Below are 60,948 nucleotides of genomic sequence, written 5' to 3' on the forward strand. Positions count from 1 at the left end.
CCTGTTTAAATGCAGTGGCTGCTGGCTTGGGGAATTATGTCCACAGAGGTACAGTATAGAAAAGTAGTTCCATGAGTTCTCATAGTTACTGCCACTTATCCTTTACCAGAGGCAGGCAATTCAATACTGCTAAGCTTATTATGTCCTTGACAGGCAAAAAAAAAAAAAAAAAAAAAAAAAGAGCAAGATATGAAATAAGATAGTAAAGCTGAGGTAATGGCTAATAGGAAGCGCTGTTGGTAAGCTAGGTGAAACTGGAAATGGGTTGTTGACAGCAGAGGGAGCAGCTCAAATGTTCTGGGGTGATAGGATAAGTGGGGAGATTAAACAGGAGCCAGCCCTTGGAAACATTTGGCCCTGATATGGCCTGGCTTGCTGCAGGTATGGCCATGTGTCGCATAGGCTGCTTCTTCCTGGGGTTAAACTCTTAAAACTCCATACTTCTAGTTTCTGTTTGCTGCGCAGACAATTCAGCGATGCAGATATTTCTGCCGACTCTGAATCCATGTAACTTACCCTGCAAAGCTTTGAAAGAGCCTATGGTTTCTTTTGCTGACAGAATTGCACTGCCTGAAAATTGTGCATTTGCAATTAGCAGCAATAAACTCATAAAGACACACTGTGCAAAACCACCCTAGTCAATCTGCAGACAGGTCTGCATTTGAGGCAAATTCTTCTTGCGAGTAATAAACCCAACAAGGCACTCAGTTTTAAGGATTTTTTGGCACCTAAAGTGATAGGTGAACACTATTTATTTCAGGAGCATGGGGAATAGCCAGGTGAGTCTACACAATGAAGCGGCTGCAGTCTGCAGGAGCAGCCTTTTAGGTGTCAGTCAGAACAAGGCAAGTGGAAGGTTCACCATTTCATCCAGATCCAGCAGAGACTTAAAAACATCACTGATGAGACCAAGCCGGCAAGAATAGACATGTAAATGATAACCAGAGAACAGTAAGCCACCAATGGTGTTCCTTATAATAACAGTCTATGGAGAATTATAGTAACACAAACATACATCCATAAGCTCTGTGAATTACCGTCTAGCAAGAGAGATGCAATCTTTATGCACATACAATGCAAATGATCTGGCCGTTCCAGCTGTTTCCAGCTTAGAGCAAATCACTACAGAAGAACTGCGCATTTGGTTAAATTTGGGCATAGCTCTCTGCCTACATAAGAGGCATCACAAATTATTGTGCCAAGGGGAAGTAGTCTGAGGAGCAGGGAAGCAGTCCCAAACCTCTCATGTGCTGTGCATGTTTCTTTTACATCAACAGAAGAGAATTACAGAGGAGAAGCTGGACACTTGTTCTTCAATGTCTGTTCTACCCCAATGATTTTACTTGCAATGTCTAATGAGTTGCTTGCTGAACTAAATTCCAGAGCTTGGCTACTTGCATATATATTTTTAATTTCTTAGCTGACAAAGCTTATACTCTACGTAGTGATACTCCACCCTACACAGACACCAGTTTAAAAAACCAACACATGCAAGTAATTAACCAACACTACCTCAGTGCTGTCAAAGGAGGTTGACCTGATGGAACAGCTCTGCAGAGAGGGATTTTGGAGTCCTAGTTGACGACAAGTTAACCATGAGGCAGTAATGTGCCCTCATGGCCAAGAAGGCCCATGGGATCCTGGCCTGCAAGAGGAGAAACATTCCCAGCAGGTCGAGGGAGGGGATCCTGCCCCTCTGCTCAGCTCTGGTGAGGCCACACCTGGAGTATTGGGTGCAGTTCTGGGCTCCCCAGGACAAGAGGGATGTGGAGCTTCTAGAGAGGGTCCAGTGTAGAGTGACAAAGATGATTAAGGGACTGGAGCATCTATCTTATGGGGAAAGACTAAGCGAGCTGGGCCTGTCTAGCCTGCAGAAGACTGAGAGGGGATCTGATCAATATGTACAAGCACCTGAGGGGAGAATGTAAAGAAGATGGGGCCAAACTCTTCTCGGTGGTGACCAGTGGCAGGATAAGGGGTAATGGGTAGAAGTTGAAACACAGGCAGTTCCACCTCCATGTAAGGAAGAACTTCTTTCCTGTGACGGTGACAGAGCCCTGGAACAGGCTGCCCAGAGAGGTTGTGGAGTCTCCTTCTCTGGAGACCTTCAAACTCCACCCGGATGCCACCCTGTGCCACGTGCTCTGGGTGTCCCTGCTGGAGCAGGGGGGTTGGACTAGATGATCTCTAGAGGTCCCTTCCAACCTCAACCAGTCTGTGGTTCTGTGAAAAGGCTATTACAAGACTGTTACAAGAAGCTATGCCAGTAAAACTGTGCAAAAGATCTTGTGCAGAGTATAACTATTTGACCTAGTATGACACAAAGACAGCAGAAATATATTGTCTGCCACTGAGAAACACTGTAGCACAAGAGCTTAAGAAAATGAACCTAGAACAATTGTACTGAAGTAACTGGATCCAATCTTGAAATAGGTTTCACCAGTAATCTTAAAAAAAAGTCTGAAAATAGTTATCTCTGTATGACTTTAAGGAGGCCAGATGAAGCCATGATGATGGACAGATACCCAGTAGTTATGGCAATACTGAACGTTTGAGCAACTCTGATGAACAAAGATGTTTTCTGCTTTTGCTGCACAGTTTGTCTCAACAAGGACTGCTGCTGGCAGCCAGCAGAGACCTCACAGCATGTATTTAGAAGTCCACATAATGGACTTTTCCTATAAAAAATGTTTACCCCATAGCACTCATAGCAGCAGCCAGGTGCTTTTTCAAAAAACGATGTCCATGACTCTCAATAACCAGTATGATCTGGATGGTGTCACTAACAGACTCCTGCAGTACAAGAAGGAAAAACTTCTGCAATGCATCAACACAACAGTACTGAAACTGAACTTTGACAAGTAACCACTATATACAGAATTGGCTTTTATTTGGCAAGTACCTCCTCCCTTTGGAATGAAATCTGACCCTGTCTATACAAAACCCACATCACCAACAAAATTGAAAATGTTAATTCTTTAATTCTTAATGATGGTATGCAAAGTTTACCACTATCTCTGCTTCAGCTATAGAATGATTAAGAATATTACTTTGAGGAACCTCCAAGCTACACTAGGTGGATGCTGTAAAAAATTTGAAATGATAAAAACCCTGATCATGCATAGCCTAAGACTTACACTGTTTGATCCTAGATTATCACAAAACATAACTATTGATGTCTTAGATGACAAACCACAACCATATGTGCTCAACTACATCAGGACAACATGGAGTAAGGCACTATATTTGCTCAAGAATTTTCAGAGGGGTAGGAGTGAACAGTCTTTTGCAGAAAAAGAAGCAGTGACTTAGTTTGGCCTCAGAAAGCAAGGGAGCGTATCTGCTGCGCAGAGCTCACAGCCCTTTGACCATGCTGTGAACAACGAAAGGTTCTCTAGGTGTAATTCTGAACTGTCCACTGGTCATCAAGACTATCTACACGTATGCATGAGGCAAACCCAGAACAGAAAATGCAAAAGCTGGCTGCTTGTCTCACCTTCTCGTGTTGTTTGCCACCCGCTCTGAAGGATGAGAATGCTCATATTGCACAAGTACAATGACTGCAGCTGCAGGAAAGGAATACAAAGAGCCTTGCTTAGCATGTCTGATTCAATAAAAACTATGTGGTTTCCTGACACCAGCATGGCCTAACAGTTCCAAGCCCTGAGCCAGCTCTGCTGTCACACTTCAGTAGATTGCAAGGTAAGTCAGTCCTACAGGACAAATGTGAGATAAAAACTATCAACTTTTCTTCTTCAGGGTCTATCTGAAAGTGTGCCCACCTGGTTCATGGTGATGGCAAGAGATTATTGTTATAAGAAAAGTGTATATAGTGACAATCTATGATGATGACCAGTATTTGACAAGCAATTGGAAGCTGCTTGGAAAGCTGGTGTGACTTGCCAGTTCCCTGACAAACCAGTAGTTAGTTGTTCGTGTATCTTTTCAGCCTCATCATTTGCAAAACTATTATTAAAAAATACATGCAAACTCTGTAGTGAACAAGCATTGCATACTTCTCATTTTGTACCTTGCTAGAGACAACATCAGAAGGTTTTGGTCTTCCTTCCTTTTGTAGTTGCAATCTTATTTAACATCAGGCTCCCCAGCAGTAAATGCACACAGGAATCTGAGTCACTTCAGCATTCAATCAGGTTCTCAAAATCACTTCCGTGGAACTAAAATCTGGAAGGAGACTAGGTTTCAGGCATAATTATTATTTCCTAAATCACAGTTTGTCTTTTCATTCCAAGGTAATTGGCAGCCTCGTAAGTGATGAGCCACTCACTGATTATCACAATAACAGAAAGTTGTTGAAGTAAGAACTGTGTTCTCATCCAAGAGAAGGGTTGAGCAATATTGTCTTACTGGTGCTAAACAGGAGTGTAATACTAGTAATTAGTAAAAATCATAATTTCAGAAACTTGAGTTTGAAAAGGTTGATTCCCAGAACTGCTCTGGTCGCCTTTTCACTTTTTCTGTATGTGCAGAGAAAGTATCTTTCAGTCCTGGCAATTTTACATTTGTGGTGGTTGGTAGGAGACAAATTTGTGTGTAAAGAATATTTTTTTTCATGTAACTCTCTTTTTCAAACGAGTGAAGTTAAAAGACTCTAAAAATCATTCATGTTTTTTAAAAAAAAGAAAGAAATTATTTACCAGGATATGAAAAACTGCCTTTTTAGACATGCTGGTTGACATCCAAGCTGCTTCTGACAGCTAGAGAAGTGCAGTCCATCATGGCTTTTTCCACTTCCAGTCCTTTCCCTGAAGTCCTTCTTTCCGTAAAACATTCTCTCGCTGTCCCCCACACCTCATCCCGCTCATGAAAAGAAAGAGCTGAGCTGTGTTAACATGGCTTTGCGCAACTCCGATGTCATTTTTTTCTGCAGTGTTCAGTCCCTGAGTCCTCTTGGTCCACGTTTTTCTGGTATTTCCCCCTTCACCCACATCCCTTAACTGGAAAAACAGTGGCATTCACATTTTTTTTGACATTCTTTTTGCACACTACACTGATAATGTGATAATTTGGGAAGCTCATAGATGCTGTCACACCAGATCCATTAGTCTCTTCAAAAAGTACCAAGGATGCCTGTGTGCACACACATTCACAAAGAAATGTGCACATGAGAAGAGTCAGGAAAAGTTTTACAGACTTTTCCTTTACTATTAGCTTGATCTTTCAGCTACACCTTACTAAATGAGAGGAGTGGATACCCTATATCTTACAGAAAGCACCATTTCTGAGGGGAGATTTATTTTCCTTTTAAAAACAACATATTTATTGTTGATCAATTCATCTGCCTTTTATGTCTTTGGCAGTAGCCTGTACCATATCCAGCTTACTGAAGATCTCCCACTGGTATAACAACTGCTCTACTCCACCAAAGCCAATCTGCTTAGTCCAATATTCTGCTTTTGAGACTTGCCAAGGTGTTCAAAGGACCATCCTGAAAACCCCAATGGTACTCAAAATTATGCAATAATCTGTTGGTTTATATCCTTGTTCTTTTTGTCTTCCGTGTTTTCAGTATGCATGTAAAAGACTGCTAATTTAGTAAAGGACTTCATGTTGCTGTCTCCTGAGGACTCGAGCATTATTTATGAATTATCAAAGCCTTTGTACCCCTTCCTAAGAACACGGCCATGCTCTGCACCTGGCAAGCAGAATAACCCCGTTTCAGTCCAGGGCCCCTCCTCATAGCTCACCTCCTTCCACAAGATCAACGTTCATGACATTCTACAGCACAGGTCCCATTTGTTCCTCTTCCAGCCTGTTGAAAATCAGTCATTTTCCTTGCTCTTTCTTTCCTGACTCTTAACCTATTTCTAACTCATGACAGCACTTTTCTTCTTGTCCTGTGACTGCTTAGCTTCCTTAGTATCCTCTTCTGAGGGATTTTGTCAAAGACTTTTCAAATCTTTGGTGATCTTCTCCTGAATGAAGGGCATGATGCCCTTTCAGAGTCCAGCCACCACCTTCCCCCGCCTCCCTGCAAAATTTCCCGAGGCAGGAAGGGGAGAGGGGACCAAACAGTCACTGTGTGCGTGCTGGCTGGCACAAGCTCCTCCATGCTGATGGTGCTTTCCATGGAAATTGTGCCTGCATGCGCTATGGCCGAGATTTGAGGGCTCTTTCAGGAAGATTTAAAAATCTCCACAGAAAAACTTGTATTCATGTAATAAAGGGTCAATCAAGAGTCTTGACTTATATTTATTACAGAAATGAAAACATGTTCCCCCTACCTTCAGCTTTCACAGAGCGTAACCAAAAGGAATGGCTGAGGCAACAGCCAGGTGGGAACAGCTCCCTGATGTGCTGACATGGCTTTGCTGAACCAGAACAGGTCCAAGCAGCCTGTGAGGGCATGCGTGGGGTGACAGGACCTGGTACTACCCATGGCCAAAGGATCCTGAAGCCATGGTAACATGTTGGGGCAGTGAATCAAAGAAGTCCTTTGGATCTCCTAGAAGACTTCCTGCTAAGTGAGGGAAGAGGTCAGGAGAAGAAGGGAAGGGGAAGAAGATTTGGAAGGAGAGATGGATGGATGGAGCACCAACGAGAAGAGTTTCCACACAGCTTAGCTACAAGCATGGTCACTGCAGTGAGGGCAAATCTCAGAGACTTGTAAGCCATGCAGGGACTTTACTCTGCCTATGAACTCTGAAATATGGAGTATACAGAGATTATTTTGCTGCTACTGTGCAACTTAGTGGATGGGTTCTCTAGCATTTTAAGACTCCTCTACGCAAAATATATTAGGCACATGTGTGGACACATGAACTGAGATAGAATTTAAAGCATAATTTTGAGAAAATCAAACCATGTCTTAGCAAATGAGCAAATGAATACATTCAAAAGGTGGGCATTTGAGATCATGTCAAATTTTGTTTAAGTTCACTGAGGGGTTGGAAGTAAATTGATTTTAGGGGTTTCATAAGTTGGAAACATTTTAAATGTGGAACACTCGGGGTTTTCAAGGTTTAACCCATAGCACTATCTGCATAGAGTCTGCTACCATTGCATTTAGGTAACAATATCTGAATAGCCTTCAAAACCAGGTTTCTGGTTCTTCTCCAAGCTCTTCTTCCTCCTCCTCCTCTTCTTTTGAAATTCTCCCTCTCATGAAGATACTCTCTGCAGAGATTCAGGGGACATTTATCCTCTGCCCTAAACTCTTGCAGCAGGGGCTCTGTTCAGGTGACAGCAGATCTTATTCAGAAAGATCATAGAGGGACTCATATTGCCTTAGGTGGCTCAGGAAACTCTGGAGGAGTTAGACATGCACATTTCCTGGCCATGGGTGAGAAAGCAGTGTTCAGTTATCATCTAGCTAGGCAAGGTCTGATTGCCTGAGTGTAGTCCGGAGCATTCAGTGTAGTGTGCAAAAAGAATCTCAAAAAAAAAATTGAATGCCACTGTTTTTCCAGTTAAGGGATGTGGGTGAAGGGGGAAATACCAGAAAAACGTGGACCAAGAGGACTCAGGGACTGAACACTCATTTTACTCCTGTAGATTGCCTTTCTAAAGCAGTGAGGTCACTTCTTCCTGCTCTTCATAAAGCAATCTTCCAGCACCGTCAATCTGGGATATTTCTTTAATCAATATATCTTTTTAAAATTACACAAGCAAAAGAAATGGTCATTCAGGGGTCTACTAATCCGATATCATCTTGTAAAATGAACAAGCATCTCCTGTAATAAACCTTAATTTAGAACTTGTTAGCAAAACAGATGCAGTAAACCAAAATGGATCCAGAAAATTGCGTTCTCCTTTCTATCTTAATAAACTTGTTCCGTGTCGTGGCATTTTCTGACTGCACCACTTGGCTCATTGTCAGAGCAGAAAAATTCAGTGTAGCTGCAAGAACTTGGAGGTGTTCTCTCTTTTCTATCAACATTCAGGCGATTTTAGGTCAGATGTATCAGTGGAATTGCTGGAACCGCTTCTTAGCAGGTTTTCCTTGGTCTTTGATCACTGGAGTGATAGAAGTGAGCTCTGAATTTTATACCAGAGGAGCAAGCCCAGCTGAAAGCAGTGAAGGGGACACAGCTCTGTAGGAGATTTATAAAACAGTCAGTACCAGGCAGGTTACAGACCTCACCTCTACCAGTGGCAGGTAATGCCTAAAACATATTAATACTGGTAAGATAGACAAGTTTCATAGGACACTATGGTTATACTAACAATTTAAGCATGCTGTAGGCCAATAGACCAGTGAGGTCAGCATCACCTGCTTCGTGACATCTCCTCACTGTTGGGGACAATGGCCAAAAGCATGGCCAGACCATTTAACAATATAGGTGGTGGTAATCATTGCCCAGAAATGTCCCCACCATTTAATTTTCCAGTAGAGACTTAGCCTAGATGTCCTTTGTACCGCACAGTAAATACCAAAGGCAAATAAATTGCCAGTGTATGTGTTGGTGTTGTCAGTACTAAAGATGCTGGTGTAGTCCTGCAGGAAGGATTGCAGACGTAGTTTAATTATTGATGCTTTGCAGATACTGGTTGCAAAGCCTGGTGGCCAGAGCTCAGGTGGGCTGCAGAGGGGCAGCTACCAGCCGTTCCACAAGGCTGAATGCTGCTGAGCTCTCCGAGCTGCAACCATGGAAAAGGGATTAGGTCACTTGCTCCAGCTATGGAAATGGCCTGTCTTTTCCAGTTGTGAAAGGGAGATCATCTGAAAACATCTGCAGGAGAAGAGTAGCTGCATGAGATGCCAGGAGCAGATTTAGATGACGACTGTGCCCTGTTTTCATCTCCAAAGACGCCGAAGACTGAGGAGAGATATGTGGATTTTTCCAGCAAAATAAAATACATTCAGGTGTGCTGATCCAGGGGTTTGTGCTGTTTGGGGGAATGACAGCAACTGCACCTCCTCAGGGCAGCACCCTGCCATTTCTGGGACACAGGCAGCAAGGCTGGTTATAGGCAAGGGCAGGGCACAGCGGAGCAAAGCGGAGCTGCAAGGGATCGATAGGGAGGAAAAGAAGCTGATAAAAAATACATAAATATTACTTTACATTTAAGCACAGTAAAGACCATAGGGCAAACAAGTTGTTTAAAAGATAATGCTGATATGAGAATGAACTGGTATAAATTAGTCATGAATACACTAATGAGGCAAAAATAAAAGGCTTTAACTATCAGATGACTGTGAGGTTCTGGAATGCAAACACTTCCAGTGAGTGTAAACTGCTTTAAAGTGAAGATGAATCCGTTTAAGAAAGCAACTGCCTGACACAACCGTGGGAACAGGAGACCTGCTGCCTTCTCCCAAGGCTGCAGGCTCAGCCCTAAGTCTGGCGTTGCTGGTCATTACAGCACCTTCCAGGAATGGCCCTTTTTAAATGCCAGGATCTGCCATAGCAGGAAGGACTGAGTTCTAAAAGGGTGCTCAAGGAAGGCACGGGGGGTCAATGACAGCAGAAAAAAAAAAAAAGCCTTTCGTTAGAATTTTCAAATGCTGAAGAAGACATTTGCATTCTGCAAGATTAATGAAAACACATCAGGGCCTTTTATACAGAGTGCAGCACCACCCCAGTGAATACTGGCCAAGAGGAGTGCCCAGAGTGATGTATGTCATCTCTATGAGACACCTGGATAAGCACTGTAAGAGGACATAGCTTCTTGCATACTGTCATATTCCTCGTCCTGTTGCTTTGATGCCTTCAGACACACTGCTCCAAAGACTGCGATGACTGCCAGATGCCCTTCCTTCAGAGGAAATGTGCAGGACTTGGATGCATGCTCTCATCTCAAGTCTTTAGTTGAGTGATGCCTTAAGCAAGTTCATTCATGACCTACTTAAGCTTTCTATATAAGAACACGTGACTGAACCCGTATAAACCAAGACCAAGGGTGTATTTCCAGGAACTGACCATTTAATGACAGAAAAGAAAAAGTGGAGCAGCAAAATTGTCTGCTCAGGAGCTGAGCAGTTGTTACTGTTCCATGACCATGCTCTGCATTGCAATTTTTCTGTCTTGCACTTTTTTTATATGAAGTGGTTGCATTGCAGAGAATAATAAGCCAGTAGCAATAATGTTCCTGGGCAGGACTAGCTGAAGACACTCAGCCAGAGCTGCTCGCAGCCAACAGCACTGCATCAATTCCCTTTTCTTACAGCCAGTTTCTCCTGCCTTAGGAAACGACCGGACCTCATAACTCTTTCTCATGAAGTTGTTATACATTAGTCCCTGCATCTATAAATAAGATCAGCAATCTTTGCCACAGCTCAAACAAACAAAAAAAAAAGTAAAGCAGGAAAACACCATCATCATTTCATTTGCATAGTCCATAAGCTAAATACAACTGCCTGCCCTGCTCTATTGGCATGTGGATGTTGTTCCCAGATGTATAACCCTGCCCAGCTCAGTGACAGCCAGCTTCATTAAACCACTCCTTAGTAACACTAATCCTGGTGTTAAATATTCCCTCTGGGACCAGCAAGCAGAGCCCATTCTTTTTCCAGAAGGCCAGTATTTTCTCCCAACTGTTTTGCTTTCTGTTTTAAAGCCCACGAGGGGAGGGGTGAGATTAATGTGGCCTAAATCTGTGGTACTCAACCACAAACAGTCATTGCAAAAGCTAATGGAAGTTCCTTGCAGCTGGGAATGTGATTTCAGTTCTCTGAGAGAGCCCTTAGCTCTTGTGTAGCACCCCCACATTAATGCACCAGTGCAAGAGCAAGCCTGAATGTGTGCTGAGAACCAAGTATCCTAAACCTACATGTGGTTGACCACAGCAATTCTCTCTGGACTTAGGCCTTATCTAAAACCAATATTGCGCACAAGAAGATTGTAGGAGCAATTCTTTAAAATATCTAAAGACTTGTATTGATATAACTCTACCATTAATATTATAATATTATTTTAACCTGTTAGGCACCTGTTTAATCTGGCATACCTGTGTCATACTGCAAATCTGTGTTACACGAATGTAGGACTGGAAAAGTGCATTCTGGAACTTCTGCTGTCGAGCAATTGGAGGCTCTCGCTCTCCTGAGACAACGAAGCCCACTGGAGAACCATGGGACTGTCAGTGTAACCTGTTGTTTGCTTTCAGTTTGGCCCAGTATTCCAACCTATATATTCAGGACTCATCCTGCATTTCAGGAATCACAGCTGGATCACTTGCTATCTGGTTCAGAGGAAACCATTCTTCCCTAGCGCAATATCACATAATCACAGAATCACAGACTGGTTGAGGTTGGAAGGGACCTCTAGAGATCATCTAGTCCAACCCTCCTGCTCCAGCAGGGACACCCAGAGCACGTGGCACAGGGTGGCATCCAGGTGGGGTTTGAAGGTCTCCAGAGAAGGAGACTCCACAACCTCTCTGGGCAGCCTGTTCCAGGGCTCTGTCACCCCCACAGGAAAGAAGTTCTTCCTCACATGGAGATGGAACTGCCTGTGTTTCAACTTGTACCCATTACCCCTGTACCTTATCCATTAGTTGTTCAGAAAAGAATCACATCCCATGATCAACAACAACCTTTTTTAATGACTGAGCAGCTCTCACACGCTTACTAAAAAGCCTGGTGAGTTGTTGTAGGATGATATTCCTGGAGTGAAGGAGGGCCACTGTGTGCTTCGCAGTCTGCCAACATGCTGCAAACCAATTAAGAAAAGCCAACTTTAGGAATGCAATCGCTAATCTCTCTTTAGATGATCATCTTGAAAACATCCAAAAGAAACATTAATTTAAGCTAGATTTATGTCAACAGAAAGATAATTGCTTCAAAGAATACAGTGTCACTAATCTTGCTAGCTTGGCAGTATTTCTGAGCAGGTTGTCAACGACTGGAAAACCCTTATTGGAGAGCCAAACCTGACTGTGTGCTGGAAGCAACAGTGGTGCAATAAAAACCTTGAGTATCTTCTAGTGGGTGTAGTGAACAGTGTAAGTTCAAGTCATACAAACACGCCACAACAGGCTTTGCACTATCTGCCAAAATTACTGTGAGTGTAGGCATTGGGGAAGGCAGGAGAGGAGGAAGGGAGCACTGCATGGACAGGCAGCAGGAAGCAGGACAGCCTGAAGGGTCAAACTGGCAACCCCTTCAGCTGAGCTGCATGAACAGGGTTCAGCATCCTGGACACTGCAGAAAGAAATGTGGAGAGGGTGCACAAATATTCATTCTGAAGTCTCACTAACCACAGCACTGATATCAGGACAATACAGTTGTTCTGCAAGCAGGGGAACCAATTAAACATGATTTCATACGGATTTTTGTTCTTTCTTCCCTACATTTTCACACAATGGCCTTGAGCACCTCTGTGTCTCTCATGAAACCTCTACCAAGTCAAGCACATCAGGACTAGAGGTATCAAGTGCTGATTGTCCAATCTGAGGGCATGATGACAGCTGAACACTCACGATAGAGGCAATAATTTGGCTCTGTCTTCCCTTCCAGCCCTTGATATTCCAAAAAAAAAGAAGTGAGAATTTCATGTCAAATTTCCAGTACTGTCAAATTTGGTAGAAACAGCCGATAGGTTCATAAGTTACTGTCGGGGGTGGACATGCAGAATGATTGTACAATGCAAGACTCATTCTGGAAAGAAGGTGGATTAAAACTAAACAGTTTCATCAACTGAGAAGAATGGGGGTGGTATTCAGCTCCAGATTCAGATGCTCAAATGCAGATGTCTTCGTGTAAGTGTAGACACACTAGTGCCTCAGCTCCCATTCTAGTCGACAGAGATCTTCTATTCAGTCATAGTCAGTTCAATTCAGTCATCTAAGCATAGGCTTAGTGGCACTTGACATAACCCAGCTACCCAGAGCTGGCAAATCTGATATAGACCTACAAGAGATTGATGTGTGGAAAAAGGAAGGGAGAGGAACATAGAAAATAAATTCAGCTGAGAGTGGGTTGAATAAAGCACACCACCAACATGGGTTCTCCAAGCAAGATATACACCATACCATCAAAGCACCACAGGGTTGCCCACTATAGGCAACTCTCTTGGGAGTGGGCATCTTCCTGCAAAGATGTAATGACGACCACAAACCCTTGTAGTCGAGTGCCTTTACTTCTCTAACCTTTGCGAGGCCAAGGCTTTCCACATGTCTTCCACCTGAAGCCTTGGAACCTCCTTCATGCATCCTAGGCTGCTATGACAGTATCATGAGCCCCTTTTCCTCATGGACAGGTATAAAGTGCATCTGGTACATCTGTTTTATCCTAGAAAGCGATTGTCATTGATGTATAAAACTCTTTCTTTACTTCTTCACCTTTCACTTTGTAGCTTCTACTCCATAATATTGTTTAACAGCTAACAACAATTACAAATATTCAGTTAGTATTATCCAATAACACACATGCTCAAGGCATGGCAATCAACAACATGCACCACTTGCACCTAACGAAGAGTGATCAGTCAGCGCTAGTAGAGATTTAGTGGTCCTGATAAAGAGTATACAACATTAAATAAAAAACATGGAAAAGAAGAAAATCAAAAATCATTATCATTGCTAACACCTTAGCATGGAGCAGACCACAAAGAAGAGTCTCATCTAGGACCTGCTCTTTCTGGATGGCCACCAGGGAAATGTTTTCTTTTCTTTCTTTCCCCGTCTTTTTCTCTCCTTCATATTTTTTTCCCTAATATATCTTTGCACTGGATTTATAACATCAGCTGTGGCTCCTGACAATACCTCTGTATGAATGTCTTCCTCAACATCCCCTGTGCAACTTGGTGCTTGCCCAGGACACCACTGCAGATGCTCCGACCGCAGACAGACACGGCACTGGGGAGGCCACAGGAGCCGACAACACACAGGCAAAAATGCTCAGGCCCTGCCAGCTGCCACTGCAGGAGAAGTGAGGAGCTGGAGGGCAAGAGGAGAGGGCAGAGGAAGGAACACAGGGACAAGGGACCCTGAGGATCACTCTGCTCCCCCTGTGCTCCCACCGTGCTGCTTACAGGACAGCAGTGCTCTGGCCCTCCCCCAAAGCTCACCTCTTGGACATACTTTCCTCTTCTGATATTCCCCATCTGAGCACGGGGCAGACAAATACGGCATGGCAAAAACCTCCCAAATGACCAACAAAGTCTGGAAAGGAGAGGAGGGAATAGCAGTGTCGTGTAGTATGTTTTTTTCTTTCAAAACACTGTAAAATTAATACAAGTTCACATGACATACATGTCTCGGTATGTGTTTGTTTTCTTAACAACATGCTGCAGATAGCTGTAGCACTCATTGCCCATATGGTATAGAATTGCCATGGTAAATGCTGGGCTTTTGGACTTGAATAACAGGGTAAAAAAAAAAAAACAGCAAAAGTACCCTTTGCACCTTCTTCAGCAATGCTACACCGCACCACTAATTTTTGAGTTGGTTCCCACTGGATTACATTTCTTGGCGCATTATGCCATTACAAGTTTTAAATCTTTTCTAGCAGGAAGTTACACTGTGGATTTTGACAACATTGTGAGGTTTATCTTCCTAAATAAATTTACATCTCAGCACAGATTCCAAGGCTTCTTCTTACAGGCTGTTTATCTGTTGCAAATGCCATGCAATGTTTCCTTTCCTTTGCATTTTCTGCAGTGCTTTTTGAGTGTATATTAAAATTCTCAATAGAGGATGAATAAGGGTCTCTTTCGCTCTTTCTTCTTTTAGCCAGCAATTTCATTCTGGTTGAAACTAGTTTAAGCAGCCTGGTGGAAAACTTGATTCCCACAGATCAGTGTTTGCTTACAAAACCAAAACGTGTTGTCTGATCTACTCCCCATCACACCATTCTGGATCTCACCCATTTTTTTCCTGCAGGAAACATTGAGCTTCTGTTAGCCTAGATCAAATCATTTTAAACAACGGCCAAGATCATACATTTAATTTTACAGATAAGGAAGCTCAACTAGTTATAAAGCCCTTACCTAGGGAGGAAAAAAATGCTGTTCCCCACATCTAATACGCTGTTTTACACACTTTTTGTGATTATCAATTACATTAGAGAGCAAAGAAAGGCCAGAATTGCTTCTCTGTGTCTTGGGTAGTTAACTAAAGCAATGAAAAGTGGGCCTAAGTCACTGGCATTTTTTATATTATCATTATTTTGTTCAGCAGACCACCATTATTTAAGCAGAAATATGTTTTAAGAAACAGTCTGCCATCTGGAAAAAATAAAGCCTGATTCTAAGACATGTTTGTGCTATTTGTAATGTAGATACGATGCTGTGCACGTGCAGAAAACGTGCAGGTAATGAATTTTCCTTGTGAGTATATGAAGTATTTTGGAGTGATTTATCAAATTTCTGCGAAGGTAAGGAAAAAATTCGGAGGGTGTCCGTGGGAGAGTAAATCCCCCAAAGGTGCTCCCTCCCTGTCAGGGCGGCCCAGCCTCTGTGTCCGTCCATGTGCAGCCCCAGTGTGAGGCTGGACACAGCCACCACATTCAGCCTCCTCGTAATGTCACCCCAACACCCCAGCACGTGTGTGGGTATGTGAACCTCAGGCCTGGATCACCCAAGGGTTTCCAGGTGCCTCCATCCAGCACAAGCTCCACCCAAGCAGGACCTGGCAGTTGGGGCAGGCAGCTGCAGAGCCCCGATCAGAAGCAGCACAAGACCCCCATCTTTCTCAGAAATGCCCAAAATTTGGCTTTCTCTGCCTCCAGTCAGGGGTTTATTGGCAAACAAATATCACCTTCCCCCAGGGGTAGAGCCACTGGTGGGAGCAAAGCCCTGAGGAAGAGGCTCTTCTCTTCCAGCCCCACCAGAGAAGCAGGGGCGGTGGGAACGGGGCTTGCCGTGACCTCCATTGTTGCCTCTGCCCAGTGCTCCCCGCCACACACCATGGCACCAGGCCGCAGGCAGGGTAGTGCTGGCCTCAGTGTGTTCCCAGCATGTTCATCACGCTCAGCACAAAAGCACATTTTGGTCTCTGGCTAGCAGAAAACATTGCCAAGAGCGGGCTCACCTCGAGGGCCTGCCCTCCTCGCTGCCCGTGAGGCACGAGAGCGCTGCCGTCACCACAGCGCGCGCCCCATGGCTCCTGCACGTCTGCGCATGCACCCTTCCGCGCAAAGCAGCACCATAAAATGAAAGGAAAACATTCACGTGTTCGCTGAGAGGAGACAGGCACAGGCATTATCAAATAATCTGGCTGCAGTTATAATATATAATAATATTTAAATTAACTAATCTGACTGCTTATATCTAAAAGCCATTATTTTTTACATAAAAGCGGTTTACATCATGTGCACATAATAAAGAAATGGAAAGTCTGAATTGCTCTACAAATGTGGTACTTCATCACCTTCTAAGATTTTTTAAAAAAAGTTCAAATGGAAAATTTAAACTTGGGCTACTAGAGTGGATCAAGGAGAAGCAGTGACACATATCAGAGATTTGAGCTCCTTTTTTAAACAGGGCTATTTGTATAATGTGTCTAAATTCACCAGGATTAAATGATACTCATCAGTATATTCTTTCAAGTGAAATCCCCGAGCATCTTGCAAACAATCCAAGTAGTTTCTTCTCCATACAAAAAAAATCCTCTGGTTTACATCTACCGCGTCATGTTATACATGCACAATATATATGTGACACAAGAAGAAATGCACTGCACCTAGTCCACTCCTACACTTACCAATACTTTTGAGCCTCAAACATCGTAAGTCACTTTTAAATTTAAATATTTATAATTTTTAGTATTTAGCTAATGTTTTTCTCATCTCCAGGGTTTTTTTTTACTAAAGTAATCTCTGCAGATGAGCAGCTATTAACAGAAAGCATCAGCATATGCTTTTATAATAATATGCCAATGTACTAACACCATGAGGGACAGAAAGATCAGAGAAAGGAGCATTTCTGTAGCAACTGGAACCTCTAGATTTCCTCTTGGCCATCTTTGAAGCTTGCAGGAACTTGCTGTGTTTGAAAATTTAACCCTCTCTCAAATGTGGTTCCCTTACAGTCATGAGGACAGGAACACCTACTGATAGCATGATTATATGTCCTGCATTGCTTAAGGAAAGTGAAATAAAACTGGGATGAATGAAAAAAAAAAAAACACACAAAACAAGCAATGCCTGCTTTACAGCTGTAGTTCATCACTATCACTACACATTGTTTCTGCTGTGTTCGAGATGACTTTAAGGGGAAGGGTGGACTTCTGGTTAAAGTACATGACCTGGGTATCAGGACATTTGGGTCCTGATTTCAGTTTTGGCATGTTTGCTCTTCGTGTTTAGGAAATCTGTACCGTTTCTGTCCACCAGGATTTTCACAAATGCCAAACCGGTTGATAAGCTTGGGAGGGAAAGCGAGGATCCACACCACCCAGGCGAGGAGCCCAGCTCTCCTGCAGCCCTTTAGCTGCCGGTAGGGAGAGAGAAGGAGACAGCTCCTCCTCCTTAGAGGATACGTGGGACAGGAGCCATCTCAAAGCCATGAGTTGTCCTCACCTCTCTCTCCTTCATGACCTCAGGGGAACTGGAGACCCGTAAGTGAGCAGCCAACTTTCAGCACCTAAAGAGGACAGCACATCTGTCCATGTAGGCATGGGCAGCATGATGTGCATGTGAACATGTTTTCACACTTTATAGGGAAGAGATTGATGCCTTGAGATTAATCACAGATATTGGTTTTGACATGTTTCAGATTAATGTGGTAATGCTTAATATTCCAGCAATCATCATAACCATTTTTGGCGGTCAGTAATTTCTTCTGAATTTCTATGGGCTTTAATGTAAAGGTGTGACTAATTCAAGTGTATAAGGAAATGGTTATGTAAAAAAATGTTTTGCTTGCCATGCTACATATTTTTACACATATCGATATTCATTAATTTGAAAAATGGACCAGGTTGCATACTTAGAGATATACATTACAATCCTAGTCCTTTTACAGATTCTTCACTCAGCGCTGAGGACCTCAGATTTTCAGCTTCTACAAGCTCAACTTGAATCAATGAGTAACTGCTTTCAGTGGAAGTGAACATAGTGCTAAAATGAAGTATGTCTACTGGTCCTTAAGGAGCAGGAGCTCCTTATCAGATAAAAATTAAATCTATCTCTTCTTGCCTTGAAAGTCCCGTATTCCTCAGCAGCTCCCACACTTTTTGTAACTCATCTCACATTGTTAACCAAGAAAAAAGGAATGGGAAACCAGCCCTTTCACAGCCAGAAATATTGATCAAGTTATCTGTCTTTTGCAAGTCTGTATGCTTATTAGTTGCTAGTGGTTTGAGCTAGTCTTCAAAAAAACCTGGACGTGCAATTTTGAAATGGTCAAAAAGGATAGATGTGAAAAAAAATGAAGACAGATGGGATACTATGAGCTTTAATTTGCAATTGCTTTGTTTTGCCTTTGCCAGTCCCGCAGCTTGGCCCCCATATTAAAAACATGATGTATTTCCTCGTTTTTATTATTTGCACTGGGCTACTGAAGAAAAAAAAAAACAGTGAAGTGCCTCTGAGTCGAAGTGGTCTCTGCCAGGAATAACAGTGAAGCTCTTGCACCGCTGCCTCATTAGTTTATGGAAAACAGTTCCCTGAGGAAATGGTGGAGTGTAAATAAATTTAAAACATTTTAGCCTTGCAAATAAAGGGGATGCCAAATTTTAAATAGTGGTGGGTCAATGATGCCTTAACACTGTGTTGCACGCATCGTAAATATGAGCACGGTCCTGCAGGATATTTAATTCTTGCAGACGCATATTGTTAACCTATAAAGCGCACGCGTGCTCTTTGTCATCTCTAAATGATATTGCTAACGGTTGCAAGAATCCCCTTGTTGGGTATTTTTGACAGAGACACAGGAGGATATCTTTGCTCCCTGACACAAGCACGTAACTCCCCCTGGCAGCAGCAGGAGCCGGGGCCCCTCTCCACCCTGCTCCATCCTGCTCAGCAAACTCTGCCTTGCTTGTGCCCGCACTGCCTGCTGCACACTGGATACGCATTACCGGATAAACCGGACACAGTCCCACTGCTGATGGAAAGAGGCTCATGTGTACATAGATCACCGTGGCCTCTGGAGGTCTAATACTTCGCAGCGTCATAGGGAAAGCATCCATACCAATTCCATGGATCTCACCAGCTGATCCAGATCACAATGGATTTTCACATTTGGAAAACTTCCAGATTTGGATCTCCTACCTGGAAAGTCTACCAAGACATCCTGCAGTGTCTCCACAAAGATAAGGGCAGACTGAGGCCCTTGTATAACTACACAATTGGCCCTACACAATTGGAGCATATAGTCAGATTCAACCAACAGATGTTTGAAGCTAAATGTAAAGAATGAATTATTCATCCAAGTTTCTTAATCTCTTGCCAGAGGCACAATTGATTCATTAATTGATTCACAATCTTTAACCTGCAGCAACATAAAATATTTTTTAAGTTCAGGTCAAGGTCATATGTTTACATTTGCTCTGGAACTTGTTGAACAAAAGATAAGCAAAAATATTGCCCAGAGGATTTGATGATAAAATATTCAGCAACTCAAAAAGTCCAAATATGCCTTCGGTACTAGATCCATCACTGTTTTTGCATTCAGAGGCAAATAAATGTCCTCAGTGGCAGCCTCAGCCAAGTCAGAGACATAGAAGGAGAGTACACACTTCTTTTGTTCCCCATCACTGGAAAAGGCAGCATCACTTAAATGAGTTATCCAAAGGCCAGAAGAAAGCTGTGGTGTGCAAGCCTCCTAGGTCGTGGCTGCAGTAACCACTCTCAATAACCTTGCTTTATGTTATACAACACATCGTATTCAAAAACTATATTCAGTCACACTCTAAATTCCAATGTCTCAAAAGATGGCAAGCGAATTGCTGCGTCCTTGCTTGGAGATGCCCCTTAGTACTCAAGGTTTCAGTGTAACAATCTGACAGCTATAGGTACTGTTTCCACTTAGCACATAGGTGCAAGATTACATCCATCCTGAGCAGCCAAAAAATTTATGAAGCGAAAATTCTTCATGGAATGCAATAGGTTTGTATTATGTTACTGGATATTTACATTTACAGTAGGACTTAGGACTTTGCCACTAGAAGATATGTGTGAGAAAATATATGAATCCAGCCATCGGCCTGTACATCTGGGAAAGCTACTACCTATCGGTTATTTCATCTAAAGGCTCCAGTAACATTTTGTCTGGCCGTGGCCTTCAGCTAAACCAATATCAGCAATGAAGATTTCATTTTACAATCTATTCCACTCTTTTAAAGATGAGAAGGGGTTAATCCCCCCTACTTTCAGTAGGAAAAAACTCAGTAACAGGGATATGGGGATCTGGAATTAAAAAAAAAAAAAAAAAAAAGACTGTGAAAAAGCACCCTGATCTCCCATGTTTTATTTTTGACATACAAAGATGTTCAGCACCAAGAATCCCCAAAAGCACAAGAGGAGTTTAAAAAATTGTCAGCTCTGGAAACATCTTTCTTTTAGGTATCAATCTGAGCAGGACAGTCTGATGCAGAAGGCAGTTCTATTTCATGTCCTTCAGCAAGTTGCTGCCTGCCTTTGCCGGACAGGGCACAGAAGCAGATGGAAAGCAGACACGGAGCAGTCCAGGCAGGGAGCAGTGAGGAGCAGGGTGCTCTGGTGGGTGGCAGAGAACAAGATGCCGAGTGGGAGCTTGAGTTCCCTTTGGCTGCTCTTCATGCAAAGGGAAGTGGTGGACAAAAGGTGGAAGGGGCTAAGGATGAGTGAGCCCTAGAAAACGGACCTGTAAGTGGCACATAATTCTGCAGGCAAATGACAGAGCTACAGGCCCAAAATGGTGATTTGGGAAGTGCTAAAAAACACACCGAGACTGGCCAAGATTCTTCTAATCAACTTTGGGGTGGGTTTCAATTCACTTTGCAGTCTACTCTGCCTTCCACCACCCACCACACCAAGGCATACCAGTGTGACAGTTTCCAGAGCAAAGCCATTGTGCAGTATTAGGACAAAGTGGAATTAAATAAAGGCTTACCATCAGTTTTCCCAGGAACTTTTTCTTTCTCTAGCTTGAGTCTTTGTGATGATCACTAGGAAGTGCCATGTGCTGTTCTGTGTCTGCCCTGTGCAGTTCTGTCAGAAAATCAGTGGCCAGTCACACCTTGCCAAAGAGCCAAAATCTTCCAGATACCACTGGAAATGAGTAAGCTAACAAAATACTAGCAGCAGATAGCTAAAAAGGAATAGGAAAAGCATTACCAATGAAGAGAATATTCCTTAACTGGGGAACTGTGCCACTGTGTGGATCTTAAATGTGGTTTGCTTCTGCCGTGGTAAAATGAGACTTACTTCTGATTTTGCTGGAAGATAACACATGAGTCTCACTCTAAACCACAGACCCAGGAGCCTGAGATTGCAAGCGATCCTTAAAATCATAATGAATATTTAATTCAGCTCCACTACAAGTCTAAAATATTTTATATAAAAATAATAAAATAGTATTATTAAAATAATGAAATATTATTACTTTATATACAATTACATATATATAATATTTTGAACTTTCCTTTAATAGGGCTGGAATACATATTCCGAGACTCACTGGGTTTCCAGTAACTACATTCTTCAATCAAATTTAATGAAAAGTGTTGAAGAGCTAGAATTCCTGCAGTATTTGTTCTTTTGCATTTACTCTTGTGGATAAGCTAGATTTCAGTGCAGCAACACTGCGTAAAGAACCGGTGTATGTTCAGCAGTGCCTTTGGAACAAAGCAGGATGACGAGAAGAGATCTTGCTACAGCTTCTGCTGTTAACTTTCGGGGATTGCTGAGAAGAGATTGCTCATTAAAGAAGTGTTATAAAGCGCTCAGCTTTAGAAGCAGAGAATTCAGAAGCAGAAAGTGAAGGGTCAGCCATTCCCACTAGAAGAGGATCCATCCTCAACAGACGCAGCAGTTATGGCTGCATATTGCCATGGCTCCCTTCCCTGAAACACAGCAGGTCCAGGGAGGGAACCTGAGTAGTAGGGGGGAAACCAGGAGACGGGTCCAACAGGGGGGCCAGATGACAAACCGATCCCCAGAGCAGTCCCGCATCGCCCACGGGGAAGCAGCTGGAAGCTGCTTTCACTCATTCGTTCACTGGAGAGCAAGTGTATGTGGGCTGAGGAAGAACAGGGGCTCTGGGTTTGCATCAGCTGATGAGATAGACCTAAAATATCAGAATAAATTTTAATGGCTCCTTGAAGATAACCAAAACAGCAAATTTCCCACATTTTCACCTTTGCTTCAAGTACCTACCATGCTCTACATCACACCACATTGTAAATATTACTGAAAAGCAGAATCTAACTCATAAATTACCGGCATTCAGTGCCAGACAAGCTTGTACTAATGTTTATACAAGCAGATCACCTGGGAGAAATGTGTTCTACAAGTTGCAGGAAAAACTAAGAGACAATTAATGGGCATTGGCTGCGCTGCACATATTGTTCCCCTGTTGGTCGGGCCAAAGTTGACTGCCTGCCAACAGATATAGAAGTAATTGTCAAGAAGATTGAGAGTTACTTTTTCATTTGCACAGTTAAAGTAGAAAGGTTGAAAGAATTATGTGATTTGTTGAAGTTCTGTGCTAATAACTGATAGACCATAGCATCCTGCATCAGTGATCGGGAAGGTCTGTCACAGAACACGGACTTTGCATTTTTCTTGATGCTCAAGGCTATTCCTCATGGCAGTAAGCTGAAATGCTTGGCTATCGTGAGCAACTGCTTTTTATTTTAAACGTTCATCCAAAAAGCCATCCTTCCTGCTGTCACTAGGCACCAAGCAAACTGTGTTCTAACTCTACGAGTGGTGGAAAACAAAAAAAGAGCATTTTTTTAGCAAGCTGCACTTTAATGTTACAAAATCAAGGATGTGGTGTTTCAGCTTGTGGCAGAACTTGTGTTAGCTCCTGATTTGGCCTCTTTTTTATGTGAACATGGACAGCACTGTTTAAATGGCTGCATTAAACTGCAGCCAGACAATAAACAGCTCCACCATGCAAAAACAGAAAATAGGAGAGCAAACACTCTGTGTATGTCCAAGAAATTAGTGGAGATGATCAAGTAATGACTGAAGACTTTAGGGAATCCTATTAGGGGGTCCTAGCAACCCCTAACATTACATGGACATGACTGTGTTTATTACACAAACACAGAAAACAGAAGATGCAGCTATTACTTCGAAGGAGCGGCCTGATCTGGAAAGCCTGTGACCTTTCACGCTGCACCAAGTGTTGACAGCAGTTCAGGGCCAATCTGGAGACCCAGGGTGCCAATCTGCAGATGTAGCCAGAAGGTGCTGGATCAACTGGGGCTTCATAAGCTCTTCTCTTTGGTGGCTTTCTAATAAATGTCTAGGGCTCTGATGGGCCCCAAGGTAAACTCTGCTGCGCTAGTATGTGGGAGGTAATGAAATGCAATCATCCCATGAAGGTCAAAAGATGCCTCCTAAGCTACCTTGGAGGAAAATGACTGTATTTTCCCAACAGCTCCTTTCCAACTCAGTCCTGGCCAACACCACCGGCCTCTCCTCTCAGCACATTCTCCCGCTGAGGCCAGGAGGCACCATGAAGACAGTATCCGTGCTTTCCTTACGTCCAGCTAACACAGATTCCTGCGGGCTTTGGCTGGTTTGTAGTTGCACTGTGCTAGCTAATGTTTGTCTAGTGCTCTCACACTGTAAACTGTGACACAAGTGGCTTTTCAATCTTTGTTGGGCCAGTCTCTAGTCCCTGAATGAGCACACGGTTTATAAATGTAGCTCGGACGCAGTTTGGTGCTGTCCACACAGGTTTGTGAAAACATCTCATAAGCCATCTCAGCTGGAAATGGGCTTAACTGGGTCCTCTTGCAGAGGCGAACTCCTTTGTCTTGGCCAGTGTAAACAGGGCCTAAGCCCAGCAGAAATTAATTGGGCTAATTAAGAGGTAAACCTGGATTTGCAGGATGAATCTATATGGATTTGTATTCCCATAGCATGTTACTTGTCAGCAGTAGTGCCGTGCAGTTGTCACAGAAACACGCACTGCAGGCCAGAATCAATAGGCTGTAGCCGGCCAAAAATGCCAGACTCAGAAAGGATGGAAAACATGATATGTGAAACTGGGGGTGATAAGTGATGACGATGCTGAATAAACATGATAATGAATTTGGGGATATTTGAAGACACTTTTCAGTCCTGCACTCCATGGAAAGCAAATACGAAATTGCTAGTATAACCTCCCACAGTATTTTGATGAGATGTGTATGCTAGGGCTGCAATCTCTTGCTTTACAGGAAAATAAATCCTGGGCTTCAAGAGGCTTTTCATCATCCTTGGGTTTTTTGTTTGTTGTTGTTTTTCTGTTTTTCTGTTCTGTTATTCTGTTTTTCAATGGGTAATGAAATGTACCCATTTCATTAAAATGGGTAACAGAGGAAAAGAGAGATTCAAGCCTCAGATATAAAAAACAGTCGGACATAGAACAAGTTATGCATTTGCAGGCTAGAGCAGAGTAAAGACAATTCTGACTCCTGGCTCAAGGTGCTCAGTTCTTCCCCCAGAAATACCAGTGGTATGAGGAGAGGGAGAAAAAGTTTAATCCCTCACTAATACCTCACTGAAGAGAAAGCTTTCTGCCCAGCAATGCAAACATTGATTCCTAGTCCAGATCATCAGCTCTGACAACATCAGTCCATTTGGGTCCCATCTCCAGGGCCTCCCAAGAATGGCACCATCTGACTTCCCTCTTTAAGGAAGGGAAACCTTCTCACAGAAGGGACCCACTGGGGTCAACTGCTTGGGAAATAATTTTCCCAGCACAGCTGTCTTCCTTTTTGCACTGAAAAAGACAAGAACCTTAAGAGGTTCAGAAAACATGACCTATGAGGGGAAAAGCTGAAGGAATTGCGTTTGTTTAGTCTAGAAAAGAGAAGACTGAAAAGGCATATTATAATAATCTTGCAGTATTAAAAAGGGTGTTGGAGACAGAGATGATGAACTGCTCGCTGTGGCCATAGAAGGAAGGATGAAAAATCATCTGCTTAATCTGTAATAAAGGCTTCAGTCAGGTGCAAGGAAAGAGTTTTTATCAGTCTGAGAGTAGTAAGAGTGAAAGGAGGACTGGAGCTTCAAGGTATTGGGGGAAGACAGTGCAGATTTTAAGAACACACTACACATATAGATCTGCCCTGGGATCCTTCTGCAGTACAAGGTGGTTGGACACCTTCCAGCCCTATAGGTTTGTTACTGTGCTCTGATACACGTAAGTCTCACACTGAAGCCAATGGCTTTGTCAAATGACTGAGAGAAATTTCCAGCCACGAGTCTGGTAACTTCAAAACAGAAGACTTCACAGTACAATAGGACTCCAGTTATAACCAAAAATTTTCCTAACCTTGACTGTATAAAGGATAGCCATTAAAGTAAGTAGGAATTGGACGTGCTGCCACCTTGTCCTCAGAAGATATCCCACTTGCTGGATGACAACACAGAGAGAAGTCTCCTGAGCGTGCCTGGCTGAGAAAATACAATTCGTTGGCAGCAGCAGACCCAGAAAGACTGTGAGGTTGATTGCAATGCTGTAAATCCAGGTAACGCAGAAGAAATCAGCAGATTTATAACAGTATAACTGTGATCAGCATAAAACCCATTGTATTTTCACTTGGGAAACAGTAGCTAAGCATTCAGCAAAAGGCTCTGTTTTCTCCCCTGGAGCCTCTTGCATGGTTCTGTGACACATTGCTGGCCTTTTCCATGCTCAGATGTCACTATTTTTTTTTCCTCAAAGATTTCTGTCATGCTTTAGGATGCCAGGGGAAGGGCCAAGAGGGTAAACCATGCACCTGTTTAAGTGTTTTCAGAATTTTATTGCAATGTGTTCTTTCTCAAGCCCACTTGCGAAAAGGATGGCTTGCCAAAAACCTGGCAGTGCCAGTAAATCTAAAGCAGGGACCACGGAAAGAGGCTTTTTAAACAGAACCTGGAGGGGAGGCAATTACCCTGACCACTTGCTCATGTGCATTATTCTGCAAATATCCTTAAATTAAGGCTGCCTCCAAATCTGTTTTAATCTCTCTGCTGAACTGGTCCTATAGGACATGCGTGACCTCCTGCTTAGCAGAGACCCTTTCAACTCATTTGACTGCCTGCACCACAGAGTACTGCAGTTCTCTTGAACACTCCTCCAAAACAACTAAATGCAAGAGGCAGAAACACACGATACAAGACAAAAAGAACAGAATTACAGTTTCTTGGATCCTAGCATGTCCTTGCCCTCTTCCTTCGGTATTCTCCAAAGCCGACGTCAATGGGCTTTTATGAAAATGCTAGTGAAAAAGGGACTCCAGAACCCCAAGAACACTGCAGCTGGAGCAACCCTGGACTGCTAGAGTTGTACATCAACTACACCAGGTTGTGTTGTGCTGGGTCCACTTGTTTCAGAGTGGCTGAAGTTGGAAGAGACGTCGGGCCAGCATTGAGTCCAACCTCCCTGCTCAACCACGGCCACCTAGAGCACGTTGCCTATGACGTGGCCTAGAGCACATGACTGCGGCCAGATGGTTTTTGAACAGCTGCAAGGATGAAGGAGCCACAACCTCTCTGGGCAACCTGTTCCAGCGTTTTGTTACCCTTACAGTAAAGAAGTTTTTCTTTTGAATAATATAGTATTTTTCCTTTCCTTGTTTCCTGGATGAGAAGTTATTTTTTTAGCTGCCTCTGTTTTCCCTGCTCTTGCCCAAAATGAACAGTCAAAACCTCCTTTCAGTCTAACTCTGGCAAGCCAGGAGTTACAAGTCATCAACTGCATGTTGCCTCTACAGCCTTCCACATGGATAAACCGAGTAAAACCTGGTTTCCACAAGCCCAGCAGTTGCCCATACACACAAATGTTGCTTCCCCCAAAGCCCTAAAAACCTTGGGCAAGCAGAAGCTTTGCCCTTACTTCCAATATGAGTATTTCCCACTCCAGACACCACAAAAACATGGAGGACCTAGAAATTCCTGGAAAGAGACTGACTTGAAAATCCAAAGCTTTGTCACAGGTAACAAAAAACATCATTCTTTGTTTTTTTAACATCTTTCTCCTGCTTAAAGCTGAGGAGTGTGCTCCAGCTTCCTGCACGTGTTCAAACCAAACGTGTAACCTTCGAAGCCTGCAAAGAGTGGAGTTTCAGCTGTACTTAGGCCTCACTTAAAACTGTTCCTCTCAAGTCATGGTTTTTATCTCACCCATTTCAACATGCCAGAGGTAACAGTGGTAACTGAAGAGTTCTGGAAAATCCAGTAACAGGGTAGCTCAACCACTTGGAAGAAAACTTTATTTACCTGGGGGATACAGGATCTGCCATTCTCTTCCCTCCCAGTCCTCCACTGCTATTTCACTGTCCACCTTTTGCCCTTCCAACCCCTGCACAATCATTTTCCCACTTCACCTGCCCACAGGAGAGCCTCAGATTCCCTCATAATCCCTCTGGCAGAAGGATTGCCAAAACGCAGAAGGTGGTTGCTGGAACTGCAAGGAAGGCGAAACTCATGCGGACGCACCAATAACATTTTTAGTGTGTCAATAAGAATGATGAAACTGTTTTGGAGGAAATGTGATAATGTAACAACTCTACTAGGAAGCATTAAGTTTTTAATCTTACTGCTTAATGATATTTTAATTTAAAAAATATTTTAATCATATTAATTCAGAAAGATTTCTTCAGTTTCAAGGGAGACCCTCACCTATTCAAAAATACCAGTAATTTTTCATACATATCCTACTACCATCTTGGGATGGGTCAGTGGTGATACTGAAGTACATTTCTGGATGATTAATAACCTAACTAATGGTAGGTCATGTTTACCTATCACCAATTAGCTTATTAATCATCCAGAAATGTACTTCATGTATCATCACTGACCCATCACATGACAGTAAAAGGATCAGTAGAGGAAAGAGATGATAAAATGATGTTCTGCCTAAATGGTAGTGAATAGTAGATATAATATGTGGCTAATTTCTTTTCAGATTCATTATACTGAGACTCGATAATTCTGCAAGGTGCACAGCTTTTACAAAGAGACAGAATTCTGTATAGCTGTTATAAAAATAATCTATTCACAAAGGGCTGTGGTAACATGTGACACCTTGAAGTCCTGGAATCTCACAGGAAAGACACAGAGGAAACTTTTATAGACACTATGATCATTCCTAGATGGTGTCAGACTATGTTTGTGCAGTGATACCAAACAAGGAACTGAATTCTTTGCTTGTACTAAAGCAAGAAATAATGTGTTCTCAGAATTATTATCAAATCAACCTCAAACTTCTCCATATGTTTGTGCAGCCAAATACATATCCTTTAGGTATATACAGAAATACAGTATTCATGCTGGGAAAAGTTACGCAGGAGGGAATGTGTTCCAATTATGAAACTTCTCCTTAAACAAAGCACAGCATATAGCCCAGTTATGTAAAACACAACTTAGCCCTGTAAGTATCTTAACGAACAGTGGGCATGTAGGGTTAAATCATGCTCCAAGTAAATGAAAATTTGAACCTACATTTGAAGTGGTCTATCCTGGAAGGACCAAAGAGGAGAAATACTCCACAATCACTTAAATAACTCAAGTGTTTTTGTCAGGAAAACACCCTGGTGTCCCTCAGTCTTGCAGGGGTGAAAATATCATAGAACAAAGCTAGTGCTACTCAAACAATTTTCTTTAGACAAATAATAAATGTATTAAAAATGAATTTTAGAAGAAGTACTAAATTATTAATGAGTTTGAGTAAAGACTGGAAAAACAGCTTTGGCTGGAATAAAAATGCAATAATTCCTTTTTTGTTGTTGTTGTTGAAACTTTTCATTTAGAAAAAAGAAATGTTTGGTTTAAGAAATAGGAAAGTATCACATTTTAACATTTCCAAAAGGAAATCCATTGGCTCTGACTTTTAAACTTTTAAAAATTGACTTGTAACCTTGGGGGGACTGACAAAGGGGAATGGAGCTAAAGATGACTTGACTTGCATCCACCAGGAAAAGAATTGTGATCTGAACATACAGCCAGGGAGCATTAAGTTGAGATCTGCCCAGGAAAGGAGAAAATTTTGGCACTTATTTCGGCCAACAAGTCTTCAAAGTCCTTCTTTCAATATCCACACAAGCCTGAAGTTCCAGCCTGGACTGCAAATGCTCTTTAGACTTTGAATAGTCTCAGGAACTTAACAGAGATGACAAATGCTGTCCTAAAGGTTTTACAGACTCACACCTCAATCACACAATCTGTTATGTAGGAATGGGCCTTCCCACCCTCTTCAGAAGTAGGGTATATTTTTACAGTATGAAAAATAAAAGTAGCCTTAACAACTTTGCACCTATTGGTGAACACATGTAAAAAATTAGGATGTAGGAGTTCATATTAATTTATCATAGTTGGCTTTTTGATATCTGTGAATTCATATTTTCCCTAAGTATCCCGACTCCAAGTTACAGTTTCTTTTCACCAAATTATTCTGCAAACATCTTGCATTATGCACAGAAGCCAGGTGAGAGTGGTCCCACAGGATGCCACACAGACACTCAAGAGGATCCCGTGAGTAGGTTCAGGCCCAAACCTACGGCCTTGCTATACCTAATGCAAGCACAGTTAAAGGAGAAAGTTATAGGCTTTTTAGGGAATCTGCACCAAAATTTCTGACATTCTTTTATGTCTCTAATGCAAGCACAGTTAAATAACCATGGACTACAGCCACTGAACATTTCACTTGACTATCCAGGGGTGAATATTGCCATTTATTTGGGGACTTGTCAAAGTATTATTTTCATTACACTAATAAATACTGTAAAAGTCAAAATAAAAAATGTTATAAGTTCTGGAACATGTCTTATCTAAATCTGTATGATCTGGAAATATTTAGCAAGGGAGTTCAGTAATACAAAACAGAAACAGAAGGGGTCCTGGGTAAAGCCTTAGGGAAATGCCAAACTATTAATTACACATTAAGTGGATGGTTTTTATTTTTCTGTTGAAACAGCAACTATTTAAAGTCTACAATACAGTGTAACAAAAATTGTTCTCTGGTATAAGTTAGCATAGAAGTCCAAGGTATTTTGATCCCTAGAGTCAAAGTTCTTTAAGCAACGAAATAAATTTGTGCGTTTTTTTTAATTGGGAATTATGGGAGGCAAATTCTGATCAATTAGTACAGAATTTGATAAGCAGTAATGATAAATCAAAGCTATGCTCTGAAAATATTCTTGCAAATTTAACTGTATGCTTTTTCTCACATAAATGATTTTCCAACCTTGAATTTCACTACAAACAATTCAATAAGGTCTGAAGGACTGCTCCTGTGTAAAACTACCCCTAAACATAAATGTCAGCCCAAAAAAGCCCAACGAGCGTTGGCTGTTGGTGCTTGTGCTGTTGCCGTCCCTTCATATTAAAATAAATAATGAAAATTAACTATTGAAAAAATATGGCTGTTAGCCTGTTCACACTCGATACAAATCCAGGAGTCTCATCTTTGTGTGCGAAGCCCTTGCAGAAACGGCACCATTTAAATGTAGACATTTCAAGGATGGAGAAGAGCCTCTAATGAGGGCTACAGTGTGTGGCTCCATTCTGCAGGAAAGGTCACATTTTGGTCAGGACACTGGGGTAAATCCTTCCATAGGAGGTAAAGCACCACAGGATCTTTAATGTCTAGGCAGAGCAGACATGACCTCAGTTTTCTAAGGTTTCCTTAATTCCTCAACTCCCACCTGTGAAAGGTCACAGAACAGTTATTGAATTTGTGTTTTGCTTTGGATTTTTGGGACGACTGTTTTTTGGGTTTTAGGTTTTTATTTTTCACTTGCCCAACCTGTTTCCTCCCCCGGTTTGGCTGGGTCTCAGAACCATGAAGTCAGCTTCTGGTGAGCACCTTGGACGCGGTGGGGCAGAGGAGGCAATCCAGCACCTGCAGCCAGGCAGGAGACACCCTGCCATGAATCAGTGCTTACCTATGTCCTTGTCAGCCCCTGGCATCGCTCAAAGCCACAAAGACGCAATAAAATAAGCATGGATCTGTTTGGATGCTCTGGGGAGGGAACTAGAGAAGCCAAGTTCCCCACGTGCTGACCACGCAATCCCCCAGACCACAGCTCCTTTACGAAGCCCTCGGGCAGCATTTCTACACCCTTATCGCAGTTCAGTAACAAAGCTTATCTTCAGCCAACCTCCTTCTACAATATACGAACTAGAGCTGGGCAAGCTTCTTGTAGCAAACGTCTTATTTGGTGGATTAAGCCTTTTGTTCTCTTTGTGAATTATTATGGACAAACTCTGACTTTAATTCATTTGGTTGTTATTCACAATTGTTCAAATAACTGTGTCAGTCAACATACTTCAGCTGTTCAGATTGTTCCCAAGTGATTCACTTCAGTTATTTCCTTTGCTATTTGTTTCACGTTATTTACTATTCCAGGGCTATGTTTGGCTTCCCCACCCCGCCTGGTGACACCGCTACCTGCACCTCAGTGGCACAGCTCTGCAGAGCAGCAAGGGCAAGGAGACTTCAGGATGCCCTTTTCTCTTCCCGTTGTCCTCCAACACAATCTCCTTTCTCACAAACATCCATGTATACAATGATATAGGTATCTGTGATAAGCCCTGTTTTCCATGAATAGGCCCTGAATATAAGTAATCAGGTAGCCATGTGTTAACAGAAATCAGTAAAAGGTCTGTAAATACCAGCTCGTTGGACTGAGAGTTTTTTAGCCTGGTTTCCCAACGAGGTAAGAAACCAGCAGTGACATTCCGCACGTGTCTATACGGCTGCAACTGCATTTCTGACTCTATTCATTTCCCCCAAGTGTCACTTCAGCACTATCTAGACAGTGCTGGCAACCTGATGAATGACACTTCTCAATCACAGAATCCCATTTCTGTCAGACCTTCATTAGACATGTTTTTCTCTTCAGCCCATATTTTCTAGCGCAGTACAATGGCTTCATAGGATAGTTCTTTGGTAACCAGGAAGGGCACCACCAAACAGCAACCAAAAGGCGATTAAAATGCAATGATCCAGGCTGTGAGCTTGTCTGGACTTGTACACATCCAGCAGAGGATATTTCCTCCAAGGGTAGCTTGAAGCATGCTAGACATGACACAGGTTTAATTCAGGCACAGCTATAGGTCAGGGGAATGCTATAGGATTCCTCATGGAGTTACTCCAGATTTAAGCTGGTGTGGCTGTGATTAAGATACAATCCAGGCTACAAGATCTAACTGTAAGAATTTCTCTCCCTCTGATTTCCAGTGGCTGTAGAGTTCACTGCAAACACTTACCTTCTTCGCCATGAATTGTATATACACCACAAAAAGGTATCCCAGAGCATATGAATACAGTTAGTATTCAAGACCCTAGTGATGTCCTAAAGGAATTGTAGTAAATAATGGGAAACCCAGGACATACCAAGGAAAAAAAAAGGTAATAATCCACGATTCACATTTTCCATCAGAGCTAGGCAGAAAATACAGCCTTGCTGCAGGTGCAGCTTTACAGATACTGTCATCTCTTGCCTGGAAAAAAATCACAATTCATCATAATGATTATAAAAATGCATGACTTTATAAAACCCCACATTACCTTCATCAGGCAACTTGACTTTTGCTGATCTGCTTTTATTGACCAGTCTTGGTTTGCCCATACTAGATATAACATGGACATTCGTTAAGAGCAATTAAATAGAAGCAAAATAAAATAAGAACAACTATACAAAACTAATAATCTGACTTCAAAATCACACAGGAGCTTGGTGCTTAGGTGAGAAGCACAGACAACTAGTCACAGAATCACAGAACCACAGACTGCTTGAGGTTGGAAGGGACCTCTAGAGATCATCTAGTCCAACCCCTGCTCCAGCAGGGACACCCAGAGCACGTGGCACAGGGTGGCATCCAGACGGGTTTGAAGATCTCCAGAGAAGGAGACTCCACAACCTCTCTGGGCAGCCTGTGCCAGGGCTCTGTCACCCTCACAGGAAAGAAGTTCTTCCTCACACGGAGATGGAACTGCCTGTGCTTCCACTTGCACCCATTACCCCTTGTCCTGTCACTGGACACCACAGAGAAGAGTTTGGCCACATCTTCTTTACATTCTCCCCTCAGGTCTTTGTACCTATTGATCAGATCTCCTCTCAGTCTTCTTTTTTCTAGGCTAAACAGGCCCAGCTCACACACTTTGGTCTCCAGCACAGCCCACAGTAAAGTGGTCTTGTCCCACTATTTCTCTTGGAAGCAGACTTAACATTTACTGATTTTTTGCAATTTGAAACCTTTTGTTTTTTTTTTTTCTTTTCTAGCAATTCGTGTGTGACAATTTGAAACTTTTTTTTTCTTTTGGTGGGTTTTGTGGTAATCATAGCTTCTGCTAAAGTCATTAAACACAGGGCAAGGCCCCCCTTCCTTTCAGCAGTGTGCACCATGAAGAGGCCAGCCCATCTCGGCCACCCTCATTCCTCTCCTGTTCCCGCCTGCTGCCAGCAGCTTCTCCTGGCTCTGCCCTGCCCTGGGAGGAGCCTGAGCAGCGCAGACGGGTCCCCGTTTCGGGGTTCACTTCACCCACAGAAGACACAGAGAAGAAACAGAAACCTATCTCCAACCCACCCACAGCCAGGCCCCCTACATGCCAGAAACACCACAGGAGTTATGGAACTCAATCTGCATTTATCACATTCAGGATAAGGGCATTCATGGATAGGTTGGAGGGTGCAGGATGGAATTTAGCCACAATGTTTGAGACAAAGGAGGCTTTTTTGTACTTTTTTTCAGGAGTTATGGATCTTTGAGTGTTGGGCTCTGGACTTCCACAAGTCCAGAGCTTCTGGCTTCTGGACTTCTGACCCATTTGGAAGCCTATTTCTAGATCCCTGACTGCCTTAGATGCCAAGTTGCTCTGCATTGCTAAGACTCATCAGGCTGTGAGCAGAACTGCAGGCAACTGAGGAAAGCTAAGATTAAAAAATAGATTAGGTACCACTTGCACAATTCCCCAAACTCCTGTTTTCGTGCCCCTTCCTCAGTCTTAGATACTTAAATCCAAGTGGAATGTGGTCCCCATCTCCAAAAATCCTGATTTCTTTCTCCTGCTAAAAAACACTTGACACTTAGCTGAGTGAAGGTGATGAGCTCTGCCATGCTCATAGTAAGATAATTCATGTCAGTGCTCAAAAACAACCATTATTTAAAGACTGGGTGGAGCTGTTGAACTTTACCCAACAACAGGAAAATACGGACCGCCTCTCCCTAGCTCCCAGGGAGCTTGGGAGACCCGCCTGGTTTCCATACTTCATAGATTCATCATTGGGTTTCCTACTACAGAGACAGGCACTAGGTTTTCAATGCCCCTGACTGAGAAGAGATAAATTGAGAGTGGTTCTGTACAGGTTATTACGCTTATTCCTCTTCATGCTGCTTAATATGCTGAAATTTCAACTCCTGCTGACTTTATCCTGTAGATTTTTTTTTGATAATCCCAAAGAAGTCAAGAATAAAAAAAGGAAGCCCTTACAAAATCCATAATCTAGAGAAAATAAAACTATTACCAATAAGCAATGAAACAAGGGGGAAAAAATGTGAATTCCTTTGGACTCAGAATAGCCATGTAAAGAGTTTCAAAGCAAGAGCTTGCTCCTTCCCAGACAGAGCAATTACCAACACGTAAAACAAGCTTGCAAGGTGTCATTGCCTCTGCTCCGGATGGCATTAGACAGCGAGAGCAAGCAACGGTGGAGCAGAGTCAAAACTGACACGGATCAGGAGCACTCAGGACTTGCTATCTATAGGAACGTGTGCTTTATTTCCAGCACAGATTAATGAAACACCTCACAAACGCTGTGCATTCGTGGCGAGCATGCAGCCCTGGATGCAGCGTACACATTACATAGCAGGTACTACCCCGTGCGTTGCTTTCGAGCATCATCACCAGAGACTTTTTAAGACCCTGCAGCCGCAGAATTAGCTGTGGTCTTGCCAGCCAGCTGTGTATCCTCCACGGACTTTGGAACAAGCAATAAAAGTAAAAAGAAAAACACACTCTGCCAGCTCCTCACAAAACAGTCAGCAGTTTAACACCGAGCGGGTCCTTTCCCGCCCGGCAGATCTCGAGGTCGGCCCCTCAGGTCACCGCGCGGGATCACCCCAGGGACCGGCTGGCCGGGCTCGGCTTGGCCCGGCTGCGTGAGCGAACGAAAGCCAGACCGAGACGAAAAGTGGAGGGAGCGGGACAGGAGGAAATGAGGACCACTGCTGTTCCAAAGGCTTCGGTCGTGTTTTTGCAATACTGTTGGAAAACTAAATGAACTGCTCCCTTCCTTAGCGCCCTCCTGCTGAGGCTGTTTCTTACAGCTGAGGCCTGAGTCAGTAAAGACGCATCCAAATTCCACGCTATCCAAATGCTCGAAGCCACTGCAGAAGCCAGGCAGAGAGTTCAGTTAACTGGGTCTTTCATGCTAGACAAGGTGGCTCTTTAGGAGGCTGTTAACCTTCAAAGTTTTCAAAACAAAAAACCACCAGGGAAAGGTCACAAATTCGCCCTAGAAAGGGCTAATCTCCAGAAATATTTGATCCCCTATTTTCCTAAAAGCAGATGTCTGTAAAGACTTTCTTTTCAGGAATCTAGAAGTTGAAGCACCTTGGCTGGGTAGTTATTATTGAAAAACACAGGCTATCCTTGCTGTATTTTAGTTCGCATTTCCATTGCTACAAAGCCAAAAGTCTTCTATGCACTGCAAAACCACCTAATAAAAGCAGTGCTTATTTTCTGGAGAAGCCAGGGGCACTGCAGCTTTGCAATCGGTAGTACAATTTGCAAGGATGCAGCTACACAGAAAACAGCTTTTTGTTTCCGTATACCCCAGTAAAAGTGATCAGTATTCTGCACAACACTTGCACCTAACCTAGCGCAGATTGCCAGAATCTCAGCGGGAGCAGCACTCCGAGAACATCCTGCACACTCTATGCAAGGTCCTTCAACCTCTCCTGAGTTGTTTTGGGGCCCTTAAGCACCCCATGACTGCAATACCGGTTGTGCAAGCTAGTGAATTCTCTGTACAGCAGAGAAAATTACATTAAAATTAAAATAAAATTAGAGAGCTGTGAATTTAATGATGGGTTCCCTTTCCCTTTGTTTGCCCTTCTTCTCTCCTTAAACATCCACTGTGTCTATTTAAGGAGTGAGGGTTGTTTTGCATTTTGCTTCCCCTCACCTACTCATGTAATCGATTGCAGACCTCAGGACAGTAACCCTTGTAGAATTTGCTAGTGGCCCACAGAGCTAGCATAAAATAAAAAGTTACAAGTCCACATAACCTTAATTTTATGGTTATAAGCTATATTTATTGCTATATCATAAGTTTGAAAAGACTGCTAAGTGCTCAGTGTGGGAATGCAGGGAATTTCTCTTAAGTTAGTTTTATGGAGAAATGTGTTGTTAAACTGCAGGAACTGTAGGTTGCAGTCCTTTTAAGTCCCCCAGAGCGGAATGCCTATTAGGTGTTTTTGGGAATTTGTAAAATACCCCAATCACTTCTTCAATACCATTCACTGAGATCCAAATTCAAGACCTGTGCTTTGCCCACAGACCTGATTTTAATGCTGTCCTGACTGAGTACAGCATCAAAATGCAAGGTGGGAGGATTTTCTTTTTAACTATGGCCCACCTGATTTTGACTTTGCAAAATGTTTCTTAGCCCAGCACATAAATATGGTACAGTCCAGAGTACCACGTACTAAACTGGGCCTTCAGAGACACGAGTGATGGGAATGCTCTTAGCGTTTATGTAACAGTCTCAGGCAGGACACACACCTCTGTGCGCCTCAGCTTCCCCATCTAGCCTGATAACAAATCCTGCATGCAGAGACATAGCTCGATGCCTGCACAGTGGAGACAACCTGCAGAACTGTGGTAAACCCAGAGCCTCCAGGAAGTGTCATTTTTGTGGGGAACGATTTTTGTCTGATTGTTTTTTACAGTACATGAAGAGGGTCCCAAGAGGGAAACGAGCCTTTGCAATTAAACTTTCAGTGACATCTAAAAGGGGAAAAGAAACTGCGTTGTCAGAATCATTGAAGAGCAAACTCTCTCTGGCCTTAGTTTTCTCCTTCTGGCGTTAGGGGTTTTTACGGTGCAAAGAAAAATTCCCTTTATCTTCCAACTGCAGAGTTCACCAGCAGAATCTCTCGATTTTAAACGAGTGATAATCTACTCTCCCAGTGGAGGTCATTAAAATAAATTTCAGAGCGGTGAAACAACCCCTTCAAGTTGAGTTTACTGTCTGCCAGCCTGTTCTGGAAGCCAGTAATGTCACCCTGCAATGCCCTCTGCTGGGAGACACGACTCGAGGCTGCAAGGAAAGCTACCTGTCCCCTTCCAAGCAAGAAACATTGCTATTTTCCAAAGAAATGGCATGGATTTTCACACTCAGTGTGAAATATTGATCCCACTGAAATCAGTGAGGTTTTTGACATTAATTTTTAGTGACTTCACCCATAATCATTCCCCCTTTAGGAAAGTGTTTGTTAACTGAATTGGAAAAAATATTTCGAGTCCAAACAAAAACCTCATTACTGCCTTCAAGTCACAAAGATCTCCTTTTGGCATTTATTGAACTACTCGAATGAGATTTTTAAAGGAAGCTTTCAGCTGCAAGAGACATTGTTCCTTTTAACGTTCTTGTAGCCATTTTAACTGTAAAAGTACATAAAAAATCACACCTGTAAACAGCATTCATGTTGTAACACAGGTATATTTCTGCCTGGTATTTCCACTGAGCAGGTTTCTGGTACTTAGAAAAAGAAAACAAGCAAGCGTTATGCAGTAGAGCAAGAGAGTGTATCTGAACCCCATGTGCAGGAAAACCAACCCCATTCTTGGCACCCCTCACTCCATGTGAGTTGCAGCATCCTGGAGCCTAAGGGCTTGGAGAGAAGTCTCCATCTGTCCTGCTGAGAAGTGGGATACCAGCTCAGTAACGAGAACCACATAGCCCACACTGCTAGTTTTATCATACACATGATCCTTGCCAAAAGAAAATCTAAAAAATATCACAAGAAATAAAGTCCATAAAACATTTAAAGTGAGATTCAAAAACTTTTTATCAGGGTTAGACAGATGGAGAAGCCACACAGCAAGCAGATTGAGATGGGGCCAAGCAATCCTCCCTAAACCCCCTCCTCCGTGCCTGACGACGCGGCCTTTGGGCTGGGCTGCTGAAGCAGCGGGAGAAGCGAGCCCAGCCCCGCACTGCTCCGGGCAGCGTCCACCTGCCCCGGGGAGGAAAAGGGAGAAAGGAGAACAGCAGACAGAGGAATCTTGGAAGGCCTGAGGCAGTTTTACTCCTATCTGACCCCGCCTGCATGCAGCACCCACTGCGCTGCATGCAGTGCATGGTTTAGGCCTCATGTTCTGCAGAGGCAACTAACGTGCCTGCTTGTTGCCTAGCTGCCTTCCCCAAGGCCAAAACCCACCAAAAACTCCCCAAAAAGAGAGGATCCAGGTCTGCCAGGGCCACTGGCAGTTTCACCAAGTGCCCACACCTGAGGCTGTCTCCTCAGGTCCCCTCCCGCTACGCCTGTAGCTGCACTGGGAAAGCTGGATTCTCCCAAGCTGTGCCAGGCTGCACTATCCGAGAGAACAGCATGTGCTGAGGTAGGTGCTGCCACAGCAGAAGATTATGGGCTCTATGTCTCCTGGAATAGCAAGCTCTTTAAAGAGCATAGGAAAGCATTTGATGCATTAGTCATTACGGTACTCAAAAACAAACCAAAATCAGCTAGAATCGGCAATCCTCCCCTTCACACGCATATTCACACCACAGCCTCGCGGCCTACGGGACAGTTATTCCCAGCTCACAAGTCATCCGGAGAACCATCCCTGAGAAATATTTTCCAGCTCTGGCAAGGGTGGTGTAACCGCATTGCTGCTTCGGGGTGACTCCTCCGTCCCTCAGCGAGGACGGCCTCGCACGCCACCTCTCACCACAGCTGCGCAGCGGGCAGCGACGAGGGAGGGTTTTTCCTATAGCCTCCAGTCTTCTCAGCTGGACGGTTGCTCCTTACTGCTGATATTCCACGGCTTAGGTCCTTCTTGGCAGGCCACTTATTTTACATTTAATATTAATTATTATTCTATCTTTCAGATGGAAACATTTTTTCCTTCTGATGAGATGTTTCCCCCATGCTAACCTGCTTTGCCACCACACACTGCCCTCTGCCCTGTGTTCCAGGGACAGGCACCCTTGGTGCCAGCGAACACAGGTGCCCCGTGCCTGGCAACACCACCTCAAGTTGAATTACACGTAATTAGCATTGGTGAACAAGTGTGATCTTCTTGATACATGGCTTTATAAACTAATAGTTTCTTTCCAGAAGTGACTTCACGATGTTTGTCGTGCCCTCATGGAGACAGAAATGTCATGGTTTTAAGTGGAGTTTTCAGTGCTACGCCAGATTGACTAAAAGCCCACAGAAAAGTGTTGGGTTTTGTCTAGTTTTTGCTCTGTGCACTGTCTCAAAAACCCTCTCCTGACCTTGAAAGTGCCAGACTGTCGGATCTTTTTTTGCACACCTGACAGCCAGGACTCAAATTTTCCCTTTGGACTCTTAACTTTTGTTGTTTTTTTTCATTAACATCATCACATGCAAGAAAACTGCTGAACCCAAGGAGCAGGTTGTGGGTATTCAAGATAGCTTAGACCTGAAACAATTCATTCAAGGGAAGGTTGGAAGTGACTGAAGGTTGTTCTAGTCTTGATGCCAGGCTGGTCCACTTTGGACAAGGCAGCTGTGCCTGAGACCCACACTGAAAATCCATCCTCTGAGCCAGCACCTTTGATGGAAGGGTCGGGAGTGAATCCCAAAACAGGATGGGCCTCCAGCTTAAACTGTCCTCTGCTCCAGGGCTGTCTCTCGGCATCACAAATGAAGAGCACTACATCAGGAATATTGCACACGCTGCTACTTTTGCTGCCAACTGTTAATTCTTCGCCTCCCAGTGTGATATCTTTACCGGGGATAACTTCATCCACAGAAATGCTGCTGGTGGTAAAATTATGGCCAAGATTCTACATTTGGGGTGAATTTACTGATGTTGATGCGCGGTACCACTACTGGAAAATTAGCACAGTGTTGGTCAGAATCATATCCTGGAACGCAACCAGGAACAGGATTAGAGCAATATCCTGCACTGGGAGCAAGAAGCTGAACTGATTCTGAAATGAAGCTTGATCCATTTATACTTGCTGGAGGCAGCTCTACCCCTTGGTGAGAGGCAGCCACTTTGCTCCTGCCTCCATCCCAACTTTTTGGGCAGGAGATGGGATCACAGAAAGGACAGCACTGTGCTGCCAGGACACCAGAGTAGTGGCAGCCTTCATTCCCCTCCTAGCTGAGGAAAGGATGGCTTTGGTATTTCCCAGCTCTGCGAGCCTCTGGGATGGGAGCCCTCCCAGGAGAGCTAGTCAGGCAGTGTGTTGAGGGAAGCTCTGGTTGACCTCAGTCAGGACTCTCTTGGCTTCCCAGGGTAAAAAGGGGAAGCCAAATTAACATCTTGCCCTAATGAGTTATTTTGTAATCATCAGCTGCAGAAAAATCCAGTTTTATCACCACTGCTGAGAAGGCTTGCAGTGGCTTGAGGATTATAGAACATGATGGCTCCCACCCAGAGCAGCATTCCAGTTGTACATTATCTGTTCATGTGGATACACTAGGAAAGTTACCAAAAAAATAAATCCATCACCAGACAAAACGGTCATTTTGTACTAAAGATCGACACTTTTCCAACTCTCACCAGCCAGTGATGTTTGTGCTTATGTCAATACAAGTCCCATGTAGGTAGTGAGGTCCAGGATTTGCATAAGCGAATTCACTTACCTCCTAAGAGAGGATAAAACTCAGGGTACAACCTCAGCTCTTCTCTCCTGTACTCCTTTTTTCCTGGCCACGGCTTAGCTGAAGACTGAATATGTAAGATTTATCTCGATATGATTCCAGGGACTGATCTGGAATTAATTTGACCCAGTAAGTCTCTTTGATTGCATCAGGTCTTTCAGAAGTTTAGAACAACAAGGATCTAAACAGCAGGCAGTAATCTGCACAAAAACAATCTCTGCAGTTTAGGGAATTTTAAAGGTCTGTGTCTCTTTTTTCCTTTTTTTTTTTTTTGGTTTCAAATGCTTTCCAACTGAGCAATGCTGCAGTGGGTTCATGGGAGAAGGCCTTGAGGCACCCCTGACTTTGGCACCATTATCCCATAGACACTCCATACATTTTTGGCACCTTACAGCAGACACATTGACAGCTACAGGATTGATGGAAAGGGAAAGAAGCTGTTTTGCAGTCCAAAGAGAATGTGCTCAGATTTCTAAGGCCGTTTGAAAAAATGCCAGAATGATACTTGATTTCGGCATTCTTAAGCTCCTTTAAGATGATGCAGCAAGTGGTCTTTTCCACATGTGATGATGTATTTTAGGACAAGAGTTTCTTCAAGATTTTCCAAGCCTGTGGGCTCCTCATCCTTTTTCAAATTACAGAGATGATAGCATACCGGGGAGAATTGTGATTAGTCTAAACTCTCCACAGCTGCAAGAGATGAATGCAAAAATTCCACCAAAAAATCCGCTTCTTCTGGATTGAATTTACCTACATGACACCGAGTCCTAACCAAGGGACCACTTAAAAGAGCTGGAGCAGCATCAACACTATTTGATTTCTTCCATCACATCAACCCAGGGAAGGCTCACAAGAGCTTTGCCCAACACATCTCCCAGCAGTGCTGTCATTATACGGGCTGTGGTATTAACGGAGGCCCGAGATGAGCGGGGAGGAAAAAGGAACGATGAAATAAAGCCTCAAGTACGAGGGAATTCAAACAGGGCTTGCAACTCATTACTGGGAATGCCAGGAGGATTGTAAAACACCTTGTAACCGAGAGGCTTTGCTGGGAGCTGTTAAGGACTGCAGCCCCCACTTCATCACCGGCTGACAAGCTTGAACGGTCTTGGCAAGGGGGCGAGCACTGAGCTCCTTGTCAGCTGACTGCAGGAGATGGCAATGTTTTATTTTACTTAACAGGACCTTTCTCTTTCTAAATTGCTTCCTTGAGTTTCCAATCAAACATAATAATCTACAGCATTCACCTCCAGCATTTTTCTTAAAGCGTCAGCATTGACAAACTTGGCTGCGCGCCCACCTCGAAACATTTGACCTTCCACTTGTCTTTGAAGACAGAGGAGGCCAGAGCACATGTTGGGAGACCAGTGACTGGCACCCACAAGGAATGCCTGGATTTATGAACAAGGCAACAGGCAAAGTTCTGCTGTTACAGAAATTACCTCAAAAATACTGAATAAAGTGTGTGTGTGTTGGGGGGGTGCCGCTTTGTCACCCCGTCCTCGATAGCGTCTCACCCCGAGCCTCAACGCATGAGCTTTGCAAATGGGGACGTCACTGTCCTTAATGGGGCCAAGTCCTTTTTCCTCAACAAGTGTTTTGGTCTAAGCAAAGGGCAGGCTTCTCCCGAAGACCCACCAGAGCGGGACCGTTTCCTCACAACGGCAGCAGCACGTAACAACGTGGTTTCTTTTTGCTTTACGCAGACACCACCGCACAAAATACTGAGCAACATTAAAAAATACATAAAGCATAAAGTCTATTTCCTATCTTTCCCTCGGTCCAGCACTCCAGTGCGGTACCTCAAAGCGGTATCAGAGCGCGGCAGCCCCTCAGCCTGCGCCTCGGCGCGGCGGGCGCGCGCGCGGGTTGCCCTAGTGCGGCGGCGCGCGCTCCCGCCTCATGCGTAGTCGTGGCCGAGTGGTTAAGGCGATGGACTAGAAATCCATTGGGGTCTCCCCGCGCAGGTTCGAATCCTGCCGACTACGGCCGGGGCTACCGCGCTCCGGGGGTTAATTTTATTCCGCGGGGACGCGCCCAGCGGGGCCACGGGCGCGCTCCCGGGACCCCCCCGGGCCCCCGCCGCCGCCGCCGCCGCGCACTTCTCTCCTGCGCACGAGGCGGAGTCTCCGCGGCCGCCGTGGCAACGGGCGGCGACAAAATGGCGGACGAGCTGGAGCGGCTGCTGGACGAGGTGGAGCGGCGGCTCTGCCGCCTGCCCGCGCGGGCGGCCGGCGGCGGCGAGGAGCGGCACGAGCGGCACGAGCGGCCGGCCACGGCCACGGCCAGGTGGGCGGGCGGCCGCTGAGGTGGCTTTCCCGGGGTGGGGGCGGGCAGGACAGTTAAGACAGTAAATTTGTCTCTTAAATTCCGAACCTCAAAATAAACGTGTTAAAAGCCGTATTCGTTTACTTGTCATTCAGGTTCTGGTGCTGCTTTCCTGTGTAACTGAGCTTGCGCTATATAACTATGTAGGCGAATTGTTTGCACAGGTGGAACTTCTTCAGCGCTGTATTATCAAAAGTTTTGTTCTGTTGATACTTCTGGGAACTCTGTTAAATGCATCTGCAGGAGTAAGGGCATATTTTATTCTCTTCGTACTCTTCTGCATCAATTCAAATTTCATAACTTTCAAAGAGACTGCTGCGGTCTGAACACAGTTTTGGCCAGTCCAGGATCGCTTTTGAGCCTGCGGCCACGCTGCCCTGCGTCCCTCAGTGTCCCCTTCTGACAGCCACAGGTGTCTCGCAGCCTGGTTTGAGTGTCTGTGGGTGTCGCAGACCATCCAGAGGGGTCACCCAGCCACCTCCAACGTCACCTGCCTGTCACCGACCCCCAGCTATTGCAGGGCAGTCAAGGATCTTGGAGAGCTGCATGGCCAACACAAAGCCAACGAGTCTGCTGCGTCCACCCGCCTTACTAGCCCTCTTCATGGCTCTGTGATTGCAATATATATAAAAAAAACTCCACTATTCCTTCTTGGAAATAGATTCATTAACAACATGTTGATGCAGCGGTACCAGAGGCCTTCCTTTCTTTGACAAAGAGTTAGTAAATGGCAGCCTCGAGTGACAAGGCATCACTTGAGTACAAGCAAAGTGCACTGACTTCTCTAAATTCGTGCAGCTTGGCAGAAATTTCTTTGCAGAAATTGTAGGTTGTGCTAAGGCATTGTTGATACATAACCAGACAAATTTCCGTTGAGCTAACTTTTATAAAATTATTGCCATTGCAGGATTTTGGCCAATAAATCCTTTAGGGTAGATCCATGGATCTACCACTTGCTTCACAGGAATGAAGGTGATATTTTTTTTGTTCCTTCAGTACCTTCCCAGTTGTCAAAACACACCTATCCTGGGATTGCAGTGTTGCAGAATTATTGCATGAAAGTATTTTCATCATGTGCTTCCTAAATTTATTTGAGAGGCACTGCTATGATTTGGCTGCCAGTCAGTTGTCAGTTAATTGGACTGAATTTTCAAATTAAAAACCCTTCTGATGTAGCTATCTTATCATCTCAGCATTGTTTTCACTTTTATCACAACCTTTACTGTTGTGTCATATCACAGTCTGAATAACGGAGTGCAGGTCATGTGTCCTCCGCAACTCTGTGACCTGTGTACCAGGCTAAGGAGAAGTAAATTGCAGGCATCCGTTTCAAACCTGTTTTCCAAAAGATGCTGGTCGTAAGAATGGACCATATTCCACTTGTTTTGGTCAGCTTTTATTCACATACGGAAGAACATACATGCTTTCACTATCTCATCCTATAAATTTAAACAAGGCATCACCTTTGAAGTAGTGTCTTTCAGCCGGTGTATTGCCGCCTGGCTTTGACCTTTGTTGGCTTTCTTTCTTGACTACAGACTCATGCTGCAAAATATTTATTACTATCTTCTCATCTTTCCAGGCTTCCATGAAGGAGTTTGATCTGCACTTCTTCCTCAGTCAGGTCTGCTCTTACTGTGAGAATTTCATAGTTGATAATACTGAGAGTATTATCTGGCTAATCTCCCTCATCATTTCAGATTCTTAGATCCATCAGCATGCTCTCTGAGTCATCTTTTTGAAACAGGATAGATGGGACAACATCTGCATTACATGGCATTCTATATGTGGTGAGAAAGACCACACATTTCCAAGCAATATTAACATCTTGTGTCAAAGGGGCCAAGAAAGATGTACTTTCCAGATACATCCAGTCTCGTGCTTTTAGTTTATAAGGACTAATGTGTACTTAATCCAATAATGCTATGTGTGAATAGCCTTTCCCTGTGCAAATAAGACTGTTAACAAAGGTTCTGTGATTTTCTGGATTATAAAATAAAATCAATCACTGATGCACTACTCAAAATAATAAATAGCAAGGATTTGGGTTTGGTTTTCTGTTTGTTTGTTTTGTTTTACTAAAAATCGTGTGCATCACCAGGCTGGAGACACAGAATTTAGTGATCAGGTTCATTGTTTTCAAGAATAAGTTGCAGTAGTTATTTTTTTCTGAACACAATTCCATCCAACACTGCTGGACACTGGGAACAGGGGCTATTGCGTGAACATATTAGGTGGGATGAGCGAGGTGTAAAGTCTACCAATTTTAATGTCTGATTTGAAGCATTATTTCACTGTTCTAGCGATGTTCATGTTTGAACTAGTCTGAAAAAAATAGGGATCAACTGCACAAAATAGTATGTCCTAAATTGTATTGTAAGTTCTGTAGCTGATTAGAAAGCTCCCACTGATTTTGCTGTCCAATTTCTTCCTCAGTTATCCCATTTTTATCCAGTGTAAAAATGGTTGAAAATAAAGCAAAGAAAACATGGCAAAAAATGATGATGGGCCAGTTCATCTGGCACTGGAAGGAGTTATCCTGCAGTCTAGATGTGGTCCATCATGATTTGGGTAGCCTTACGTGGGTACTACTGAAATATGAAAGGGGAAAAAGCTGTAATGAAGTGATTGGTCATTTTGTGAAACAAAGACTTGTTTTGTTTTGCTTTCTTTTAGATCATCTAAGCTATTAAAGAGCGCTGGCACCAGTGAAGAAAATATAGACGACATTTTTGATGAAATCTGTAGTGACAGTAGTTTCCCCAAAACACCTCAGGTGAGTGGAAGCCCAGAGAAATGCAGAAGGGATGAGCTTCAATGAAGAAGACAATAACATCACAAACTAAAACTGTTTTCAAGCAAAAATTGAATTTAAATTGCCTATAGGATAAACTTGAAGAACAGTCAAGCAGGAAGGAAACTGCAGTAATCCCTAGAGAGCGACGAGCTGGAGAGCCGCGAAGATACAGTCTTACCAAGGCACCTAGAGGAAGTGCTAGTTCAAAGAGGAGCATGAGGTCATTATCAGGGCAGTCCGAGTTAGCATTTTGTTTTGAAATGAAGGATGCACTTTTCCTGAGATAAGCACTTGGAACCACAACATAGCATAGCAGTTGAGGCTGAAAGAATTTCATTAAACCATCTGCTACAACCCTCTTTCTCAGAGCAGAATCAACTGGTGCAGGGTGTTCAGGTCCACCAGGACCCTTGGGGCCTTTTCTGCCAAGCAGTTTTCCAGCCACTCACTTACGGCTGAACTCAATGATCTTGAAGATCTTTTCCAACCTTTATGATTCTATGATTCCATGCTCAGCTTATGTATTTAGGAGTGGTATGGGATTTGGGGTTTCTTTTGTTTTTTTGTGTTTTTTGTTGTTGTTGTTGTTTGTTTGTTTGTTTGTTTTAATTGTTGGAACCAGAAAGATATGAAAGACATTTATTTAAGTTTTGCATTTTAGCTCATATTTATTTATACTCCTTCCTCTTGTTATCTCCTTTTGTTTACCAAGCAGATAGTTTGGAGAAGCAGCCTGCTCTCTTCCTTTCGAGAAAACACTCTAAAGGGGAGATTGCATCTGAGGAAAGAGCTGCCTGGGCCAAGCCTGCTGTCAGCCGGCTTCCCTCTGCAACTGTTATTTCAGCAGATTTTGTCTCAAAGAGTCTTACAGAAAACTGAGCAAGAAAATTCCCCTTTTCTCAGCCCTCTTCTTCTGTTACTGGTGTTTTCCCTTTTGCTTATTAAGTAAAACAGAATATTGTTATTGTGTTATAATGGTTCCTTTTTCTCTTTGACTCTGTTGTTTTGCTTTTATTTTTTAATAGAAATCCAAGTCTAACTCTGCAGGTGCTGCACCTCACAGCAGTAATCTTGTTACACAGGTCTATGGGAAACGGTAAGTGGAAAATTATTTGGTCAGTAGAACACAATTATAGCATGTCATCAGTTTAATAGATATTACTACTCTTTAAATTATACAGAAATTCAATGAGAAAGAAAGTAAATATTTGTTTGCTTTTTTTTTTTGAGAAAGCACAGGTAAAATATACAAAGTTAATTCTGAAGAATTAATAGTATATCGTCATGTAGCCAAGATTATACACTATTTAAATAATTACTGAAGGACAGCCTCCTTTACCTTATGGATGCACACAGTTATCAAAAGCTGCAGTATGTAGTCTTATGTGTTTTGGATATAGTGTTTGGCTCTCATGGAGTTTTTCTTTGAATGCCTCAGTAATGGACATTTTAAAATTCTAGTTTGTAACATTTGAGTGCTTTACCTGTGGTTAATAAGCTATTGCTTTAGAAATACTATGCCTGGAAGGTACTTGGAAAGGTACACATACTTGAAGCAGTATGACACATAACAGGCTAATTTAGGATTATGCTATCTTTTCAAAATGTTTTACTGCAGTTTAATATTTTTCTGTGAAATCAATGTAGGTGCTGTCCAGTGTATCTGGGTGGAAGCTCTTCACCATGTGGTATAGGAACAAATATTTCAAAAAGGTAGGGAAATGAAAAAAAAAAGTTCTGCTTGCTTTAGCATTTTTTTTTTATCACAACTGTGTTTCTGTCATGGTACAGCAGCATGTATTCTGAGTCTGAATTTGACATGGCAGCTATGTACTCATTTCAACCTGTGGCCACCCGTAACTGCAATTAGAGTCAGCCAATTCTTTCCAGTTCCCTGTTCTTGATCAACAAATCTTTGCCTTGCTTGTGTGAGGAGTTGAAAGATGTGTAGAAACGAGGCAATAGGCTGCAGAAATAAAGGCTATCTTATAGTTAAGGTATAGCTAAGTACCTCAGCTTTCTATGTGATGCTGAGTATGTCACTTAAGTCAGTGGGCCACATGTTCCAGGAGCTTGGCCTAAAGATAGGCAGAGTGCTCTGCAACTGAGCTTAGTGGCAGAAATGCTTTAAAGATGCCCCTCCAACATCCTATGGAACATTTTATCCTTTTCATCTAGCATTTTGCTGTAGTAAGTCATTATGCACTTGATGCATAGTTGGATGTGCTGAGGTACCATATCAGTGAGAGGATAAAAGACAATATATCAACAGAAATCAGTTTATTTGATACATTCAGTGAGGTAAGGAAAATGATACATGATCATATAACTAAAACACATACCCTATGTGTGCCAGAGATGTATAAATTTAAGATTACGGGCTAGCCCTTCTTCTGGCATTTCTGGGTCAATACTTTCTGCACTGTCTGCTGTCCTTTGTAATATTCTTCTAGTGTAGTTTCTCTGCATATAATAATTTCTTGGGGATTTTGTTCTCTTTTCTTTGACAGAACATGTGATCAGCTGCGCTGTACTGCTTGTGACTTCCGTGTGTCGCTTTACAATGACTACAAGTGGGATCAGTCCTGTGATTACCTTTTTTTCAGGTATGCTACGGGTGGGTTTAGTACCAGCACTGGGTTACTGTGCCTCAGGGCCTGACCTGAAGGAGAAAGTTGAGCAGTCCTGAGCACGCCGTGTTGTCTAGCTGGGAGCACGTGGGCAGCCTGTGTGATAGTGGGGAGGGGGGTGCAGCACCACCCATGATCACGTCTCATTCATTTTCCCCTCTTGCCTCTGCCACTCTCCCTACTAAATACATGTCTCTACTTTTAGAAAGAATCCAGGTGTTATGATCAAGCAACAGATTTACTGCTGAAATAAACAGATGCTCTGTGTAAATGGGTGCTGTTTTACTCCAGGGTATTTGTCTGGCATATTCTTTCATACACACTAGAGTTGTTTTTAAACCAGTTTTTCCCTTTTTTTGATATCGAGCATAATGCCATCCATGTTCATCCATGTAACATGTTCAGTGAAATTCACACAGTTTCATTTCTTAATAGACTTATTTTTAAAGTAAAGTCCTCTTAATTGGAAAAGTGAAATTTTGTTTTCATGTTATATTGTGGTGCCTTTACCGTTTCTCATTTCCTTTTTTTTGGATGGCTTGAAATTAAAGAGTTTTTATTTACAGTTTCTCTAAAATTGTACCTAATGGCAAGACTTTGGTGAAATGTAGTGTTGCAGGCATTCTCCTAATACATACATAAAATGTAAATTCCTCTTGTTTTCATAAAGTTTCTGTACATTCCAGATCACTGATCGAGGTAATTATGTGTTTCGAGCATGTGCTTGGCCACCAGAGGGTGTTACAGCTGGTGTAAACACTAATGAATAAAACCATCTCTATTTCCTTTTCTTTCTTTTTTTTTTTCCTCTACATGTTGGGTTTATCCTGCATTTTCCCTGTTGTTGCTGTTGTTTGTTTGTTTTTTAAAAAAAAGAATAAAATACTTGTGTTTTTTTGCAGTGTTGAAAACAGGATTAAAAATGCAACACTGCAGTCGTCTCCTAAAATGAGTTTGGTAGTTAGAAAGATTAAATAAAAATGATTCTTTCATTTAATGAAAGTCCAAATTATTCTGCCTCTGAGATCTTGAATTAATAGAAAACCCAATGCAGTAGAAGACTTTGCTGTGAGATAATAAACTCTTTCTTTGGAGCCTGAAGCAGGATCTCTAAAGCTGACAGAGAATTTTGTTTACAAAAACATTAAGCTTCAGTTGATCTGAAAAGACAGCAAACCTTCTCTCAGAAAAGGACTCTGTTTAAAAATCAAATTTAAACATATCTGCTAATTTATTGGTGACAGTGGCCCTCAAAATGTGCCTATGAGCTTTTCTGATTTGAAATGGCCTTATGAGTCATTTTACTTTGAAAAAAAAAAAAAAAAGCCTAATCTTACACTGACTCCCTTGATTGACAGGAATAACATGCCTGACCTCAATAAGCTAAGGGCGAAGATGATAAGGAAGAAAGGCTCCCGGGCCTACGCTTGTCAGTGCAGCTGGAGAGCTGTGGACGAGTTAACCGACCTGCAGACAGAGCAGCAGCTTCGCTGGGTTTGTGGTAAACATGCAGAATGAAGTCCTCTTGTGTGATAGAGCTGCTTTTATGCAAAAGCAGGTCACGAGCTCAATTTGTTTCCCACGGAGTTTTCTCTGTGGATGGGAACTTATATACTTATATAAGTATACTTATATCTAGAACTAGATCATAACACCTAGAGTTCAAACTGAAAAGTGTTTTTTTCACTCCAGCTGTCTTGCAAACCATATGAAGAGTCAAATTGTTACAAGTAACAGCCAATTTGGAGGCTTTTTGGAGACTAAACAAACTTAAAGTGCATTTTCAGTTATGCTGAGGAAAGCAAGAGGAAATTAAGCAACTTAGGTATGGGGCAAAGAATTGAAGAATATCGACACCTTGGCTGTGTTCCTCATATCCAGCAAAGAGCCTCATTTCCCACAGCTGCAAAATGTGGGACTCAGAAAATGATGGGCTGAGATGTAGCCATAACACAAGTATATGAATTTCTATATGGAAATTAATATTGCTGTTCCACTTTTCCCATAGCTGTCAACAGTCATAGATCTCCAAAAACATTACTGCAAAATCAGCTCTCACCACAAAGGTTTTGGCACCCCCAAAACTTTACTTTCTATTAACCACCAGTAGCCAAGATCTGCAGGTGTTGGAAATTTCCTTCCTAGTTCCTACTCCTCTCCATGTGTTTCTTTCTTCAGAACTTTTTCTGCTGAGCAAGGACTTTCTGTTGAGGTTTCTTGGACCTTTATCACAAGGAATTTCTTGGGCTTCTCTTCAGCTTTCACTGCAAGAGGTGAACAGGTTACTCAACAATACTGTGCAGTTTATAAAGTATTCTGAGGAATATTTGATTCTGTTCCACCAATATTTTCAAGGAAAAAAAAAATGGACTTTAAGAATGAGAAAAATATATCCCTACTGACTTTCATATTGTTTTTTTTTTTCAATTTACATAGTTTCAGTTCAAAATACTACATATTCAGAAAGGACATCTGTCCCATTTCAACACATACCAGTAACATCATAATATCGTGTTACTTGGTGAGTGGTTTTGGTTACAGTTAATGTTACTGTAGTTTACAACCTTCTTCCTTTTCACTCCTTACTTATAAATAAGACGGGAATTGGTTTTGGGTTTTTTCTGGGGAAAGGAAAGGGTTACCAGTTAAAAAATGTGCCATGTTCCAAAGACAGACAGTGAGAACTTCTCACTTCAAAATGAGGTGTAACTTGGAGGAAAAAAAAAAAAAAGGAGTGAGAAATCTGTTAGTATTTTTTGCTATGCAGTATGTGATGCTGTATGGATAAATTCAAAGTTATTTGCTTTCTGCAATTCCAGTTACACAGAAACATTTATATTTTTATGAAGTTCTGCTCACTGCCCTACTCTGTACAAGGTCAGTTCTTTCTCTGAGCTTTTCCAAGGCAATTACATGCTCTTCCTTATGGAAGTCATCTAGTGAATCATCAGCCTGTCTGTACCCCGCTGCGAGAGCAGGGCCTGGCGCTGGCCGAAGGTGACATCCGTATGTTCTGTATCCTGGCCCTCTGCCTTGGCTGTGTGTTGGTGTGGAGCCCGTGGAGGACCTGCAGCTTTCGAGGGCCCGGCAGTACCTGCACATGTTCCAAGTGCACGTTCCCAGGGATGTGTCTGAAATCCCGTGGCTGGCTCTGAAGAAGAACTTCAGATTCCCCGGGCATAATGATATAGACACATTTACTGTAAGTTGTTTCCAGGACAATTGGTGTTTCAAGCTGAAGTTCCAACTGTTAGAGTCTAATCTGAGGTGTGAGAGATGGGGAGACCTGGAGATCAGTTGATTAGTGCTCAGGCAGCTACTGGACTAGGTCAACTTGCTTTCTGTCCTTTACGAAGAGATACCTAAGTGTGGATTGTAAGCAGCTTCTTCAGGTGGCTGAGTGATTGGCATTCCCAGAGAACTTCAGAGCTGATGGTAAGGGAAGAATCCAACAATAGTATGTAATTTAATAACAAGCATTGCAGAAGAAGACACCAATTTTTCCATTCTCCACCTTGAAGAAAAATTTCAGTAATAGCTTTGACTCACTTCTTCCAAAGTCATTGGTGACCCTGATGACCAGGCAGTCCATGGGGTGCAGTTTTGGCCTGGATTTTCACTGGAACTTGTGCCATAGTGCAGGGAACAAATTAGGCTTGCAACTTTGGAGCAGGAAGAAGGGAAAATCCAAACACCCATCTCAGTTTGTAGCACCAAGTCTTATGAAGTTGTCAGATGCCATGTCGTTTGGCAAAGGAGCATGTCCCCTGTACGCTGTTTTCAACAGACAGGAACAGTTATCCCCCTCTGGAATCATTTACACTGCCAAGTGTGTGAAGGAAACATGGAAACAAAAGGTCAAGACATCTGTTGTGGTGATTTGATGACAAGAAGACAGAAAGCTTGAAACCATGGAAAGTGGGGGCTAGGGAGGAACTGGGACAAAAGCTCTTGAGAGTGGCGACGTAAAAGGTACCAAGGCAAATCCCTGCTGATAGCATCAGTCAGCAGTTCGCAGAGGTCAGCTCATCCTCTGCCTTCTGTTGGTCTAGAGAAGTGTAGAAGCAGTGTTGGTTCTGGATGGAGGCTGGTACCTTGGGTTGATATCGCTTGCACCCTTAAGGCTGCACTCCAAGCACTGACAATTGAGAAGGTGGTTTTGTAGATGTGTGTGGACCCTGAGGGTTTCCTTGAAATCATCATGTTTATCCAAGAACTGTTAAGCTTGTTTCTGACCTTGATCAGAATGCGATAGCTCCTCAACTCAGAGATGCTGAGAAATCCTACTTATTGCATTGTCTTTCAGTACAAAATTTAATGTATTTCTAGATCTGAGAATAGTTACTATGTCATTAAAAGTATTGATCCTGTGGGAAAGAGGAATTGTATTAAGAATTAGTTTTCCTTACGTGTGTTTTCTTCAGTGTTAATACGTTACAAACCACTGCAAAATCCTCACATGGAAAGAATGTGAAGAAAGCTAAAACTGGAGCTTGAACGTTTAGTTGATGACGATATTAGAAGATTGCACATGGATTTCAACATGTAGCCTAGTCTGTAAGTGATACTTCCTTGTCAATTAGCGGAGATAGCAGGGATTATATAGAGAATTTTGTGTAAGAAATTCAGTTGTTGTCAAACAGAAGCACTGCAGAACTGAAGAACCCTTTTGCTAAGCATAAATGTGACCTTTGTTTTCTTCCATTTTTTTTTTTACTGTGAAAGAAATTTCTGCCTGTGGATTGGGCATGCTGAAAATATAAGACTTCCATTTTGCTTCAGTGATTTGTTGAAAATTTTCTATCATCTGCACCCTTACTACGTAGCCAATCCCTCAGCAACCCACAAAGAGACAAGGAAGTTTGACCAAATGAGCCCCCACCAAAACATTCCCCTGGAAATGGAAGCAGTGATTTAACATGACACCAACATCTTGTCTTCTAAAGCTGTCTTCCTGCAGTACCTCTGTATAGGAATCAAATTCTAATGTACATAATACACTTTAATAGCTTTTCTTTATCAAATTTTAATGTACTGTTCTAACTCACTTGCTTTTTCTGCAAAATTATGTCTAACTCACAATGTGATATAGCTCAAGGAGACTTAATTATTAAGGCTATTGACCAGCTGTAAAACTTTACGTGCAGAAGCACGATAGCATTACATATTGCAAGTTCTGTATTGTGTAAAACTGAATAAAGATACTCTTTCCTGAACATCCTTTTCAGTTTTGTAATGAAGGTATTCTGAAAATGCCAGGCACTGCAAGGCTGCTCACTTCTCCTGTTTCCTGACACGTGAGTCTTTGTGTCACATAACCAGTGCGTGTGGTTGTCACACTGCAGCAGAGGGACTGTGCTAGGAGCTGCCCAGGCAAACGTTGCTTCCTGGCAGTCTCCTTTCACCCAGGGCCTGGCCAGTGTTCCGTGTTGTGTGACACCCAGGGACGAGGACAGGACCGAGGGGGACAGAGCTACAGGAGCACCAGGTGTGCTCAGTTGTGAGGGTCACACGTGCCTGGGATTTGGTATATGTGCCTCAAAGAATGTATTTTTCATATACAAACACTCCTATAAAATGACAGGTTGGTAGAAATCTGAATTGTGTGTCCTCTAAACCGAGACCCTGCTGTGTTGTTCCCATGCAAGGAAAGCTTTATTATAAAAATGATTTAGGAACATGTTTTCTCTGGGAGAAGGGTTATGAAATGACTTCAAAACAAAAGCATTACAATTGTCCACTCATAAGAAACAGTAAATACTTGGTTGCTTTCCCAAATCAGTGAGGGTGTCTCAAATACTTGCCAGATAAATGAACTTTAATTTTCTTTATCTGATAACATGAAGATACCACGTTAAATTAGAGCTTATAAAACACGCATGGGCATTTATGGGCATTGGTCACATTTCTTCTTTCCGTACAGTTTTATTAAAAGAAAGAGGATGACATTTCTCCACAAGAGGAATTTGAAATGATCTTCTCAAATGACAATCCTGTTCTTGGCTATTTTCCTGGGATAAAAGGTGGAGTTAGCTGTGGGAGAGGGCACGTGCTAAACTTGCAGAACAGAATTATGACACCATGTACCTCCACCAAAACAAGTTATCACACGCTTCACACTTGCCAGTTAAAAGTGAGAGATCAATGAAGGGATCAGAGCATTTCCTTTGCCTAGATCTTGCTTTAGAAAACTCTTCTTGGTGTCAGTAAGAAGCTGACTTAAGAGAGTTGAGTGCTACACACTTGAATTTGGACAGATCATGCAGAAATGCTGCCTGGTACCTATTAGAGTCATAGTTACAAGTATTTCCCTTTGAAGGTGGGCTGCAGGTGCTCTTACTGTTCAAGCCGTTACCACTCCTGCACTTGGTGAGAACGCACAGAACGTGCCCACTAACTCACGAGTTCCGCGGATTTACCTTGCCCACAGCTTTCACAGCGTGCTGTGAGAAGGGAGCTCCCGTGGCCCTGTGTAATTCCCGCCGGCGGCCTCCCCAGCCCCGCGCGGGCCCGGCCGGCCGCGGTGCCGCGCTCCGGGCTGCAGGGGGCAGCGCGGCGCCGCGGCCCTGCCCCGCCGCGCTGAGGCGACGCGCGCCGGGCTCCCCGGGCTGCCGTTTGTCTCCCGTGCGAGCCAGAAACGGCATCCTCTTAAAAAGGAGTAAAAGGCCTCGATTTAGAAATGCCTCCAGAATTGTTTCTGCCTTTGCAGGGAAGCAATTTAGAAGACCAGCAATGTTGCCTCGCCTCAGGCAGAATAACGGCGGGGGAAGCTCACGGGGAACTGTATCCTGCCCGTCATGAGCAGTCAGCCAAGGCGAAGCTGGTAGGGAGGAGCTGAGCTTGGACGGGCTGCGTCCACGGCACGTTCACAAGCACCCACCTTCCTGCCAACACCCACATGCTGCGCACCACGCAAACCCTTCGGTAATCCATGAAGAGAGGATTGAGAGGGGATCTGATCAATATGTATAAATACCTGAGGGGAGAATGTAGGGAGGATGGGGCTGAACTCTTCTCAGTGGTGTCCAGTGACAGGACAAGGGGTAATTGGTGCAAGTTGAAACCCAGGCAGTTCCATCTCCAGGTGAGGAAGAACTTCTTTCCTGTGAGGGTGACAGAGCCCTGGAACAGGCTGCCCAGAGCGGTTGTGGAGTCTCCTTCTCTGGAGATCTTCAAACCCGTCTGGATGCCACCCTGTGCCACGTGCTCTGGGTGTCCCTGCTGGAGCAGGGGGTTGGACTAGATGATCTCTAAAGGTCCCTTCCAACCTCAACCATTCTGTGATTCTGAAACGTGTGAAGGTATAAAGTAGAGTTGTAATGAATGTAAATAAATATTAACTCCATGAGACTGTGTCTTTCTCTGTAGTCATGAACGTATTCTTAATATCCAGAGCGATGAGGATTAAAAGCGCCTTTAAGTAGGAACACAAATCTAAACCATAAAATTAGAGATTGCCTATTTCCCTGATAGAAAAGAAACTATCACTGAATTTAACTTAGTTAGTTAAGAGCATAGGTGAGCTGATACCTATAACATTTCCTCATCTCCTTTTTTGACTTATCACCTTCTTTCTGACAGGAGAAATAGTTGAATAAAAAGTTAATATCAGATATGATGATAGTAACAAACAAGATTGAGTAGCGTACTTTGAAAAGCTGCATGTGGAAAAGCGCTTTGGAAACATTTTGTCAGGCAGGAAATAAGCCACTGATTTTTTTGTACTTATAAATCAGAACAGATACAAGTAAAAAAAATACAGTGTGCTGCAAGGAGAAATACAGGAATTGGCCATAAACAGGGGCAGCACTTTGTACAGGAGATGCCCTTTCTTGAAGTCTTCTAAGACGACTGTAATTCTAGGGCTCTGGCCCAGAAAAAAAGGGGTGAGTGACGGATGATCTTGAAGTATTTCTTGAGTCTAGTGAAACTTTAACCCTTACAGCCTTGGAGTTTATACTAATGAACCAAGAGGCAGAAAAGACAGAAACATTTTCACACAGGCCAAACAAATGCATAATATCTAGCTCCAGGTACCCTAAATATATCTATTGAAAAATGTGTTTGTCTACAGAGAAGAAAAAAATGTTAACTGGCTTTGAAAGGTATGGGGAGATTTGTGAACTATCCATGGAATTACTCAGTCTCTATCAAAAAGCAAGCAGTTTGACCTCACTGCACAATAATGCAATATTTCTGTTAGTAATTAAATACTGCAAGCACACTTTTTAGTTAATGCAAAGAAGCTTTGGGATAGTCAGCAATTTGCCTGCGCCCTGGCCCTGTCCTGATTACACTGGTGTAAACAGCGCCAGCAGGAAGCGGGAAGCAGCTACCACCGACAGGAAGATTGAATTTAGCATCAAACTTGTTATCCAGGCAGAGCAGGCTGCTCAGGATGCTGGTAAGAAAAAGTATATAGATTGCTACAGCAGAGTAGACTGGTCTGACTGCTGCCTGCGGCAGCTGCTCCTCTCTGCCTACAAAGGCCATTTACAGCAATATAAGCAGGGTGAGAAGGTTTTAGGAAGATATTGTAACCTGAGGCGTTATCCAAATAAAAATACTTGCCACAGTGTGTTATGGTCTCACTCAGATACAGTTACTACCACGTGCAGGAAGGGTTTGACTTGTATGTTGAACTAGGAGGCTGTGTAGTTTCAAAAATAGCATAGTTAGCATTAGAGTTGTTTTCAGTCTTACTACTTCGAAAGATATCTAAGCTTTTGTTGAATTCTGATAATGCTCTGTAGTACCTGTTTAACTTGGGGATTAGAGTTTTTATATGAGATGCATGAAGTTAAGAAGCTGCCACACATCAATTCCAGCTACCTAGAGGCAGAAGATGTTGTGGAGATCTGTTTAACCCGGTTTGAGTCAGTGAGGCATCATGCTTACAAGTGAAAGATGAGCGGCCTTGAAATACTCTTTGCAGTGTAACTGACTGCTCATTAATATATGATGGACAATTCCCTTCTGAATTCTATGCATGTCTTGGGAAATCCATCCGCACAGAGCCTATAGCACAGCATGGCACCACTTGATCAATATATGCTTTTCAGCAGCTAGACTAAAGAAGATTTAGCACAAAATTGTACCATCCTCTGCATTATTTCGCTATGAATTATGGCTCTAATTTCGCCCCTCTTCCCCAAAGTATACTACAAAAATGATTTCAAATTTTCTCAATACTTTATTGATGCTTTCAAGACAAGATCGAACCTAGAAATGCTTTAGAAATAATTTTTAAAGTAGTCTTTTGCTTTCATCTTTCCACATGTGTATGAAACACCTCTTTCCTCTTTTTTTCCAAGCTAGGTACTTATTTTGCTTAGTTCCAGTAAGGCAGGCTGGAAACAATTAAACTGTGAAATGAAGAGTGGTAAGAAAAGAGAGTCTACCTGCGTTTCTGAAGGGTAATAAAATATATCTGTCCTGCGTAACCATAAAGAGAACTTTCTGAATTTGTATTACAAAAACAGTCTAAGCCAGTAAGATATTGGGGATCTATCTGCTCTGCAAACTGAGCGCAGGAGACAAGGTGACACAGGGTGACACAGCGGCCAGCAGCCTCTGCACCCAGGGCAGCTGGCCAGGTGCTTCACACGGTGGCTGCTAGGGTAAGCTAAAATGCTCATTTGCTCTATTTTTGCAAAAGATTGCTTTTCAAGAAAAAGAAATCTATTCTAAAACATGAGTGTATTACTTCTTTATGCAGACTGTGGTTGTGGACAATTTCCAGATGTCAAATTGTTTCTCATAGCTTGCAAAAAAAAAAAATGCTTTCAGAATTCTTGGTCAACTCCTGGTATTTAGCTATTCCAGATATTTTTAGGCTCTATCATAAGACAATTGGTATCTTCAGATAGGGGGAACCAACTGATTAACAGGCACCTCACAGAACCGGGCACCTCCTCAGGTTTGCCCAGCACATTCTCACTTCACTGTTTGATACAGCAACAGAGAACTAAGCAGCTACTTTCCTTTTCTGTCACATGCTGTAAGTTACTCGTATTTCCTGTTCTGCTATTTAAAGGACTAAGGTCAAAAAAACAGAGTTCATTAACATGTCTGAAATGAAATATTTTCCTACCTTTGTACAGCGGTGTTTAAATTAATTATATAAGTGCAGCCCTGGAAGGCAGCTCTGCAGACTGGGTTGTGCCTCCTGCCCCAAGGCAGGGTTACCTGTACCTGGAGGTTGTGCGGATCCCCGAAACCACCAGCTTGGTGCCACCACAATCTCCCTCCAATTTGGGCACAGTATATTTCCAAGGAGAGAGATCAGGAGTCCCTGTGCCAGCAGCCCAACATGTCCCAAGAGTAACAGGAAAAATACTCCTCTCTACCTTCTACCTGATGGTTTGGGCTGTATTTTAACCAAGAACAGAAGTATGTGGGAGAACGTGGGAGAATTTCAGTAAGCTAGAAGTGATATTTTGGGACTGAACCCCTTTCTGTATTTCTGACAGTCTCCTCTTAACATGTTCACACTTAAACCATTTAAAAATAATACATCGCTTCCCACACTTCTTTCTTTCCTGTCTGCTGTTGTTTTCTTTACGGGCTTGAAAGTATGCTTGTTTGTCCTTCAAAAATTCTTATCTCAGTCTGGGAAAAGTTCAGGGCATGCTTGCAATGCAAACTTTGAGGAAGTACATATTTTTCTGAATGAGTCTAACCAATTTAACTAACTGCTGTGTTTTACAACTGTCCTTCTATATTTTTGATGAAGAAAGAGCTTGCTGCTCTAGAGGCACTGTATAGTGCCGTGGGCTCTAGCATAACTTTGGATCCTAGGAGGTCAGAGGCTGCATGTCAGAAGTGCAAGAAGGTAACTAAGAAAAGCAAGCCTGTGGTCAGTAGCCTTTAATTTGCCATGCAGGAGTCTGTACTAGCGCTGGAAAAAAAAACTTTAGGGTCTGCGGGTTGAAAGGAAGGCCTGAGAGCAAGTTCACAAGACCGGGCGGCGACAGCTGCTGCATTTGTCAACATAGAGTCAAACTCTTACAGACACACAGAGGTGTTTGCAGGAAAATCTTTTCACTCTGATGTGTTCTGACTCAGTGCGAGATGGTAAATTATAGAGCATCACCGGGGCTGTGTGTAAACATCCTCAGCCAAGTTCCGCGGGCCAGGTAGGTGTGGATGGGGCCGGAGAGCCCGCACACCGCATGAGCTGGCCTCCCCGGGCTAACTGCACCCCAGGGAGCAGTAACGTCTGGCACGTCCCGACCTCACCAGCCACCGAGCTCAGAAGTCTTTGGTACACCCTGGTCTGGCTGCACACACCAGAGAAACGCCCCCATGCCCAGTGCCCCAGAGACAGGAGGAGAGCGGGGGCAGATCTCGAGCCCTAGCTCGGGAGCAGCTGGGGGAGCAGCTGGTTCCCCCACAGCCTCTCCGCAATTTTTGTGCGCAGTTTTGACACAACGAGGCCATTGATGTGACGTGTAAGCATCACAGTGCTGGGAGTGTAGGGCCCTGGGGAGCCGCAGACCCCCTGCCATGGGGCAGGGAGAGGGGCCGGGCCCAGGCGCCACAGCGGCCAGGGAGCAGCGTCCCCACACGGCGCCCTGCGCTGCGGCCGTGCCACACAGCTCCTGAGCACGGAGACCTTGATCGGATTCATAAAATAAACTTTTCTGAGGAAAACAGTGTCAGGAGCAGAATGGTTTTGACAGGAGCCGATGCTAAAATAAGGTAGGCGGCCGTTAAAACTTCCCACCCCCCCGAAGTGTGATTATGTAACGGGGATAAGTGCAGCCTTTCTTCAGAGCATTAACCTGCTTTCGGGGATGAAGCGGCGGTGCAGATGGACACGGATCGAGCGGCACCCCCCGTCACTGCCGGGCCTGGGTAATCCCCCGAGAAGGGCGAGCTGCCCATTCCCACAGCGCAGGGCCGCTCGGCAGCGCGGGGCGTTCCTGAGGCCATGGGCAGCCCCGCGCCAGCGCCACCCACCCCCACAACCCTCTCGTTTCGCTGCACGAAACGCGGGGCGCTCCCCGCTGCGAGGGGAGAGCCATGTTCACCAAACACCAAACCACATGGGGCCTGAGCCGTGCCCCGTGTCGAGCCGTGCCCCATGGCGGCTGTGGCCGAGCTCTTCCCGAGAGCCATTCTCACACGAGCGGCCCCGAGGCCACGCGCCGCAGGAGGCACTGCGGGAGACTAGGAACCAGGCAATGGGATTAGCGCAGATTTTCGCCGGGCGGGGAGCTCAGAACAGAACATACACAAAAGGCACCAGAACGAACACAAATGCCATTTGCTTCAGTTACGTCTCCCAGCTTAGCGCCTGTTAGATAGAGATCCCTGCGGAGCAAACCTCTTCATGG

At 43.4% G+C, this 60,948-nt stretch overlaps 1 protein-coding gene and 1 non-coding gene across 2 annotated transcripts; both read left to right on the forward strand.

Moving 5' to 3' along the window:
• Positions 1–42,758: 42,758 nt before the first annotated feature.
• On the forward strand, positions 42,759–42,840 carry TRNAS-AGA (transfer RNA serine (anticodon AGA)). The gene has a single exon. It is a non-coding gene; the product is annotated as a tRNA-Ser (tRNA).
• Positions 42,841–43,013: 173 nt separating this feature from the next.
• On the forward strand, positions 43,014–50,182 carry CFAP418 (cilia and flagella associated protein 418). The gene is made up of 6 exons (XM_088533645.1): positions 43,014–43,141; positions 45,857–45,956; positions 47,003–47,073; positions 47,625–47,690; positions 48,488–48,583; positions 49,966–50,182. Exons 1-6 carry the CDS (start codon positions 43,014–43,016, stop codon positions 50,123–50,125), a joined length of 621 nt encoding a protein of 206 aa, XP_088389771.1. The 3' UTR covers positions 50,126–50,182.
• Positions 50,183–60,948: the final 10,766 nt, after the last annotated feature.

This window comes from Tinamus guttatus, unplaced genomic scaffold (genome assembly GCF_059628265.1).
Source record: "Tinamus guttatus ecotype Peru unplaced genomic scaffold, ASM5962826v1 Tinamus_guttatus_pri_ptg000510l, whole genome shotgun sequence".
NCBI classification, from domain to species: Eukaryota; Metazoa; Chordata; class Aves; order Tinamiformes; family Tinamidae; genus Tinamus; species Tinamus guttatus.

Coding starts and splice junctions, on each gene's coding strand:
- CFAP418 (XM_088533645.1), top strand. CDS start 43,014: ATGGCGGACGAGCTGGAGCGGCTGCTGGACGAGGTGGAGCGGCGGCTC. Junction 47,074..47,624: donor ACACAGGTCTATGGGAAACG/GTAAGTGGAAAA, acceptor AAATCAATGTAG/GTGCTGTCCAGTGTATCTGG. Junction 47,691..48,487: donor GGAACAAATATTTCAAAAAG/GTAGGGAAATGA, acceptor TTTCTTTGACAG/AACATGTGATCAGCTGCGCT.